This window comes from Vidua chalybeata, chromosome 8, assembly GCF_026979565.1.
Source record: "Vidua chalybeata isolate OUT-0048 chromosome 8, bVidCha1 merged haplotype, whole genome shotgun sequence".
NCBI lineage: Eukaryota > Metazoa > Chordata > Aves > Passeriformes > Viduidae > Vidua > Vidua chalybeata.
This window is the reverse complement of record NC_071537.1, coordinates 30,012,196-30,083,395: the sequence shown is the minus strand read 5'-3', so window position 1 is coordinate 30,083,395 and position 71,200 is coordinate 30,012,196. Positions and strand designations below refer to the sequence as shown.

General features: G+C 42.1%; 2 protein-coding genes and 4 long non-coding RNA genes across 7 annotated transcripts; 4 read left to right on the top strand and 2 right to left on the bottom strand.

Annotated features, from left to right (window-relative positions):
• Positions 1-28,766: 28,766 nt before the first annotated feature.
• LOC128791754 (uncharacterized) lies at positions 28,767-36,229 on the bottom strand. Its single transcript, XR_008432128.1, has 3 exons — positions 36,051-36,229; positions 34,781-34,865; positions 28,767-29,053 (listed from the first exon to the last, which is right to left on the bottom strand). It is a non-coding gene; the product is annotated as an uncharacterized LOC128791754 (long non-coding RNA).
• Positions 36,181-53,253, top strand: LOC128791755 (uncharacterized). The gene is made up of 4 exons (XR_008432130.1): positions 36,181-36,267; positions 44,635-44,826; positions 45,666-45,718; positions 53,162-53,253. It is a non-coding gene; the product is annotated as an uncharacterized LOC128791755 (long non-coding RNA).
• A 3,476-nt stretch (positions 53,254-56,729) lies between these two features.
• On the top strand, positions 56,730-61,042 carry LOC128791756 (uncharacterized). 2 transcript variants are annotated; one of them, XR_008432132.1, is made up of 5 exons: positions 56,730-56,857; positions 57,754-57,808; positions 59,123-59,272; positions 60,014-60,176; positions 60,417-61,042. It is a non-coding gene; the product is annotated as an uncharacterized LOC128791756 (long non-coding RNA). The 2 variants fall into 2 exon arrangements; XR_008432131.1 differs by having other exon boundaries at positions 59,934-60,176.
• Positions 61,043-61,622: 580 nt separating this feature from the next.
• EGR2 (early growth response 2) lies at positions 61,623-64,177 on the top strand. Its single transcript, XM_053949383.1, has 2 exons — positions 61,623-61,965; positions 62,310-64,177. The coding sequence occupies exons 1-2, from the start codon at positions 61,788-61,790 to the stop codon at positions 63,500-63,502; spliced, it is 1,371 nt and encodes a 456-aa protein (XP_053805358.1). The 5' UTR covers positions 61,623-61,787; the 3' UTR covers positions 63,503-64,177.
• A 1,634-nt stretch (positions 64,178-65,811) lies between these two features.
• Positions 65,812-68,936, bottom strand: ADO (2-aminoethanethiol dioxygenase). The gene has a single exon (XM_053949384.1). The coding sequence runs from the start codon at positions 68,912-68,914 to the stop codon at positions 68,174-68,176; it is 741 nt and encodes a 246-aa protein (XP_053805359.1). The 5' UTR covers positions 68,915-68,936; the 3' UTR covers positions 65,812-68,173.
• Positions 68,937-69,011: 75 nt separating this feature from the next.
• LOC128791846 (uncharacterized) lies at positions 69,012-70,499 on the top strand. The gene is made up of 2 exons (XR_008432179.1): positions 69,012-69,080; positions 69,633-70,499. It is a non-coding gene; the product is annotated as an uncharacterized LOC128791846 (long non-coding RNA).
• The last annotated feature ends 701 nt before the right edge of the window (positions 70,500-71,200 follow it).

Genomic DNA, 71,200 nt, shown 5'->3' with positions numbered 1-71,200 from the left:
CATATTTGAAAAATTGTAGTCTGCTTTGGCAAGAAGGAAAGTGAGCAGATCAGAGCCTGTTTCTCATGTCATTGAAGCGTTTGAGGACTTGCCTTCTGCTGAGATGGGAGAGAACTTTCTGCAAAATTAAAAGTGTTTGTTACATCTATCTAAAATGTGTAGCCCTGTTCTTGATGTAAGATTTGCATGACTTCAATCTGCTCTTCTGGCCTAGGGAGGTCTGCCTCTAGCAGTTAGAGGAGTTTTTTTTTCAGGAATGAACTCTGACAGTTCCTTGAGTTTGTTGCTGAATTATGTAAATATTGGTGTGGGACTTGAGGAGAAAGAGCAATGTGAATTTGCCAGTGCTAATGTCCTTGCCCTGTCTTTCTGCAGCTGTCTCTGATATGATGACTGAAGTATTGCAAATACTTTTAGTTACTCCTTAATATTATGGGTGCAAAAAAGGGAGGGGGGATTGTTTGCAGCTGACTGTATCTTGGAAGTTGGGAATTATTTGCTTGTCTTCATGCTTCTGTGTTTTCATATTCATATCCAGTGTCTCTCTGATGGGCTTACGAGAATGATGGGGAAATCTTACACTAAGATTTGGATATTAAGTTGAATTCGGAGTTTGGAATTTCCATTTTTATGGACTTGCACCTTTTCAGCCTAGTATTGGAGAACCTAGTGGTGCTTTAAGCACAGGTTCTCCTCAGCCTTGCAACTAACTGGAAGGAACTGCATGCATCATAGGTCCTTGTGCACAGCATAGATAGGGTTTTAGTTAGGTGCTATAGAGCTTTATTTGTTTATGTGGAAATGAGGGTGCTGCTCTGTGTAAATCAGGGAGACCAAGGTGGTGGAAGGTTTCTTAGCAGAGAATGATTTAGTTGGGATAACTGGTAGATATGAATTCATGCTGCACACTGAGAGCCAGCCATTGAGAAATTTCTCTTCTGTAGAAACACACAGCCACTCAGTAGAGATTCGTTTGTGCAGCACTGAGCTGAGTTACAGTACCTGAGATTTCAAATGACAAAAGAATCTTGCTGTCAGACTCCCTCTGCTGAGCTGCTGATACAAAGGGCTGTGGGAGGCGTGTAGGAACACCAAAGTGTCTCCAATTGTTCTCAGATAGCTCTTCACAGAAAGGTCTTCCCAGAGTTTGCTGCATAGAAAGCACAACCCACACATCATTGTTACTCATTCGTTCAGTTTAAGAGGCTTGTTTTTCACAGATGTGCTCTTCCTGTTTGGCATTTGTAACTGAGGATTGTTGTTAGTTGTAGAAAAGTGTCATCCAACTACAAACTGAGATTTTCAGCTGATTCATGAACACCTTTGTTAACTACAGCATAAAAAGGAATATAGTTGAGTGTGGAATGTAGGTTAAGCTATTTCTACCCCAGTATATTATACTACACAGGGAAGGTGAAAAAGAAATCTTAATTAATAGCTATGCAAACATTCCCTCCCCACCTTATATCAAATCGAATTAGTAAAGCAATTAGAAGATAGAGTTAATTTCTATATGTTAGCCTGTATTATTCATGTGGAGCCTATATATAGAGATGTGTATATATATGGATTTTAAAATAATTAACTAGGATTGCTGTACATGGTAAGTAAACAATCAGTATGTTTGAGTAGAGCTTTCATGTCAGAAAATTGGCCAGACATGCTAAGAAAGGCAGTAAAATTTGGGAAAAGAGGAGAAAATGAATTGTCTCAGAATAATGGGACCACGACCATTTGTATCTGTATAACAGATAATTTGTGGAGCTTGGAAGTTTTCATGTCTACGTTAATACTACAGCCAAACAGGATAATCACAGATAAGTAGCTGTTTATTGTTGTTCCAGAGAATAATGATCAGATGTGTGTTATTTATGCCCAAATTTTCTTCAGTATATACTTATCATCTCATGTCTGGCTTTAGAAAAAATGTCTAGATAAAAAATAGTAAAAATGTCTTTTGAAAGTGATTTTAAAATAGTTCTTCATACCAAAGTGCCACTGTGAAAACACTTCTGAATTGAAAAAGCAGCTTCCGTTTGGCATATGGATTAAATGTGCTCTCTCCTAGTCACATCTGTATCTGGCTGGGTACTCCATCTCTAGGAATTTACACTCTTTGAAAACAGCATTAGGCATGAATCTGGCTGCTTGTCAGAAGGCTATCCTTGCTTAGGCTTCCTTAGATCAGTGGGTTTTTAAAAAGTAAGGATTTTTTTTAATGCTAAGTATTCTCCTAAAAATTGATAAGCATATAGAAAATGTTAACTATTAAAACAAAAAGGATAAATAACAGCATTTGCCAATACATTTGCAGCAGAGTGAGAACCCAACACATACCTCAGTATTCTGAATTATCTAATTGTCTTTTCATTCTTAAGGTTTTGTTTTATAGTTGCAAGATTTTTTTTAAACCTACAAACAAGGATCTAATTTCTGGTACCTGAGCATTGGCAACACATTGGAGAGAAATATCCTAAGGGGATTCATGTTTATTCACTCTGTAAATTACAGCTGTATTTAATATTGAGTGTTCTGGTATTCTTGGAAGTCTTCCTTTTCAGTGAATTTAGGACTAAAACGCCAGCAAATCAGTTTTAGTGGTGTTGATATGATATGTGTTCAGTGGAAAGAATGAGTGGAAGAGGAAGAGACATCTGGATGGTGTTACTTCTGCAAAGAAAATATATACCATCCATCATAAGGCAGAATGAGGCACCAGAGTGACTTTTCTGATGCTATGCAAATTGTGGTTGTCCTCAGCACATTCAATTTCTGTTCTGAGACATGATTTTTAAGATCTCTTCACTACTAGGTCCAGACATTCCACACAAGGTTGCTCTCCTTCCAGATTCTGGAGATGACTTGGCTTGGGCTGAGATTTACAGGGGTGAGTCAGCTGGGGGCTGTAATCTTCCTGGCAGCTGCCCCCAGCTAGTGACCTCCTGTCTGTCCTGGGGAAGAAGGACGCTAGCAATGTGCCTTTCCAGGCAGCCCTCCCATTACCCAAAGTGAGGTATAGTTTTTATGCTTCCTTCCCAAATGCCCACAATGTGTGTCTGGTCTCATACCAGTGTAGTGTAAGGAAATAATCCAGGTGTGCTCTCATGCCTTCAGCCCACAAACAGAATGGCCGTGGGACTCCTCACCCTCAGATCAAAACATGAGAACTCTCTTTACATTAGCTTTTCTCACAACGACTTTGCCAAATGTGCAGAGCAACAGGGAGCCCTGAAGCAGCCTGTCTCCTCATCCCTTTCCAAAGCCACCTCCTTAAAGGATCATCTCATAATGGGGAGTGATTGCCTGTTTGATCTTGGTGAGCCTCAGTTTCACACTAAACCACGCAGATGCCTCAAGGGCCACCACAGAAGCACGGGTGATGAGAGGATATTAGTGTAGTGTGTACCTGCATTCCTGCACAGTATCTGCTGTATAGTTAAACACCTTAAATAACCCTTGGAAATTATTCTGGCTGTATTAAAAAGTGGTAGCTTAGCAACTGTGGGGATTTTTTGGTTTTGGTTTTTTTTTTTTTTTTTTTTTTTCAAACCAAACAGTAAAGGAAGTGAGTTCTAATCCTCTTGAGGGTGCTGTTTATTAAAATTTCCACCATGGAAATTAGACAGTATCTTCCTCTTTCCCAAAACAATTCTGAACTAATTGCAACAGAAACATTTAACTGAGGTGACAGAAATAGATGTTAGAGACAGTAAATAAAGTGGGATTTTTTTTTCCAGAAAACTGGAAAATATGAGGTTTGTTAGTGCATCTGTTAAATAATAGCTTTAGGAGGTTAGATAGAGGATACAGGCTGTTTAAGTGCTCTATATAATGGGTCAAGAACCCATAATGAGAATTAGGGTGCCTTGTAAATGTGTGGCAGTCACAGCACCAAGGTTAAATGGAATTGCCCAATCAGCAAGATGGTAACAGGGAGTTGATGTTCGTAAACCCATTCTGGACTTTGCTTTTCTGTGGTTGGTAAGGGTTTGAACTCCATGGGAAGTGCTCTGCTTGTAGGCCATGTTACTGGAGTAGGGGAACTAGATGAACATGAGTTGACATTTGGGATTTGACCATCTTAGGTGCCCATCTTAGAAAAAAGAAAGTGATACAATTTGTTGTTTTTTGGGTTTTTTTTTCCCCTCCTGATGAGTATGTATGTTCTCTCTTGTTCTTTTTGATATTTAATATCTTAATATAAAGGACCTCTGCACGGTGTAGGCATCTAAGTGTCAGTCCACTGAAGAACTTTATCCTGTCATAGTGTCCTTGACTTCAAAAATGTTTCTGGCTTTGGGGGAAGTACACAAAAACTACTAATAAAGCTGACTCTGTGCTTTACTGTGCTGCACCCTGAGATGTTTCCTTTGCAGACAAATTTGTACCTGGCTATATATCTTGAAATTTGTAACTTACACCTGAATTGATGATATTGAGTTGTTTTCACTATGCGTGCAAGGTATTTAGAAATGTATTCTGTCAATGATTCCTTTCACATTTGCGACATTGAAGTTAATTAGAAGTCCTTGCATGTTTTTTGTATGTTTGAGATTTCACTGATCCTGGAATGGCACAGTTTGGTCAGATGATCACTGTTTTTATATCCTCCTTCTTTTTTATAGTGTTTTATTGGTGTTCTGTGGGGAGAGATAGGATAGAAATGAGCTACAGGCTGTGGAACATGCTTACAGAACTCCATGGCAGCACAGGGAAGTTTGTCTCCACCTGATTTTGGGGGGAGGAGGTGCCACATGGCAGAGCCTTATGGAGAAGAGCCTGTGGAAGCTGACAGACCCCTGAATAGCAGGTGATCACCCCTACAGGTACATGAGGAAAGCTGTTGCTGACATGGCAATGTGTGACAGGTTGCTTAGTGAGACTTCCCATATAGGGAAATATTGTGTCTTGAAGAAGTGTCTAAACCCAGCTTGTTTCTTTGAATAAGCAGTTCAGATTCCCTGCTGGTCTGAGCCCGAGTCTCAGTTGTCACAGTGTTCCCTATTGCAGACATTATCCATTGAAATTCAGATTACTCCCATACTATAATTGTTGCTTCCTCATACTTGTTTTGCACCCATTGGAGAATGCTTTAGGGAAGGAATACCAGAATAAAGAAGGGGGAGAAAGATCAATGCTCAGTGGTCCCTCTTGACCACTTTAATAGAGATAATTGCAATAATCATATCTATAGTAAATATGCTAAAAAGACGTAGTAGGTTAAAATTATAAAATTGCTATAACTATCTGTTGATAGCTGAACTGTGTCCAAATGTATAGTAATAACCTTGTTATTCTGAAAGCTTCTTTTGTACCTAGGGGTGCCCCCTTTCCCTCCACAACATTAACACTGTGCATCCAACGTCAATCCAGACAGGTTTTTGGACAAAAGGTAAAATAAGAGTAGCTGTGGTACAGAAATAGATGTGCAGGTGCACACAGAAATGCAGCTGTAACACAGGACATGGTGGCACACTCAGCTGGGTAACCATTGCTCCCTGAACAGTGGCAGACCCTACCCAGCTCCAGATACTTCCACCTCTGCCAGTCCAAGGCACATAAACTGTGTTTCATTGGGAGGACTTGACAGTCTCTGGGCTGGGAGGTGAGGAAGGGCACCAAAGGGCTCCTGTAGAGTTTCTCCCAGCTCTTGCCAAATTACTGAGTTATGGTGCCACATTTGCATGTGTGTGCCATAAACACATAGGGCATAAAGCATTGAAGACTCTGGCAAAATACCTATGCTGATCTTGCTGTATGTCATGCTCCGAGGCCAAGACCTCACTGGGGGCTCGTGTCTCCAGCTCATCTTCTGAAGGGCTGTAGTTCATAGAGCATAAATATCTGGAGTGTTTCTGCCTTGCAGCTCTGCAGATAGAGCAGGAGACAGTGTGGCAGGATGCTATGGCAGGGTGCAGTATCCAGAGGAACTGTGTGAGGGAATACACTTCCCAGCTCCAGAGGAACAGGACAGTCCCTTTTATTGTGTGACCTGGCAAATGACCCACTGCAGGCCAAAACAGAGAGTCTGCATTTGCTGGTGTTTAAGTGCTTATATAGATACTAATGTTGCTATGAATACTCCAAAATATCATTGAAACTCCTTAGTATTTCAAGCCCATATTGCTTAACTAACCCCTTGCAAACCCATGCCCAGGGAAAAATTATTCTAAATCTCCCATGTCCAAATTCCAGATTTGAGTGGAAAGAATTACAAAATTGCATGCAAATGTTTTGGATTAAAATGGATTTTTACAGTGAAGCCTTACAATTATTATAAAGTAACTATTATAAACTAATACATTATTTTAAACTAGTTTGCAAACGGAAGTAATGCAATGGCTCTTGCTTCAGAATCAGCAAATGAATCATGGTTTCTGAAGGGCTTTGCTGTTAAAGCTCAAGGACCATGTTCCATTTGAATTGGGAAGAAGCTGATATCTGGTACCTTCACTTGAAAAGACAGTCATTGAACCACCCACCACTCAGCAGGACAAGGATGCCTGGCCGTGTATTGCCAAGATGGAAAAAGAGAAATCTCTTCTCTCTCCCTTGGCAGTGGTTTATGGTGCTTACCTGGAACAGGATCTTCCATTTGAACATCTCCATAGCCACACACTAGATGAGAACACAAGATTAAAGCAGAAATCTTGTTCTTCCATCTCAAGAGACAATCTGCCATCTGCCCAGCTTATTTTCATAATACAACCATAAGTGAAATTTTGTAAATGCTTTTCCTTTCAATAATTAAAAGTTTATGTAGGTGAAGGAAGACATTTTTAATAATTTTGCTTTTTAAGGCTGGGAAGGGGAAGAGGGGAATATGCCAGAGACCAAATGGGTGGAATTTTTGTGTGAGTAAAAGAGGCAGGAAGGATTTCATGGCTCAGCTTTATCAATGTTACAAAACATGGGGCAGGTGCTTGTAGTAGATGCAAACAGCATTAACTCAGTAAAGATCAAGTAATTTTTTAAGGGCAAATAGTGTAAATGTGACAGAGAACCACATACTCCTCACAAATGTTTGAACTTCAGAAGTTTCTCTAGTTTGAACTTCAGGAGACTACATTAAACTGTATTACACACAGTTACAGGACAAAGTGAACTTCATTACTGAAGAGTGTCTTGGCTGTCTGTCTCAGTAATGATGTAAGTCAGCCTTGGATTTATCATATAAATACTGCTTAAGAAAACCTCGTGCAATGTAATAAAAATGTTCTATCTAAAACCACACATTGAATTAAAAAAGAAAAGGTTTAGGTCCTTGAAGAGGCTGTGAAGAACAGAAAACTTCAGAAATTCTTGTGTTTAACATTACTTTTTAATATCCTTGCATTAAAAATGAATGATTACTTTTTAATATTACTTGTAGCCAACTATCCCCTACCGTATAGATAAATTTCTTGTATGATTTTATTATATGCTCAATAATAGTACCTATAAGCTCAGATTTCTTTTGAATATAAATGATTGGAAACAATATCTACCCTAAAGCATCTTTAATGTCATTATAGATGGGTAGGAGTAAATTAAGCGGTATTTAGCCACCAAAGTCTTTAATTTCATTGCATTTGAGTAGGAGTTAGACATTATGAGGTCCAATTAAAAAAGTCACTAATGTTTTTACATCTGAGTAGGAGTAAATTAAACAAAATCACTCCTGAGCTGCTAATATCATTTTAATTGAATGTCATTCAGTTTCTAACTGCTGTTACAACATAGTAGATAATGAGTCAAGCTCAACAAATCATCTGAGCTCCAGGTACCATGGCTACTAGGGGTGAGGGCAGAGTTTAGGGATGGAGAGGGAAACTGTTGGAAGTTAGGAAGCTGACAGGAATGATAGCAGGCCTGACATCTCTTGGTTGATGAGACCTATGTTCATCTAAAAATATCACCCTAACAAGAGCTAATCTAGCAAGGCTGCAAGCCAGGTCATTATTTCTGGTGTTCAGACATTCAAAAAAAAAAAAAAAAAAAAAAAAAAAAGGCAAAAAAGACGCATTTATCCAGAAGATGTGATTTACAGAGTGAATGCTAGAGAGGCTAATGCCATTTATTTACATCTCATGAATAATTCATTGTTTGATTTAACATTAGTCTCGATGATGAGACAATGGTGAAACAATACTAGACAATATATAGATTTACACATGCAAAAATAAAAAATCATACCCTATCACAAGCATTATTTTTTGATCTATAACAGATAATACTGCATTTTCCTCACACGTGGAAATCTTTTCACTTCAGTAAATAGCAGGTTTAAGACAAGCTGTGGCACTTCATATAGTGACAGTTAAAGAGAATAGAGTGAAAAATACCCTTTATTGTAACTGAAATTACTATAAAACAGTAGATATTTTGCCCTAAAAGCAGTTCAAGCTGTTACACAATGCTAGGCTTCCATCTGGAAAAACTGCAGGGTTTTCAACTTACTATTAGTTTGTGAGCATCCGATCTGTTCCGATATTGCTCGATGTGTACATGTTTGACTGCTGAGAGCCAATACTCCTTTAAAATGTGCCTGTAAGACCAAGAGACCAGTGTCTTCTGACTGAAGCTCAGTCCTTGTTCCAAACTCAACCTGGGTGTTGGCTTCAGGTATAATCACACTTGTGTATAGTCACACATTTTCCTTTGGCCTATGTGATACATGTGGCTCTGGTCTCTCAGCAGAAAACAGTGAGGTCAAAGGGTGACTATGGTCTATGTGTTTACATATATCTGGTACTACTTCTTGCTCATGTTTAGGAAGTCCCATCAACTATCTCGGCTATGTACTCAAAATCATAGAGGGGGAAGCTTTTAGTTCTGACTGTTTCTTTCATTTGTATGAGAAAACTGGAGGAAGATAGCAGATACCGTAGACTTGCCTTTTCTCTTACCTTTCTGCAAGACTGAGGCCCCTTCAAAAGCTGTGATCTATACACATTGTTCCTCCTCCAAGGGTAGGGAGCAAGGAGAAAGTCAGTGCTGCTGGACAGGGAAAGCAACTGCAGAGCTACAAACTGTCTTTCCTCAGGGCTCTGAGGATACCCTGTTACAGAAGAATAGGTTGCATGTAGCCAAAGCAGCACTCTTTTCCTCAGGGGTTCTCCTGCAGCCCCTGTCTCCAGATAACAGAATGTACCAAGGCAGCACAGAGTTGCCACAGGAGAGAGATCTTGGGCCTTTCCAGGATGGACTTCCCTATATTCTCCATCCTAAAGGTTAGTTACTTAGCCCAGGCACTGCTAGGTAGATCTGAGGTATATTCCAACAATGCCCTTTCTGTCATATATCATTCCCAATTTTTACAGAGAGCAGCATGGGTGTAAGGAGGTAACTGTAGAACTTCAGTGGTAGGATAGGAAAGTTACAATTCCTTCTTGGCTGGAAGGACAGATTTCCCATTGCCAGGGACACTGTCTTCTCAAATATGATGCTTTGACAAAAAAGACAATTGTTGAATTCTGCTTCTTCCTAGGTGTTTCTCATATTTAATTGTGAGATTCTCCATATACTCTCTCAACTACAACGTGCTATGTGTCACTGTGTAGTTCTGCTTTTACTTTTCTTGCAATAAATGGATGTCTGGCAAGACATTCTGGACAACTTGAAGTAATTGAGTGAAATAAAAGAAACTGTCAGTGAATGTAAAGAGGGAGGCAATCCACTAGACTCTGGTGAACTTCTCAAATAAAAGGCTGGAGTTAGCTGTTAGTGTCAGATAGAGAAAGAGGATGGAAGGTAAAATTGTTCATTAGGTAGGTTTTGCTTTTAGAGCTGATTTTCAAATAAGTAAATATGAGCAGAAATTCCTGCTTGGGATTCAAGTCTGGCTGCTTTTTGCATTCACCTTTCGTGATGTGGAACACCAAAGAGCCCCAGTGCTAAATTTTGGTTCAGTATTCCCAGCAGGCAAGAGAGTGAGCTCTGTGAATTAAGACTTAAAGCTTTCATGCAGGGTGTGTGAAGAAAAGTTTGAGATTGAGCGTGGGCTAAACTCTCTGTGTAGATGTATTGTTGCAAACATGCTCTGGGACATACAGAATTATATTGTTACTTGGGGGAACAATGATGAAATGTTTTGACATAGCCTTTTGTCTTTTCTGTGTAGATTACACTGGAACATGTTATAACTTGTTTTGACTAATGTGCTACATAGGTTGGTTGTGTCTTGTGTCTGTGAAATTCCAATGGTAGCACTGCAAAAATAATTACTAACAAAATTCTTACAGCATTTACTTGGGGAACTCCTGAGAAATGTAATGACTTCCGTCATATTAAGATATTTAAATAGGTAGGATTTTAGTTATTGAAAGGCAAGGATATAGACTTTGCTTTGGAATAAATGCTTAATGCCCTGCCTGTGCCTAAGTGGCAATTTGTGAAACATTTTGCATCTGCACATGAAGTAGTTCCACTTGATCTCTGTGTCTGTCAATCACAAAACAACAAAACTTTTTCAAGAGGTCTAAAGGCTACTAATTCTGTATTAAAATATTAGACCTGAATCTTATTTCCTGAAAAAAAAAAATCTCACTGAAGTCTCATATTGTCATTTTTCTCATTCTTCCACTGCACTTTCAGTCTCCCAGAGTCCAAGGGGTTTGTGAATTGCACTTAGAAGCACTGTGGAACTAGGAACTAGGATTCCTGGGTAAGAAACAAAAGTCTGTCACCCACAGAAGTATTGCTGGGCTAGAAGACATCATGGCTAATACTTCTGCTTGCAAAGAAAGCAGTTTGCTTCAGTAAAGAAAGTTGTCACAGTGTAGTAGAAGATAAAGTAATAAATGTTTCCAGGTTTTTTTTCTCCTGACAATCCTGATTTGAGCACTTACTTCCTTGAATTTTGTTGGTCAGGCAAAGTTCCTTAGCTGTTCAAGTCTACTCTCTCTGGTTTAGCAGCCATGTTGGAGGTTTTTATCTTAAGCTTAAAGAGGTTGATCAAAAACATCTTTCTTTTCAAATGGGCCAATTTAAATCAAAATGGATATGTTTTTCAAAATTTTCTAGTTGTAGATGGAGTTAGGCATGTCTAATGTGAATTTAGATTACTAATGAGTCTGCATTTGCCTCACTTTGTTCTTGTAGTCAAGCACTTAGTGTCCTATCTCAGAAATATTTATGTCCTTCATAGCTGAAAAGTCAAGTTTTGCTTGGTGTCTGTTAATTCAGAGCCCAGTTACTCTTTCCCCTACATGTAAGCTATTCCCTACATATCGTGAATACCACTGAAGTCTGTGGGCACAAAATCAGGTAGAAGAGCTCCTGAAAATGCATCTGGTCTCAAATGAGGAACTTTAGTTTTTTTCTGTAACCATAAGTTATGGAATTAGTTTGATGGCAAGAGTTATGTTTACAGTGTCCTTAGTGCTTGCTTTGAAATATGTCAGTAAATATAAAAATTAAACTACTCATTGTATTAATCACAGGTGAATCTAGTTTGACCTTCAGTGCTAGCTGAAGATAGGAATGATGATCTTGAGAGGGCTATTTCTTCACAAAAATCATAGAACTGGTTCTTTATGCCCTCTGCCCAGCCATGGCCTACAGAAAGCTGAAACAATGAGAATCTGGGGGCTCTGTGCTTGAACCACCTCCCCTGTAAACTTAGGTGCTGGAGTTGATAAAGTTGTGCTCTTTGCAGGTTTTGCACGGTTCTGACAGGTGACAAAATCATTGCAGGTTGTGATCCATGTCATCTGCTGCAGGCATTCACTTCATATGTCTTTCAGAGCACTTCTAGTTGGAGCCACGTGAGGCCAGCCTGGGTTTCACCTGGGCTGTCTGGGTATCTGTGTGCTTTTGAAGTATATGGGTTAGAGAGAAACCTGGGCCATTAAAGGGCTCTATATAAAGGACTCAGAGCTGGTCCTTTTAAAGCGAAAGAAGGACTGCTAACCCCCTTCTCCCATGCTTGGGCATGGCAGTGCTGCCTGTGAGCCATTGTCCTAGCTAAGTCTCAAGGAAGAAGAGATGTGACTTTGCCTATTCAAGCAGCTAACAGTTCTAGGTGGGACCTTGTCTTTCTTTAGGGGTACTCGGGAGAGCATGCACACACCACTTACATCCTAGATTTGAGCCCAGACAGGCAAATTCTTTGCATATGCAGCTGGAGAAAGATGCCCTCAGAGTACGATTAATGGCATTTAAGTCAGATGCTTAAAATTAGACAGTCTGTATGCATCCTCTGTCTGTATTTTGTATACTAATCTGAAAACCTGGATGGTAGGAATCTAATGCTTTCTAAGCCTGTGGGCAAGACTGCCTAGATGAACCACGGCATGGATACTTTCACACAAATACTCTGTGTTGTCTTTCATCAGCTCTGCCAGGGAACAACAGGACTGAGACTTGTGAAGTTTGCTGTCCCTGCATCTCTGTCTTTCCCAGGTATGCAGTCATCAGAACTGCTGCCCAAACAGGACTGTTTTGCTTACCTTCTTATAGGATGCAGAAAAGTAAAATTTTGCCTCTAATTAGTTACACAGTGTTTTCCTTAGCAGTTAGGAGTTTTTGATCAGCTTAGAGAGTTTGGTATGACTTAGTGCTGACTTTGGTTTGAGTATCTAATTCTGTATAAAAGGAATAGAAGTGTTTTGTGCTTTTGGTGCATTTTTAAATGTTGCTTCTTTGTACCCCTTAAGATAAAACTGCAAAATGACCTTTTAAACTTGAACAAAGCAGAGTAAGATATGGAGTAGTTAATTCTGAGTAGAAGTTGAACTAAAATTCTTTAATCAAAAAGTCCACAGTGAATCACAGACTTAAATAGAGCTCTTTGGAAAGCAAGTCATGAGCTAGACTTGGAGATTATTTTAATGACTTGCATAGGAAAGTACATACCTATCCTTGTGGTTATTTTCTCTGATAGCATCTCAACTTTCAGGGTCTGTGTACCTGTGTAATAAACATGAATAGATGCTGGCAAAGGGACATCACAGCACAAATACCCTTTTTATGAAGTTTAGATAGACTCATTCTTGTCCAAACCATTAAAAGCTGAGTTCAGGCAGTGAACAACTTAAATATAGCTGTCAGGATGGATTTCAAAATATAGTCTTCCCATGTACAACACACGAGACTTAACTGTTCTGTCATCCAGGTGGAATGTGTCTGTGGTTCCCTGGTAGAAACCAAGTACAATGCATTACTTTTAACATCTTGTTCTGAGTATCCTGGATATGTTTAGAAAATGTCGGTGCCAGCTGGCAGATTGCTGGTGAGGCTGAATACATGAGGCTTCTGCTCTTGCAGTGTCATTGCAGCTCCACAATTCCTTCATCAATATTTCTGATTTCTGTAATTCAAGAGATTTGCTTTGCATGTACCTTCACTTGAGTTTGCCAGGAATGGTTTTCTTTATCACACCTCACCTTTGCTGCAATTTTTTATTGCAGGATTTTAAAAAAATCAGATTAAATCAAATTCATGCAACTAGTTTCTTTTTTTTCCCCTTCACTAATTGCTTTTACGTTAGTCTCACTAATCCATAAGTGCCAGTAGTCTCTGAGATACTGGATCTCATTTAATTTCCAAAGAAGCAGAAGAGAGCTAAAACAAGAAAATGTCACAGCATAAACAGACAACAGAAGGGAAGAAAAAACTAGATAAAACAGTTTCTTATCCTCCTACTTTACATTCATTCACTCAGCCATATCACATGTAGCATCAGAGCATTCTCATCTCTTGAAACTTACTTATCACTCAAGAAGAGTGACAAGTTGATCTTCCTTCATGTACATAATTGTGCAAACGTCACAGAGCCTGAGGAGAGAGGATTTTCATTCTGCCCAGTAACTATTACAGCTTTAAAGGTTAGTAGAGGCAGTCAACATTTTTCCCTAGAAATGAGAGTATAAATCAAAGATGGTTTGTTTGGGTTTTGGTTTTGTTTTTGTTTTAAGGATGATTTTTAGCACAGTATTTGTTAAAAAAAATACGGAATAAAACCCTTGAAATGATGGAAATATTTCTCTGGATTTTTTTTTTAAGTTAAATTTTTAGTCCAAGTGACTTTTCATTTAGGAGTTTAAATTGATTTTTAAAAAATCAAAGTGAAATGTTTAAAAAATCTTGAAGGATTTTGATTGACTTAATCAGTGTTGTATCTGGATCTCCATTTGTGGAAAGTTTTATCTTTTTATTCTGATTCCATTATTTTCTAAAAATAGAAGGCATATTGAAGGAACCTGAGTATTATAATTTGAGCCATTGAGAGGAAGAGTTGATACTCTCACTTGAAATTATATTACCCCATTTACTTGAACAGGTAGCAAAAAAATTTAAAATTTTGCACAAGTTCTATCTAGTTCACAGGTGTACTTGGCTGAAAAAATCTTAGGTTATGTATATAGGGAATTTCACTGAGGAAAGAAGAGATCAAAGAATCAGAAGATAATTTCCTTGTTTAGTCACAAGCCCCTTTCACCCAGTGCTACCTCAAAATTTTTATATTTTTGTGAGGTTCTTCCATTAGCTTCCCAGATTAGCAGATTTAGATTTGCTCTTAAGAAGTGGGATAAATAAGCTTTATTGTTTCCTACTGGCAAAGTTAAACACAAATCTATTTTATCCATCCCAATCATAGTTAGCCTAACCCCAAAGTTATGTGATAGCCTAGGTTAAAACAATGTAGCTAAGGATCACCATTTTGAAGTATCATATTAATTTAACTTTGACAAATGCACTAGAACTTCCGATTTCAATCCTTGCCTTTTATAAATCAATATTAGCAGCAATATTTTTACTGTGCTGTTCAAAATAAAAATATTCCATTCAAAACCAAATGCAAAGTAAAAAATGTAAGATATCTATTTTGGAAATGAAGGATTACAAATTTCGTGATTGAATTTGTTTTCATTCAAAAATATGTCAAGATTTTGGCATTTTGCTTTCATTTGAGACAGAAACTGTTTTAAAATCTTATATTCTCACAAAATGGAGAAAATATTTTATTCTAGGTAGAAATTATAAAGGTGGTGAGGGTAGTTCTGTGATTTATCCTTCCCAGAGGCATTGACTTAGTGGATGAGTCTAAGAGTGAAAACTTAAGAAATATTAGAGACAGCAAACATAAATACAGTTCTTTATCTGGACATTCATCTCTGAATAACTGTGTAGTACAGAAGCTATTTGGCTCGCACCTGCTTGAGTTTTACACTTATCCACTGTTGTTCTTCATGTTTTCTAAGCTATTTTTCCAGATAATGCTTACATAGAAAAATATTCTGTTGCCTGAAATGATGAGAGAAATGGCAAAATCAGCCCCTGCACAAAATTTCTGAAGTGAAACTGAGCACGGTTGCTGATAAAGCCAAAGGTAAATACCAGAGTATGAGAAGTGTAACTCATAGTATAATTTTGAAGGTCGTTGTCTGAGTGGATCTACAGATTGAGGAGTTTTTGCCTGCTGTGGATATACATTCATTGTAGCAGAAAATTATTTTGTAGTCAAACTGTTAACACAATACAAAACTGCTTGAAGAATCATAACTCTGAGGAGAATTGCTAAGCACATACATAAGGGCAGATACTTATGTTCACAAGCCTTTGTTCTCATGGAGAGAAGCCAGGTGTAGTGTAGTGCTAATGATTAGTATGGAATGGCTCACTTTTCTCATATCACTATAAATAATACCCACGAGAAGTACTCTGCCTTTTAATTTCTTTTGATGATTTGCCTACATGGTGGGTAGCAATGCCAACCCTCTTTCCTCCAAGTCCTGAATGGATGGTCCCTACACAGCTCTGTTATATAAGAGTCTGTCATGGACAGGATTAGGCCATCTCAGGAAAGCAGAGACTTTTGTTTATCTTCACCAGCAAGAAGATGCTTAGAAGCCCCTCAGCCCACAGGCTGTCATGCCGACAGTCAACCTCATCCTCATCTTGCTACTCTGACTGGAGGGTTGGGATTGCGGTCATCCTACAGCAGCTGTAAAACAGCTCAACATGGGATGAACAGATGAACATGGGATGGGCATCTTTATTACTAGAGGAAAAAATTCTGCTCCTCCAAAAAGCTGAATATTTACCTTATAACTGGGAGCTATTCGGAGCATTTAGTCCCTGACAGGAACATTGCAAATCCAGCCAGCTAGTTAATACTTTTTGCTAATATTTTTGAGCAGGTCTGCTGAAAATGGTGATTATTTTAACAATAAATGAATAACTGAGAGGCTTGCTGTTTTAAGTTTAGAGCATATTTTACGGTGTAATGGTTTCTGACAAGCTGTGTGAAAAAATGCTAAATTGAAAAAGGCAATAATATATGGAAGCTCACAAATGTGAGTGTCAGTGGCAGCAATTTGTTCTTTCTTGTTTGCTACCCAGCCACCTCTCGTTATGTTATTCCTCATGTCCTAAAGTCGACCAATTCCAGGAACAAATCAATATCAGGGAAATCCTTTTGTCTTCTTCCAAGGCATAACATGTAAAGAAAGCTCAGTCAATATGTCTTTTAATAACATCTAATGGAAATGCCTGGATTTCCCTTCATGTTCTATAATTAATTGAGCTCCTTGCCACCCACAATGTATAGTTGTTCACCTCTATATTCTCTTTTGGCCTAATTGTAATTTGTTTTTCTGTTTGTCTTTAGCTTTTTTTTCTTTCTTTCTTTCTTTTTTTTTTAATGGTGTTGGATGGGCTTTGTGCTTAGTTTTATCTTCCTGTGCTTTTGCTTCTAAATGTCAGCATAATTTTTCTGCCTTATAATATCGGAGAAGTTATAACCATCAATCAGTCCAATAGAAGAGCAGAAAAGATTAGATACCATTTATCTGTATTGGTTGCCCATTGTAATGACCCAGTGGACAACATGAACAGATAATCTGTTGCTTTGATGGAAACTAATTATTCTTAAGAGTGACAGCGTCGAAATAGCTTTTGTGACATTGTTTTTAAAAATGATGACTACCTAGTCATTGCTAGTGTAAGACTGCAATTTCTGTGCTATTTTCCCTATATAAGCAGCAGGAAACTTAGATTTTTTTTTCTTTTTCTTTTTTTTTAAAGGAAAAAACCCTATTTGCAGAGACAAAAATATCTGACATCCCATGTAAAATGCCTATTAAATTTAATACAGAAAACACTGCTCTAGCTGCTGAAAAGTAAAAATGCACTGCCATCTTATTTCTGTTGCATGTAGTTGATCTTGTTGTTCTGTGAATGTGAAGCCTTTTTTATTTTGACAGCTAATGGTTCTGCTAGTGTACTGTGCTGGCATTTCACCTCTTGAAAAGAAAGTTTCCTGAATCTAAAAATATATGTCTAATTGAATGATGGAATTAAAAACAAGTGATACAGTTAAAAATAGCTGTTTCCATCATTTCCAGGCACATGTAAATCACACAACTTTTACTCTGTGTCAGTTAAAGGACTGGGGGGCAAAAAGGCAAAAAAGCAAAAACTTTCAAGAACTTCCTTAAAACTTGCCTGTATGAGGACTTGGTAAATGGCAGGATTCTTCAGTGTGTCCCGAAATTCAGTACATGCAAGCCATTGTTGACTAGGGAAGCATGAGGAAAGAGTGGGGGGAATGGGGTCTCCTCACTCAGAGTCTGTGACCTCAGATCCTTATGCAGTTACAGGGCTGTGTGTGCCACGTAACGGGTAGGCAGTGCTTGCATGGCAGGGGCCACGTGCCTTGGCCAGACAGGAGCTTCTTGAGTCTCCTACAGCTGCTGCTAAGCTTGTGAAGCTGCTGGTCTTTGGGGCAAAATGAGCAGGTGAGGTGCTGTTTGATAGGTTTGCACTTTGGGTGTGAGCTGGGCAGCCACAGGGCTGGTGCTGTGCCCACTCCCAGAGGTGTCTGATGGGAAACTGGAGATGGCAGTGTTTTTATCTCTGCTGTTTGGGAAATTATTGACATGTCTGAGAGGAAGTAGAGCAATATCCCTGTCTTCCTAAAGGAATGGAGAGATATACTAAGTCAAGAAAGTTCAGCTGACTCCCCCTAGGTAGATGAGTGCTCTTTCAGTACCATAATATTATTTCTCTGCTCTGTGGGATGTCTGGACACACTACCTGGCCTGATCAAAATGACACCTTGGCCACTTGGTCAGCTGTGCTGTGACTTAATCTCACTTGGGCTGTTGTAAATCAAGATGTCAGTTCCACTATCCTGCAAACCCATGCAACTGGGATCATGGAGCTTGGACCTCTGCCCAGCACTGAGTGCAGATCACCACCAAAGGTCTGCACTCTTCTGTGGTCGTTGGTAGTCCAACCACAATTTGAAATGGCTGAAGAAATTTGAAGGCTTTGAGGCAATATCAAGCCTTGATTGCTGTACCCTTCTCTGCACTGCTTTCTTGGAGGGATGGGAAAAGGAAGCTCAGAGGTCAGAAGAACTGGCTGATTAATTTGAACAACTAAAACTGATGCATACGGTGAATACTGTAATAGCCAGCACTAGACTAGATTTGTTTTCATGGGCACTAATGAAAATTTCTTACTTATATGGTTGTTTGGAGTTGGGAGCAAGTAGCAAGTATAAAGGTCTAGACTGCTAATGAACTAATAACCTAAAGTAACTTAAGTGCATAAAATATCCCATAGCAGAGCACCTATGAATCCTTCTGAAGCATCTGAGAAGAAAATTGTGATAATATTTCAGGATGCAAAGAGTCAATGGTAAAGAAGATTTCAAGTGGTTCTGCAGTGAACACAGCACATTGAAAATACATATTTTAAGCAGCAAACATAGTTCAGTGTGGCTTCTGCAGACAGTTCTCTGCTACTCAGTCCAGTCCACTTTTTCTTTCACAAGTGTCTCTTCTTCCCTCTGCAAAAGCCACATAAACGTATGGACTGAAGAATTTTGCTTATTGCTAGAAAATGGTTATGCATGAATTTTCAGCAAGGTTTGCTTTAATCCTGTTTATGTATTTTATTAGAAATATACTCAGTAGAGACATTTCTACACATCTCAAGTGTGCTTTTGTGTGTGAGTATGCACTTTTTAAAAATTCTCATCGAAATCCCACCATCTCTTCCTATGCTTTTCTTATTCTTAAGTTGCTCTGGAGGTAGAGCCTGTGTAATCAGCCCTTTTTAAAATACACAAAGCAATCTGTCATCTTCTACATGGCATTTCAGATCTTTGCAAAGTGTCTATCTTAGCATTGCTGAAGGAAAAAAACCCTGATGTTAAGAACTGCAAAGTTAATGGTTAATCAATGGTGTCTGGTCCCCATCCATGGGACATCTTGTAGAACAATCAAGCCTTGCTCTGTCATAGTCCCAAGCAGTGATTTCTTCTGCGTCCTATGAGACATGAGGCACTAGGGATGAAGATGGAATACCTCGGTAGCTAATTAAACAAGGCAACTACAACTAAAGTACATGCCTGAATAAATAGGCTGGAGTACAGAATCTGTCAAGCTGATCTGTCTTTAAGTGCTTTGCACCCTTCACTGTACCTGGTTGAACATTAACATCCCAGATTTGCTGATTTTCACCAGTATCCTGCCACATGCAGAGAACTTGCTGAAAGGAAGCTGGTATTTTTTGTAAAGTAGCTCCTTGAAGCATTATCCGAAAAAAGACATCAATCTTCACTGTTGCAAAGAAAGAGCACAAGATGTTTTAAACATTTTGAAGGCAAAATGCACTGTCTGTACTTTCCTATTTCTTGTCTACTACTTCCTTGCTCACTGGGATGTATGTTTTTATAAGAATTCAGAAAAGGAGGATCATAAAGAAAATGAAGGAACAATGACAAAGCAAGTTCTCTGCTCTTCCCTTCCTGTTCACAGATTTTCTAACCTTGTCTATGGCTGAGCCTTCTAAAATTATCTTATCCTGCATTTCAAGAGTTACCAGGACTTCTTTCCAAAGAGCTGATGAAGAGAGTCATGCAAAACAAAAGCAGGAATAAATACAGGAGGAAAGCTTTTCCTCAAAGCATTTTATCTTCTCCTGTCTGGATCAGAAGAAGCACATATGCAAAATCTAAAGGAAATAAGCAAAATATTTGTTGGAAATATACATTAAAAAAGGATGGGGAGAGTTGATAAACAATACAGATGTAGAAGTAGGAATGTGAGGAAAAACAGCACCAAGAAGCTACTGCTACTGAGGTTGTGAATAACAACCTTCTCTGAGTGAGGACAGCAGAGATCTCAGAGTGGTATTCCAAAAGTCTGTGGAAAAGTCTGTGCTGTAACAGAAAGATGTCAGTGTAGAGAAAAAATATTTAGCAAATTTGGCAATAGATACTGAAATAGAGCTGCAAATGAAATTTTCCTTTCTCTAGAAAAGGTTTGCACCTTTAGAATAAATGATCTCCTTAAATGTATGCATTGACCCTGGACAAGGAACTGTGCTAAGCAATTGGAATATACAATACTGGGGCTCAAGACTCTTAGATGATTTTGATAGGAAGCTCAATTCCTGTTAAGAGTTAGGAGTCCTCAGAGTAACTGGAAATTTTGGAAGGCTTAGGATGAGCACCCAACTGACATGGGCAGACTTTGTTGAGAATTAGTATTGACTGTACCAGTGAAAGTGTCAGAATGGTTTTGAGTGAAAGATTTTGAGCAACTATTGTGAGTGATGTGAATTTTAACAGAATGGTTTAATCCTAACAGATAAAACCAGTTAGGATAAAACTTTTGCAGATTCCTGGGGATAGTGTACAGGTAGCTGTCACAAGAAACTGTTTGATATGGTGGAGGAATGAAACAAATATGGTAGGATAGAAGTATAAGAATTGTAACTGTGCACACTTTTGTACCAGTGTTCCTAGGAAATACCAACAGTCCAGGCAGATAAAAGTTCTGAAAGTTTGTGAGTGAGGCTGGGAACCAAATTCTCACTTCAGAAAGGGTTTAGGCCACAGAAGGATCTGTGTTGTCTGAGCTGAAACCAGGCTGTATATATAGAGTACACAACTAGTCCTTGAACAGGGGCTAGGCTCCAAGCCTTACTCTAAGTGTTGTACCATAGCTCAGATGTGCACTTTTCTCTGGCCCCTTTTGTAAAGCAGCTTAAATAGGAAAGCTGGAAATTGCCTTTACTGATGAGGAGGTGGGCTGATAGAGGCTTCTCAGATGCAGCTGAACACTTTTTAACCATTTGGCAATTGCAATCATGGACGTGCACATTATTACACCAAAATCACCAAATGCACCTCAGGTGCTGAGAAGGACTGTACAGAAGGAGTAGTCTCTACATTGTTTGTTGCTGAAATGCACTGAGCAAGTCATTCTCTGGGCACTTTGACAAGCTCTCAGTTCTATAATGATGGAAGTTCCTGGATGTTTCTTTCCCCAAGAAATTACTTTGGATTTGTTTAAATATCTCAGTTCTCAAATGTCTATTTCTATTTATTTTTTTTCAAAGCAAAGATATTTCTAAAGCTACATTTGAGACCTTTTATGGAAAATGGTAGGAAAATGGAATGTTAAATTTTACTAAACCATGGGCCAAGGAAGTATGCTATAAAATTACTGACATAGGCTGAAGTCTGGAAGTGCAGATGTATCCTTGCAATAACTTTCATCTTAATTGTCTGTTTCTGTTAAATCAGAGAAAAAATGCAAATTGCCATGAAATCAGAGTTAATTTATATTCTGTGTAGCTGAAGTGTTTTATGAATGTTTTCCCCTACAAAAAATGCCTTTTGAGATATAGAAAATATTCACAGCCGTTTTCAGATACATGAAGATATTCCCGCTTTCAGTAGAATAATTCAAAATGGAAAATGTTCTAAATTAATCTGAAGCTAAAATAAAAGCATCTGGGATTTTATTTACCCCAGTAATTCCCCTTCTCCTCTTTTTTCACTAATATGGGGGTGGTGGGAGGGGCAGGGCAGGGAGGAAAATCCCAAAAGCAGAAAACCAAACCATCAAAACATTTTTAAAATTTAGTTTATTTCAAATCTTCTTTTGTACCTGTGCTAGATTCCTACAATTAAAAATATTCACAAAGTAAATGGAAAAGGTTTTACTCCTACTGACATTTGAATTTGCTACTTGTTTCTTCCAAAACAAAAGTGGCAGAAGACTGAACCAGACCATCTCTGTTCAGGAAAAAGCACCTTTCAAATCAGGTGGTGTATCAGCCGTGGTTTCAAAGGCAGTAAGGTGCTTAATACCCCTCTATCTCCTGGCAGGTGTGAAGATTTACCTAATCATTCTGCATTACTGTAAATAACTGCCCAAACCATGATTAATAGATAATTTGTCCCTAAGGCTTTATCTTAAAGCACTTGCAATACAAGTGCTATAAGAAAAAGTGATGTCTCAGTTGTACACTGGAGCTCAGTTTTGGGCTGGATACTGAATGTGCAGAGTTTGGCTAATAGCAGTCAAAGTTTTCTCGTTATGTGGATACTCACTGAAACACCTAAAGTAACCCTGGACTGATAAAATTAGAAGTGGAATCAGCAGAAAGCTGCAAGACAATATTTCATTTCCTGAAAATGTTTTTCCAGCTAATAAACATCTGCCAGAAAGGACTCCGTGGGGGCAAGAGCATCTAAAAATATGGAAAATTTAAAGAAGCATTCTTGCACGTTGCTAATGACTTGGTCAACTGAGAGTGTGAAATACAGCTCATTTTAGTTTGTTGTTAGGCAAAACATGCTTGATTCCTAAGTACAGAAAATATGAGCTTTTGATATCACTAGTTAGTTAATTGACTCATCTGAGTCCTGTTTGAGCCCTATGATTCATCATTTTTCAAATTAGTAGGGACATAGGTAGGATAATATGTGGGTATAATCAGTAAAACATTTACAATGCTTTCCACTGTAATGGATTATCCTGTCATTTACAGTATGTCTTTTTTTCCCGCTATTATCAGGGCTTCATATCCCAATTAAAAGCTTCATTAGTTCATTCTTGAGGAAGCTGCCCCTCTGCATTGCTGCTGACAGCTGAAGGAAGTGTGTCAGCTTGTTGTGCAGAGCATTATTTGCTTGAAGATGGCAGCTCGCTTTAGCACAGACGTTCTCCTGCTACACAGGAGATACTCAAGTGTCAAGCGTTTTCAGGCCATCCATCTTCTTTGGCCATTCCACCCACCCATGCTCGAGCCACGTCCACCGGTGCTGCTGCCCCTCTCTGCTTTCCCTTTGTCATCATGTCATTGTCAGTTGTTCAGTTTATTCAGTGATTAATCATCATTTGGAAGGTTCTGCTGGGAGTAAACAGAAAAGGGGGTATTCCTGCAGGTGGTTTCTCTCTGATTAGTTAAAGCTACAATGGCTGGCTGCTGAGCCTTTGTTTCGGCTTCTTCTGAAGATTGCATGGGGTTTTTCCTTACCAGAATCTAGCTGGTAACTGTGGGCCTGCCTTGGGTGTCCCACTGGTGAATGCTGAGAAGTAGGCCTGTTAGGCTCAGTGGGTTTGTGTCACTCCAACAGAGGAATCAGCTCTTTTGCAGAGCTTGCTAGAGGGTTTTTGCAAGGAGTCCCTTGCTCTATGTCCAGACTAACCCTGTTACAGATTTAAAAGCAGAGCTTTTCACTATTCATTCAGAAACACCTGCCTGGCTGCTTTGTGCATAAAGGATAAAATGTCACCTGGAAGATGAGGGCAATTCAGCTTCTCATGCTTCCTTCCTTTCAACTATTTGATGAAATCAAGTAATAATAATTTTCAATAACCTTTGAGAAGTGAGAATAATAACATTCAAAACTGTGGAAAACAAGGGAGCTCTTTTAAACTTTGCTTATGTCTTCTGCACAATGGCCTAAAGGCAACTCTTTCCCATCTAATGAAGCATGGTTAATTTTGCACCTCTTTGGGTCACAAAAAATCATATAAATTCCATGTATTCTCTCTACTTCTGTATTCCTTGACAATCATAACTTACTGAAACTTATGCTCAGATAGAATGGTTGATGACAGTAACAGCTATGCCATGTTTCCAGATCTGTTAGCTCGCCTGAGTATTGAATTGCTCTTCATATTTCTCTTACAGATTAATATTTCTTTTTATGCTGCAGCAGCTTTTAATGTCATCAAAAGGAGACAAGATGAATAAGATACGTGTGGGAGGATGAAGCAGTGGTCACTCAAAGTATCCTGCTGTTTACTCTGGCTGCAGAGTTTATAGTCCCTCCCACAAGGCAGCTGGCACTGGGCTATGATTTTAGTACTTGCATTATTTGTAATTCACAGCCTCCAGTCATGAAATGACAAACTCTGAGCATTCAGGTAAATGCAGCAGCTGTATTCTGACAAGCAGACTAGTGAATGTCATGGGGTAGCTCTGAGTGACATGGTGAAAGGATTCTGGATTTGCATGTTTACTCTTTGTTTTATTATATGCATAAGAAAGGGTGGATGGGTGGGTAGCTGTGGGTGGAAAAGGCTTGAAGGGCTGTGCAGCTAGACTTACTGAAACCTGAAGAAGATGCAGTTGGTAGCTTAGGTGGTTATATGTTTAACTAAAAGCATTCTCAATTTTTGTGCAAAGAAAAGGCCTTCTTTTGGTGTGTTTGACCAAATCACTATGTGACTCACAAGGGCTCTGCTCCACCCCTTCTCCATATGTAGGAAGTGAGAGGCAAGAAATCCAAGGCAAGCAAATAGCAGTGGTGAATGGGATAGCTTTGCGAAGAGTTTTGTCATGCAGACCTGCTATTCTAGCTCTACTGGGTACGCCATAGTGAGCATTCCTCTGCCTGGGAATGATTCTCCGGGGGTGTTTCAAAGAGTAAAAAAGCAGCCTGCATGCCCTTTATTGTCCCAAGGCCTAAGCTAGGACATTTTGGGGGAGGGAGGAGGGATAAGACGGGCCAGCAGTTGCATGTGTAAGTCTGTTCATGGTCCCGTGTCCACACCAAGTATGTGGGCATGGGTGGTAGGTAATATGCCAACAACTGCTGCTCTAAGCTGCACTAGCAGCTCTTAAAGAGTGAGTCAAATGAAGGGGAGGAAAAAAGAAAAAGCAATCTTAAAAATCATTAAGATTTTGAAAACAAGTTGTTTGAGTGTTTATTTGCTCATACTTCTAAGTGTCTAATATTTCTCACCAAGGCTAAATTTGCTATTTAGCAGAATAAAAAAATGTAAATGGAGTTTTCCAGAACCAATTGCCTCTAACAGCACCTTGTGGTAAAACACCAAAATCCACATGGCTTTTAACATCAATACAAGACCTGATAATACTATTAGCTAGGGCTTTGAGAAGGCTCACTCACCTGGTTGCATAGGCAGAGCCCTCTAAGTGTTTGTGTCTGTGAAGCACTCCCAGGGTACCTCCACAGATGGGAATTGTGCATATGCTAATGGGAACCCTTTGGCTTTTGAAAACCCACATAATTGTTCAGCCCAAAACAGGAGCTTTGGACTAAAAGTCAAGCAGGAGGAAGTCTTGAGAGTCAGGTCTTGACAATCAGTGAGACTTTTCTTGTAGGAGTTGCCTGAGTCACATGCAGAAGGAGCCTTCTTTGGCAGTTCTAGTCTTGGGCCTTCTTTGCATTTTGCATTATCAGAAAAACCTGTCTCTAAAACACTTGTCACTTATAGTATTCATATTTTGCCAGTTAATAATTGACTTGTGCTATACCCCAGCTGTTTTAGAGTCTTTTGCAACCGTTGTTTATTCTAGTACACAAATTAATAAAAATCAGTAAATAGGCCTAGACAGTAACAAAACTTCATAGAGACTTACTCAGAATAAAGTGCTGTAGAAAAGACTTGAATTGCTCTTTTAGAGCACACGTGGGTCCTTCAGCTAAAGTTCACAAAGTTGGCTGCAGTTTGTTTTTCATGAAGCATAAGGAAATGACAAAGATGGTGGCATGGGGCAGCTATTACAGGACCCCTCGCCCTTCTGGTACTTCCCCTCCCTTGTCATCCCAGGGCCAATACGGAGGAGAAGTGGTCAGCAAAAGGCAGGAGCCAGGGACACTGGGGATACAAGGCACCTTTCCTCTTTGGAGCAGCAGGCATCTTCTCTTTCTCTCCAAAGGCAGGAGCCTCCAGGAGGTTTAGCCAAAAGTCATCCTGGCTGTTGGGGTCACCATCAGCCTGCCAGCATGGGGTTCATCCACTTCTACTGCACCCAGTTCTGTGCTTGGTGGGGTAGTGGGGACTCCCCAGGGCCAGGAGTGGTACCTCCACCCCGGGACCAGACAGTCCCTGCAGCCTCAGGAGCTGACACGAAAACAATGGCTGAGTAATGGTTTTGTCTTGGATACTTTATAACATTAACAATTTCCTTTTATGATTATTTTTGTTTACTCAAATTCTATTTAGTGCATCATAAAACAATGTGCATATGCCTTCACCCTATTGTAATGATTATTGTCTTTTAACCAAGCTACACAATCAGGTAGACTTTGTACGCAAGTAGGTTTTAAATTTTAAAGGTAGGTTAATTTTAAAAACATGCCAATTAAGTTGGTGTGTTGTCCATAAAGGGTTTGTCAAGGTTTTATTTGAAAAATGGCATTATGTTTCTGATTTAAGATGATACTGTGGAACTTTTAAAAGGCCTGATTTAAAAGAAAACCACTTAAAAACATAGAAATGAGGTACCAGGGAAAGAGAGATCAACAAAGCAAGCTGACTACAGGCAGCAGATACTAACTTAAAAAATAGAAAATTATTATTAAAATTAAATACACAAAATAAAATATACTCCTGGCTTATGTTGGAGAACCTGTACATACTGATGGATTTCAAAAGTTTCTGGTTTTGTTTTTTATGTTTTTGTTAATTGATTAATGCTGTTAATATGCCTGGTATTGTACAATGAACTCTACCCTGTTGATAATAGCACAGCCCCCTCAATGTAAGAACTATACTAAATTAGCATATGGCTGCAGGTGACATAGTATCCTATTTTTACACAAATCAGATATGCACTCTGATCCATCTATTAGATGCTTTTCCTCAGACCTCCTGACACTGAAGCCATTTTGGGTACGGGGTTTGACGCTGTGATTAATTCTAGTTCAAGCAGCTATTTTTGGTGGTTGGATATTTCCTATAATGCAGAGCCCAAGACTTGACTCAGATGAAATCTGAACTGATCTGGTCACGTGTGATCTGAAGGATGCTGGACTAGTAAAGGAGTGTCATACTTCAAAATGGAAGAAAAGCCATGGATCCTAGTCTCCTCAATTTTTAAACATGATTCAATGAAATTATTTTACACACGCACACATGCATTTCTAATATATATTAGAATATTTTTGTGTTTTTGTCAGTCTGGTGGGTGTTTTTTAGATATTTAGAGCCAAATAGTAGCATCCAAATGATATCCTATCCTTCCTATAGTGATGTGCTTTTTGAAAATAATATCTTTTTGGAAAGAGGGTTTAACTGGTTTTGTCCAGATAGACCTCATGAGTTGACTTTTTGTGGCAGTTGTTCAACAGTGCAGCTACATTATGGAAGAGCCGAGAGTACTTAATCCTCTCATCTTTTACTCTCCACCAAATGATACATTGTAAATGGCACTGAATTTGTCACAAATGGGAACATCTCAATCAATATACTGAGAAAAGAAATAATTTATTAATATTTTACTTCAAGGATAATTTTTCCCCCAGTTATTTTCATTGTTTCTAGCAATATCCTTTATGATCATAAACCCCCAAGAGAGCTCATTAATGTGTATTGTGTGCATCAGTATATAAATAGCTTCTACTGTATGTATAGTCAGAACATTTTTGTGGGTTGGAGCAGGCAAATAATGTTGGTTGTCTTTATTCATTCTTACAATCTCACTGTTCTGAAAGTTTATACTTATGTGTTCTCCCCATTGATGCAATTTTGACTCTGGTGATGATGGCAAGTGCAACTTTTGGTTTCTCAAAATAATGAAGGAAAACAATTGGTTCACTAGGTATTGTTAACTATATGATACTGGAATTTTTAATTGACATTTGAAATAGATAAAAGTACAAGGCTTGTTAACTTGTTACTTTCTGGGAACAAGGGAACAATGCAACATAAATGTATGTACAAAAAATGTGTCCCAGAAAAGATTTGCAAATGTGCTTATTTGTGAAGAAAAGGAAGTGTATTTAGCTGAGCCCATGGAAGACTTTGAACTGCACGAGGACTATTTCTATATAATAAAATACTAGAACATTAACAGAAGTATTTATATTTCTATATTTCTAGTTTATATAGAAATAGTTCTCATGCAATCCAATAAATACTTCTTCCTATAATGATGAAAAGGGAAACACACACAATGACTGGCATCTCCTTTCTGGCCCGGTAAAACTGATTAAAGTTTTTTAGTCAAAACTATATCCAAATGGAAAATAGAATTTAGTTCAAAATTATAATTTCCTTGTGTAAAGGCTGCAAATTTTGGTGGGAAATTTTAATTAAGTGTAAGAATTAAGAATTTCAATGCCTTAGGTTTGTGGTTTTGGTTTTGTTTTTTTTTTTTTTTTTAATCAGAACCCCTAATTACACATCTAAGTCTTAATTTCACTATTTTTTCTCCCTTCCCTCTGTAATGAGATTTCAAGGTACCTGTCTCCTCAGACTTGAGAAAAAAAGACAGAGAAAATGAAATTAGTTCTCTTTCTGCAAATCTTAGAGGTTGATGGCAGTAAAAAAAGTATTTTTGCCTCTTTAGGCTCAATATTCAGCTTCTAGGCAAGATCCCTACCCAAACTGGACTGGCCTGGAATGGTTAAGAATCTAAAATAAATAAGATGTAATAAAATTGAGAGAATTACCCAGTTAACTAAGAATTATTCATATGAATATATATTGCAGCTTGAAATACCGTCCCTCAGCTGATAAAATGTTTTATAGCATTGATCATAAAACCACATGTCATTTCCTTTGTTTATATTCTTTTTGAGCTTTGAGAACACACTCCAGAGATGTTGAATTGTCTCCTGAAATGACAAACCTACACGATTCAAGCGTTGTCATATGATAGGTGTACGAAAGAGCGGAAATCTCCCAGATCCTGCTGGCAGCAGCGATGCCAGTCGCGTTGGCTGGAGGTGTGAATGTTCCTGCTGGAGCCGTTGTGCTGGGAATGTACACCAGATGAACAGCTGCCCTCCTGGCTCTGCAGCACTTTCGGCCTGCTGAAATAGCTGCCACAGAAAGCTCTAAGAGAAAAGAGCACATAAGCACTATTTCAGCTGGAAACAACAGGAAGATGTGTTTCCCATTGTAACTATAAAAGCTATTTGAATATTTATGTAGGATTTATGCTCATCTCTATGAGTGAGGGATTTATATAGATTGTTTACTGTACATAAAGAGGAAAATACCCCAAATATTCCATTATGTTAGTTATTCCTCTACAAGCATCCATTACACAGTTCATTTGCCAATTAATCTTTACTGTCAAACAAATGTTATTCTCCTTCTCCACTCCCAGGAGTAACTGTTTCCATCCTATGAAACAGTTTTGCAATGGGTGAATTAATGAAATTATGTTAGGTGATTTTGTTGCCAATATATATCTTGTATAATGGCTGCTGGGAACCTTGCTATTTAAGAATGACCATTTACAAAAAGACAAAATACAACAGTCTTCAAAAGGATTGCTTTTCTGGCAGATTATAACAGAGATGCATGTCTGAAAGAGGGAAAATGGGAGATAAAGAAATGGAAGTGGTTTGTTATTGCTCTTTTCTTCTCTTCCCCAGTTTTAGACTTTTAGTATGCTTCCTCCCCAAAGCTTCCTAAAGAAGCTGAACTGTGAAAGATGGAAGTACTTCACGTGGATAAAGGAGTTAATTAAAGGTAGAAAACAAGGAGCAAGAATAAATTATTAGGTTGCTCAATGAAGAGACATCACAGGAGAGTCCTTTGGAAATGAGTGCTAGTCCTGGGCTGTTCTACATCTTCATAATCACTTGTAAGGTGAGTGGTGGTGTCGTGAGAGTCTTCACTGATGTGACATTATTAGGGCAGTTAACTAAAGATATTGAAAGAATGAAGGTTTTAAATTATATATAGAACAGTTTCATCCTATAGAATGTCTAGGAAATTAACAAGGTGGATGACATTCAGTACAGATTAAATTAAATCAAGGTACACAGGGAAAACACCTGATGCTGCATGCACAGTAATGGGTTCTGAACTGTTTACTGTCATGATGGCATTATCACAGCTCTTGAAAACATTTAATCAGTGTTCAGTAGCAGGCAAAACCCACACAAAATTAGGAAAAGAGCAGGAAACAAGATAGAAAATTTGATCATTGCAGTTTACCATGAGTTCAGTTGAATGGCTAGCACTTCTCTGCACAGAAGAGAGGGAATTGAGGAAGGGATTATAGAAAGCTGTAAAATCCATGAAAAAAATGAATTGGGAATTACTGTTCCTTGTTTCCTATACAACTCCCAGGAGCCATTTAAGAAACCCCTCAGGCTGTAGACTGAAAACAAGCAAAAGAAGTAACTTCTTCCCACAGTGTGCAGTTAAACTCTGGAAGACACCACTATGGGATGCTGTGGATTGTTACAGGCTTACATGTTCTAAAAACAATTAGAAAAATCAATGGAAGAAAATCCATCTACAAGGGTGCCCTGCCTGGCTTAGAAAGCTGCTATATATACATCTACCCTGTCTTACCTTCTTTCTGAGCCTCTGCTACTGGCTGTGCCAGGGGCACAGGATTGTTAACACCTGACTCAGGGTGGTTGCTGCTGGCAGGTGATGGGTACAGCCAGGAAGGTGAAAGAAGCAGATTGCCTTTCCTCAGAGCTCTGGAGGTCCAATTACAACAGGTAGCAAAAAGCTAAAAGGTAAGACAACTGCTTGATGCACTTGCAGAAATGAAGTGGTGATTCTGGGAGAAGAAGTGGAGTAAGATACAGTGAGAATGGAACTGTGAATGTTGAAAATCATCTGGACTATTGATGTTGGCTTTTGCAAGAAAGTGTGTGGCACTGCATTTTATTTTCACAGAGTTACCTGTTTGAGGCATGTGAAAATTGCTGCTGCAAAGAGCTGAGGTGGGTCATCACCTGCCATGGCGACAATGGCATGCATGGCTTAGAGCCAGGAGTGCTTCACCTCCTATTCTGCACAGACAATCTTCAGCAAGAAGCTGACTTGTCAGGGCTTTTTGCATGGAGATAGGACTGACTTCCATGAGTGGGGTTTGAGTTCACAGTCACATTGCCTATGAAACCTCATGTGAGTGGAGGTTTGCAAGGCTGGATCCACAAAGAGCCTGGTGGACTTTGGTTATATTCTTATCTGTTTAGGTAAGGATTACTTCATTTTAATCAGTTTGTTATTCAAGTTTATATTTGTCTTATGAAGAACAAGAGTTTTGCTTTAGTCTCTGAAGAAGAATGCAAATAGGTGGGGAGTGTGTTTTTTACGTATTGAGTATCTGGTGGCTTAAAGGTTGAGCTCAGTTGCATAACTTGAGGGCTGTATGCCTTGATGTAGGGAACAATTAAAAAGAAGTCATTGTTTCTGGTATTTCCTTTTTTTTTTTTTAAGTAAAATTCAAATTTGAAATATCTTTTGAGCAACACTTTGAAGTACAGTGTAGCTCCCAGAGGTGGGTAATCTTCATGCTAATTTACTATACAACAGTGTGCATTATTAAAGCACATGTGAATGATTCATCCAGTGAATGAAGAAAAATTATTCCAAATTATTATTGATGAGTTAATCAAGATAGCCATGTCAACTTTCTTTTGTCCATTAGTGTGAACAGTATTTCACAATCATCATAATAAGAGCCAAATGTTAATGGCTGAGGTAATCAGACTCTAATGAAGAGCAGTGAAAACTGCTCTCTTTAAATAGTCTACAGTTTTCCTAATCACTGGAGTGGTCAGTTGGTCCCATGATTCTTCATATTTCATAATGTATTTCACTATCAACTTTTTGTTTTCATTTACTTTTTCTTTCTTCAGAAGGTGAGTGAAAAAAAAGAACATTAAACCATGTAATAGCAAAGCAAATAAAACTGTTTTTGTAACATGAATCCTTTCTAAAAGAAAATTATTTTACATCTGGAATTACAGGCAGGTGGGAGCTTCCTTCTACCTTTAATTTTTGTTCTTCATATAATTCTTTTGTTGAAAATAATCACTGTAATTTTTAAGAGCTCAGCACAAGCTTAAACCTCATCCAGGAGACAAAGATCCTTGACCAGTTTTGGGGAAGAATATTTTAGCTGCTATCTGTGTTTCCCAAGTAGTCTGCATGTGATCCACAAATAGGCAGTTCAGGAACTGGTTTGTGGAACTGATCCTGTGAGTAAATTTACTCAAGTCGCTTTTCAGGTTCTGCATCTTTCTCCTTGCTTGTATACTTGTCTTTCTCTCCCTGTAGTATCTGAGACTGTTCTTTGAAAGTATGTCTTCTCCTCGAGTGTAACATTTTAAAAATTATACAGTTGTGTGTCATTTTAGGCCAACAAACTTGCCAAGTGCTTGTAGTTCTGACTGGTCCACAAAATATCCATCTAACTTCCCCTTTATTTTCCAAAGGGATGAAACTTTCTACCACTATCTTATGAAATAGAGATCATTAGTGTAAAAGATCAAAAGCCAATAAACTAGAGCCACAGAAATGTCCTAGGTCACTGCTGTGGTAGTAGATAGCAATAAAAAGGGGAAAAGTAAGCTTGGCCTGGGGGAAAATGCCTTTCTGACTCCAATGTTTCTTTCCAGTTCTCTTCCCTGGACAAAAACCTCACTGTCCATAAGTTTCTGATTTGATGGATTGCTCTGAAGGCTAGAAGGAGTAACTTGAATAGTTCAGTTACAGTTTGTAAGGTGGGACAAACACCATCTTATTTTGCTGTGCCACGTATCTGCAGTAATTCTGGAGACTTTTGGACCAGGACATGGTACCATTGAGTCATTCCTCAGGCTGCCAGGGACCAAGCACCAGCCAGGGAACAACTTTCCACCAGCAGGCCCAAGCACAGCTGTTTGCCAAGAGACATTGACCCTGCACTTGTACAAGGCTGAGGTGTCAGAGCAGAAGGTAGAAACTTTCTGCTTCTACTGTCAGATACATGTCAAACTCATTTGCCCTTGAGGGGGACTATTGGGCAGGAATACAAAATCTCCAAGTGTTTGGAGCCTGCCTGGGCTAACAGGAGGCAACAAACATTTTTCTTTTTATTTAAAATTTTTTATCTGAGACTAAACGTTTCAGGAATGTTCTTGGGAATCTGAGGGAATAGTAGTTTCTGGGGATGCATCAACGTGTCAATAATTACAGGAGCTGTTTGCTGTGGCTCTTACCTACTCCAACAACCTGAGATCATAGAGACAGTGTCAAATGAGAAGTGAGAAAGAAGATCTGACAAGGTGTGAGAAAACCCTATGCAGATAGTAAATATACACTGTATTTAGCACATCTTGCTCTTCCCTCCCCAAAGATCCTCTTGGATTGTTCAAATTACCAGTCCTGTAATGTAGGTCACAAACATGCTAACAAATAAAAAGTAGAGGCAAACATTTCATTTTAAATTGTTCTAAATTATCTTAGATAAATGTCCATGTGTATACACCAGCATGGCATTAAGAAGGCCAGGGGAAGATGGTATTTTTCCTGTTAGGGGCTTACCAGTAATAAGTTTTCATGTTTTGTTAGCTTCTATTGCTAAGCTGAATTCACCATGGTGTGTCTGCATTTAATGTGCTCTCTAGGGGTGGAGGAAAAATGCAAGCAGTTTTTGAAAGTGTGGCCTGTCTAAAGCATAAGGCTACTTGTGACACCAGACAGTGTCACACATACATCAGAAGGCCCAGCTTGTCCTGGCCTGACCTTCAACTTTTGAAGTCAAGCTTGCCTGACAAGCTATAGAATAGAGGTAGTGTTGTAAATTCAGAATTCCTCTTATGCTGGGTACTGCAGGTTTTGGAAAGTGAATTTCATAACTAGTTCTCATTTTATGTCCTGAAATGACATGTTCAAAACATAGGATGTGGCCTTTCCCAGAGTCTGGTGGAAGTGAAAATCACATCTGGAGCCAAAGCCAATGGTTTAACACATCTGTACTGGAAAGGGAATATTACACTTTTATGTTACAATCATCTGGTGTACTTGTATACTGTATGCCCAAGAGTAAACTCTCTTATGGTGTTTTATACAATGGTAAACTTGGGATGAACTGCCTTAATGGGAATTTCCTGAGTTTTAATCTTTATTCTGTCACACTACTTATCCTTTCTCACATACTGCTTTTTTTTTTTTTTTTTTTTTTTTATAAACACCATTAACCATAAGGTATCAGTAGGATACTCAAATTATCACCTGGGTAAGCTTTTGTATCCTTTTTATCTGTTCTTCTTTGCATTATCTGACCTTTAGAAAAATATGATTAAAATACATTTTAAGCTGTTCATAAATGATTTTAAATGAATTGTTTACTAGATACACGACATTTACATGCAGTGTGAGTTACTTATGCATGTGAAAGAAGAGATTAAGAGAGCTGTGAGCTGTTTTTATTAGGCATACAATATCACATTTATGTTGTGTCCACCTGCCATCAGTGGCCTTGTAAGACCTTTGATGTTAGATTTACAGGTTACAATCAAATTTCTTGCCCATTGCTGTGCTGTTGATGATTTTACTTTCATAAACCCTTGTTATCTTGAGATAGCTTTTTGTGAACTTCGTCAGAGATGCACACTGTGATGCTGAATTCTACTGTATCTCTGTGAGCTGGTAATTTCCACCTATTCATGGCCCCATCTGGTTCCTTCAGAGGCTGCTGCCTTGGGTTCAACCAAAGCTTTGCTTTTACACACTACATAGTATAGTTTGTGTAAATGTATATATTGTTCAGCTCTCATGCTCTTAGGAATCAATTACTCAGTAGCAAAGGCATATCTTACCTCAGGAAAGGAGGTGGGGCAGTGATGGTGTTCTGGAAAACAGCAGCCTGATGCTGTATTCCTGCTGGAAGTTCAGCACTCTGAGCTGTAGGAAGAAAAAGCAGGTCTCCAGCTTCTGAGAGAAAGTGCAGCCCAGGAGATAAGGCAAGCCTGCACAGAATATTTCATGCCCATTCTCTGCAACCCCCTTTTGTATCTTCATGCGTGTTCCTTCTCTCTTTGGAACAGTCCTGTTCTATTACATATCTACTCAAACATGGCACATAAGCAGCTGGCTGTAAAGCAGTATGAGACTGAGTGTGTATGTGCGAAAGATAGAGGTAAAATAAGGTAGGTGACAGCCCTCCCCAAGTTTTTTGGACCACTCTAGTGTCTTCCAAAGGCATCAAAATCATGTTTACAGTGACATTGCTTCTTCCTGACTTTGGGGCTTCTATCATCAAGGTGCTTATAAAAAACATACAGAATTCAATCTTGGATTTTTATATTTTTCTGTTATTTCTGTGCTTGGCTTGGCAGATGTTCCTGTGTGCCCATTCAGTCTGCTTCCGTGCATCTTCTGTAGACACTAATGTGCAGCGTATAGTCCTTGTAAGCATGTTGGCTTCCATTTATAGGCTGCTGTCATTTCTTCTGCTCCCCTGCTTCAAATCCCTTCATAAATAGGGGTACAGTGATGCCCAGTATCTCAGAACTCACAGTATGGGAAACTTCATACTTAGACAAGTGTCTTTGCTACAGCCAAATCCTCTGCCAGTTTTATTTGGCTGTGATAACACTAGAGCTTGCTGTATTTGAGAAATATGTTCTGTCAAGTGATTCAGTGGTGTTTTTTCTTTCTCCAAAGGTTCCTCATTTTTTTTTCCAAAACAAGAAGGTAACAGGGAGTACCACTGACCATCAAAGCATTTGTGCTTTGTGGACTTATCTGATGGTTGATGTTCATATGTCTTTGCTGCTTTGATTCAAGCATATACTAGGATTGAATTTGGCTAATTAACATGACAAAGTCAATGTCAAGACCTGTTGCAATGAAGAGAGAGAGAGTGTTCTTATATGCAGGGTAGTTTCTCAACAGTCTGGCTGCAAAGAAACATTTTCCCTCCTTGAATTGTGTAGATCATGTAGTCATGAGGAAAATAGCTCAGTGGTGATTAATTTGTTGATTTTTTACACTGGTTTGTTTTCCAAAGAATTCCTAAGAAGGCAACAGAACTGTAATTTATCCTTTTCCCATCACAGTCTTGTAGCTTAATTTTTCAGAAAGTACCTGGGTAAGGTGTTTTTAATTCCTCAAGTTCTGTTCAATTACTTCAGCTGAGGAAGACTGGCACCTCCTTAAAGCTGCACCTGGTAATGCCAATGTTTTCTTTTTTTTTTTTTTCTTGAGAGTGGGATTACCCTGTCTGGCGGATCTCCCATCTGGCTGTCTGCAGATTTCAGCTGGCTCCAATGGCCATACCCTGCTCCAGCTGCATCTGTGCAAGGTTTGTTACCATAACTTCATTGTGCTCACCTGCATGTCATAGAGATGGGTCTTAAAGGGCCTCATTTAGTCCTGACATTTAGAGGAGTTCTTTTTCCTGACTATGAGGACTGGCATACTGCTGTGGTTTGATACTCGCCAAATGCCAGACACCCATGAAAGTTGTTCACTCACCCTCTCCTGCTACAGTTGGGCAGAGGAGAGGGAAAAAAAATTAACAAAGGGCTCATGAGTTAAGGACTGGGAGAAAAGCATTCTAAAGGCAAAATAGGTTCAAATTTAAAGGTATGAAGTAAATTTATTATTAACAGAGTCAGAAAGAGGATATTGAGAAGTAAAATAAGCCTTTAAAATACCTTTTTTTTTTCCCCAGCCCCTCCCTCCTTCCCATTGACAGCACAGGGAGACAGGGCCTGGGGGTTTTGGTCAGTTTTCACTTGCGATCTTTTTCCGATCGTTCAGGGAGAGGAGTCTTTTTTTCTGCTGTGCCGTGGGCTCTCTCCCATGGGCAAGCAGTCATCCCAAAACTGTTGTGGTGTGGGTTACTTGTCCATGGGGTGTAATCTTTTAAGGATAGGCTGCTCTAGTTTGGAAGCAAGGACCCTCTGTCTCTGGAAGCAGGGGCCCTCTCTCTCCATTCGGGTCCCCCACTAGATCACAGCTTTCTCTGTGATCCACCTGCTCTGGCATGAGCACTTTTCCCAAGGGCTGAGAGTGGATCTCTGCATCCCTGTGGACTTCATGCATCACAGGGGGTCAGTTTGTTTCACCACAGTCCCCACCACGGCTTGCAGAGGAATCTTGGCTCCAATGCTTGGAGCACCTCCTCCCTTTCTTTCTTTTCCATTGACCTTGGTGCCTCCACGTTTTCTCTCTTGTGTCCTCACTTCCTCCTCTTCTCTGACTAGAAGAAAAACTGCTGCTTGTGGGTACCATTGCCAAGTTCCCCTAATTCAAAGGTTACTGCAGGACCCCGCAGCACTGAGAAGTTGATCTCGTCCAGGCTCCGTGCCGGGGAATTGCTCGCTGTGTTTCCGCTGTCAGGCGGGGCTGGGAAGGAGAAGCTGCTGCCATCCCTGTCCTTCTGCCCGCGGCGTGGCTGGCATGGGGTGGCCAGGCAGGCAAGGCTCACTGAGATGGCAGCTGCCATGGCGGCGTATTGCCATGGGCCACGCGGGCATGGTGGTGGCCGCGGTGGTGGCCACAGCACCTCCCCACCCCAGCGTGCTCTGTTTTGATTTTCTTCTTAAATATGTCATCACAGGGCCATTACCAACCTCTCTAATTGGGCCAGCAGTGTATCTATCTTCAGAGCCATCAAGGATTTGCTCTGTCGGATATGGTGGGACCTTCTAGCAGCTTCTTACGGAAGCTACCTCTGCGGGCCCCCACTACCAAAAACCAGGCAGTGCCAAATCAACATGCACGTCTGTTGACTCCTGCAGGTTTTTATCTGGTAAATATCCTTGTATAATCAAAGGAGCAGTGCCTGTGCTTAAACTAAGTGACCAAAGCAGGGCCCTTAGCATCTGTACAGCTGACTTAGCAGGACCACTAACTGATGTCAGTATTCTTCATACTGTTACTGCCACATTTTGTGCTAATTTTGTATCACTAAAGAGGTTTCTGGATGTAACTGTTGTTGGAGTAACATGCAGAAGAAGTGAATATAGGCAAAAGTTCCTAATCTGTGTCCCTGAGTCCACCCTGCTAGCATCTTGAGTTTATGGCAAGTGTGTGTTATAGGACTGGACTAATTGCTGGTATTACTGTAAAGCTGTTGGCCTCCCTTTGCCTGGCTGAAGGATATTTTCCATTTTTTTCAAGGTAAATGCAGGTGGTTGGCCTTGCTGCGATTGCTGCATGGGGACATCAGTAGCAAAGTTTGTCAGTGAATCCTGAGGCTGAGGATGAGTGGTGTTGGTAAACTTGAGCCATCAGCTGTCTCTTCATTTAAGAAAATTGTTCCAAGTTTGTTGTAGTTCCCTGCTGCAGAGAATTAATTAGTTATGAAATTAAATGCTTAAAAGGATTATTTTGGAGCTTATAAAATCTGTATAAAACCAAATAGAAACGATTCAATAGTTCATATAAAGATCTTCTTCCATGAATATTTGATCTCTTTACTACAGTCCTCACTACTTCCTACATCTCTGCTTAGGGAAAATAGAGTCCTAAAATAATAGTTTTAAATCTTTAATTTCTTTTTACTACGTGATTGTGTAGTTCTAAGAATACAGCATGTTAACAACATGACACTGTCTTCCAAATACAGCTTTGCTGAGGGATGTCTTTTTCTGACAGTTGATATTTGGGTTTGTTGCTCCTTTGGCCCCTCCCTTTGGATCTGTGGGTCTTTTCTGCCAGCTTTGGATAAAAGGAGTGTGTGTTTGTATGTGTGCAAGAGTGTGCATGCAGGAAAGAGGGTTGTCCTTTTTGGTACTGCTGTGTCAGTATAATAGGGGTTTTGTTATGGGTTTAATTGATAAAATAAATGTCTCCTCTTTGATAACAAATACTGCAGTGTTTTTTAAACGTTAGCTTGCAAGTTAAGACACTATGTTTCATTAATAAAAAAAAAATATATTTCTAGTGATAGCATTTTAATTCACTTCTAAGTGCTGTGGATTCCAATTCTATAGAGTTAGGTTTTAATAAGATGATACAGCTTTTCTCTTCAATGACAACTACTCTATTTTATTGTTCAGTACTGATCTACATTTTAAAACAAACTGAATACAAAGGTTTTGAACAAGAAAGAAATACCAAAATACCTTTTATGACTACTCTTCTTAAGCAGGTAACTTTTTGAAAGGCTATATTCTTGAGTCTCCAAAATATTTAAGTTGCTGTCATGTGAACTCCTGTGAGAGAAGGAAGACAGAGAACTCAAGTGCCTCATTCTTATAGTGTAAAATGAAGTTTGTGGGTGGACTTTTCACAGAGCTGCATTATGCTTTGTCTCCATGTGACATGCTGGTTAAATGGACAGGACAAGCCTTTGTAGTTTTGCAATGTCCCAGTGTTCTTTAGCACATAAGAAGAGCGCAGTATTGGTGCAGCTGTTCATAAACTGGTCATTGAAAACCTTGTTCAGGGCAAGACAGAAAATGCTACATCATAATTCTGAATCTGAGTTTTGAAGATGCTTCTGGCAATGTGAAACACTCCCTTTCCTTAAAAACATGATTACCTCTAATCCTTGTTGTGTGATACTGCAGATGGAGACAGTACTAAGCATCTATTAGCAATTCAGATACACAGGGCTGAGGTTGAAGTTTTGATCTTTTATGTTCTCCGAGGATCTCTGAAGAGTATTTTTGGCCTGGGGGTTTTACACAGCCCTATTTTGTGAGAAGTGCTGAGCTCCCATTTCTTTTCTTTCTGCTTTGCTGAGGGTGGAGTTCTGAAAGCCACTGCTGAAAACTTCAGTTGTAGTTTGTCTTTTTGAAGTAGTTGCATTTTAAGTACTTAGTGGGCTTAAAGTATTCTAATTTCTCTGGTAATAGTAAGTGCCTTCCTTGAACGGTAGAAAGGAGACTCACTGACAACACTTTCCACACTCACTCCCCAATTCATGTAAAATCTCATACCTCAGGGTACCAGAGCTGTTCTTCAGTGCTGACCTGGACACTAACCTCTTACTTTAGGAAGGAAGGGTTTGGCCTGAACTGATAACTGGAGATGCTTGCTAGAAGGCTGGAGTGTATAAACCAATAACAAGATGCCATCTGTTGCAGCTGCCACCTTGCACCAGGTGCTCCTGTGAGTTTTTGCTGTTTGTAGAGGCCCAAAGAGCTGGTGCCATGCAGGGAGAGCAAACTGAAGGGCCAAGAGGATGTCAAAACATGTGCTCACCTGAGGGGTTTCATATGTCCTGAAAAACCCATATAAAAATGCTAGGTTTCATCTGATACCATCTCACATTCCTTACCCAGGTTGTGGGGTGGGAGAACACCACTTTGTGGCATTTTAACCCTCATCTAGTGAAGTCTAGATGTTTGTCTGGTAGTTCTGTGTATATTTTCAGTATACAGAAAATTTTGAAATTTTCTGTATACTGAGAGATTTGTTTTCTGTGTTGTTGTGGGTTTTATCATGATCATTGAAATTCAATATAAGAGGACAAATCTGTCCTTGCTATTATTTTTTTTACTCATGGCTGGTTGGTTAAGGAAGCAGCTATCCTGGAACAGGGTGAAAATATCAATTGGCATGTAGATCACATTCACACATGTATTTTGTCTGCTGGATGTGTACAAATATGTGACTCATGAGATAGTTTCTGTTGCACTGGCTGCTGTATAAAAGATTTAAGCTTGGAGCAGTTTGTTTAATTAATTCCACTGTAGCAGAGCCTGCTGCTAGTATGTGACCAGAGGCACAGAGACAAAGAAGGGTCTTCAGAACGTGTTAACTGCGGAGCTGCGGGGGCGGCTTCACAAAGGTCACAGCAAAGAGCCCATCCCAGCTCGGGGTAAGTGATCTCCCTGCAAGAGAGAGTAAATGCTGCTTTCACATACGTGAGGCTCTTATTTGCTCACCACATGACAGTACAAAAGAGAGTCAAAATTAGTTCATATATTCATTCTTTTAGTTTTTCTTTTTTCTTGATGACTCCCTGTCATTACTGAAAACTAATGTGTTTTCCAACATTAAAATATTGGATGGGCTATCAATATTCTAGTGTACTCTTTCATGTTCAGAATGTGGAAGGGGGTTGCTAGAAGATAACTTCCTGTATTTAATTAAGTAGCTTATATATACGTGGTAGTTTTCAGAAAAATGAACTGAATAATCTCAGGATATTTCGGGGTGCATAGTATATTGAACCATCCTACAATATCAATACTTGTTATTAAAGGAAATATTTAAAAACAGTAACAACCCCCCCCCCCAGTCATATGATTATTCAGTAATTTCACCAGTTAATTTTCTCACATCTGTCTATTTAGGGTTTTTTTCTTACAATCAGAAAATAGTGCATATAAAAACTCCGTTGGTCCTTTTATCTTTGCACAGGGTCACCTGGAATGATCTCAGCATTGCCATACAAGCAGCAAAGAGCTGCTCATTTTAGTGTCAAACTTGCTTTCTGGCCCAACAGGTACTGGATTACATGCTGAGGTTCCATTACTGTCAATTGTATATTTATAATCTTTAAAGCACCTCTTTTCAGAAGCAAATTAAACTCCTTGGACAGGATTTGTAAAGTTATTATGGTTCCTGAAACACAGATAATCTCCAGCTGGGACTTTTAAAATATTAATTGGGACTTCCATATATTTCTGAGAACTGAGAATAGTACATTGCATCTGGAGGCCAAATGAGGCCTCACTTCTTGAGGATAGCATTTAGGAAATGCTGTCTTTTGGAGATGTGTCCAAAAGCATGTAAATATTTTGCTGAGTAAGACCAGACTTTAAAACGTGTGTTTTAGTGTTTTGTGTCATTTGGCTGACAGACCATGCTTTCAGTTCTGGGGAATGTGTGTGCCTGGCTGAATTTCAGTTCCATGTTTCCTGAATACGCAGGCTCTGAGCAGAAAATGGTGAACCTTACTGCTAGCAACAATGTATGAAAGGAAGGCTTTATTACAAGCTGCCTGATGTGTTACCCAAAGTCCCTTAAAGTAACCACTCTGCTGGTGAGCCTGGGCTTGCCTGAACTTCATAAGCAAGCAGCTTTAGACTCTGTGTTTTTCATGTCCTAAACAGTCTGAGGTGATCTCTCAGACTCACACGTAAAGACCTATATAAACGCTACATATTCCCAAAAGTCTATCTTTGTGGGCATCCTTGCTTCTTGCTGAAAAAATAAAATAATGCCATTAACATATTTTACAGAAAAGTTAGCCCATCTTTGTTTTTTTCCCCATCTATTTCCTTCTTACCCATGAGAAGAAAATCAACCTTTTGATGACCAAGGTATGTTTACCTGTGATACATGTTATGGTTTTGGAGTTCTTGGCACTGCCAGTACAAGAGGTTTAGGATTATGAACAGCTTTAAGGTTCGTCTATTTAGCAGAAAAATTCTCTGCAAAGCTGCTGTTGCAGTATCTTTAAAGAAACTGAACTATTCTAGCCTCATGTTGGGATTAGGATTAAGGATTAAATTTCTCTAACTTTGTCACATTTTGATATAATTTAGGATTGAATATACTGCCATTGGAACTTTGCAGGCAGTGTTTCATCACAAAGGTATTCACTGTTAGAAGACAACTTAGATCTCATTCAGAAGCACATTGCATCCACAAAAATTACAATGTATTTGTTAAAATTAATTTTAATGGAAAATCCTCAATACAAGAAGATGAGCAGCTTGGTGGCTGAGACCTGTTTAGGGCCACAATGCACATGCAGGCAGCACCCACTGTTCAGCATGTGCCACATCCAGGGGGTCAGCCTGGAGCTGCTCTGACTCAGGTGAGAATGCAATGTGGCAGAGCATCCTTGCTGCCAGGCAGCAGCATCCAGCATATGGCAGGTCCACCTTCTCCCTTGACTGGAGTCTGGCCTGAGAGCACATGCATTGGCAGTACAAAGTTTATATAATACACAAAGAACATTAATTCAATTATGACAACTGATTGAGTGGAGATTCAACTATTGAAACACTGAACTGGGAATTCTGACTTACTTGCGTGAAGATAATTTGTACATCAATCCAGCACAACCCTTGGATGGTTATTTATCTGTAAGCTTGGGAGCATCCCTGAGGAAGTATCAAATGGGACATTTGCAGAACCATTTATAAAATCTTGATAGTCCTGGTGAGAGATGAGGAAGCATCCTTGTTGTTGGAGACACATGATTCAGTGCCTGATTTTTGTGTTTTTCGAAAAGAAACAAGCAAACAAAATGTGTAGGGTAGAATAAAAATCATAGTGGTAGAAAGATTCAGCAGAAAACCTGACATTCTTCTGGTGTTCCACAGAACTCGTAACAATAAATGTTGTTCTACTGCAGTGTGCCAGCCATGTAGGGTATTCAGATCAGCAGTGGTAAGATTCATGGTCCTGCAAGAAAATTTATAATCATGACAAAAATTGAACTAAATCCAATTCCCCCCCCTTTTTACGTATTTTATCTTGAATTGTATCTTATGTGACAGGACTGCAATTAATATCTCTTGAAAAACAGAAGGCTCGTTAAATTGGCCTTGTTATGGTTGCTGAGGTGCCATGCTGCTGCTGAAAGGGATTCCCCCATTATCTGTGTTTGACACATACTCCTAATCAACCAGGCCAATTCTGCTTTATCAAAGGTCTGTCACACGAGGGGAGATAATATTTATTCTTGTACTAGCGTAAAAAATGCAGGTTGCACTGGCAGATACACAACCCTCTATCAGAATCGGTCATGCAGAGAAGTTATTGAGGTGTTCCCCTTCTGCAGAGGCAATTCCAAATACAGCCCACTTCACCTTTCACCACTGGGGATCCAGGTCATTCCGGTTTTTAAAACCTCTTCTTTCAAGGAATATTTATGAAATGAAATCTCACAGCAAGAAGTGCCAAAGGGCAAGATTAATATCGATTCTGCAATTTCCTCCGCAATTTATTGATGAAAAAAAATCCGTTGGCCCTACATATCCAGTTTGCTTTGGAAGCTTGTTACCAATATATATACTCTCCTTTCTGAGAGTCATAATATGTGTCACAATATTACCTCATTTGCTGAAAATTTTCTGAACACTTGGTTTTGCTTCATATTGATACTCAGTTTATCAGGGACAATAATTTTCTCTGTTTACAAACTGCTCATAGAAAATGCATTAGGTTTAACTGTTTCAGTCCATTTGGTTTAGCAACACTAATAAACTAACTCAAGGCTTAAGAACATCACCTGTAAAAGGCTTGCCCAGATAGTTTAATACTATTACAGTGTTAAGCGCTCAAAAGAAACATTTGTAGCTCTAATGCAGCCTCATATGTTTGCATGAGAAGATACCTACCCCAAGCCACAATCTAAATGCTCTCTTATTTACATGTAAGAAATTTTGGGTAAGAAGCTAGATCCATAAAATTACATATATATGTGTGTGTGTATATGTATGTATGTATGACCTATACAAATGCTAGACATATTTTTATTCTTCATTCTTTTCCTTGTATACTTAGAGCATCTCTAACCAGAGGAGGATGCTTCCTTGTCTCCAGTAACACAAAGCATTTTCTGATTTGAGGGAAAAGATAGGAACTGGGAGGAAGGGCAATTGTCAGTGCTCACGCCAAAAGTTGGAATGATGCTGCAACACCCTGCCCAGGGATTGATTGCTAAAAGAATGTCAGACAATTGAGGCAGAAGGGTGTTGTTTTCTATGCAAGTCATTATTTGGTTGTTTAAACTTTTTCTTTTCGGCAGTACAATTTCTGAGATTATCAGAAAATTGAGAGAACACCGACCTGCATTTTGCCACAGCAGCACTGCCAACATCCACCAATATTGGCAGATACTTCAGACAATGAAGCCAGGAGAAGACAAGTATCCTTCCTCCTCAGGAAGAGATGTGGGGATGTGTTTACTGCAGAAGTTGCCCTCACATCAAGGAGGAAGGTGAGGAGTTATAAGGGTGCTGAGCCCAAATGAAAGCAAATACTGTCTTACAAGTGCCTGGAAAAGCTTTTGCAGCAGAGTCCTTATGAGCACTGCTTTGTGCCAGAGCCCTTGACCTCCCTCTTCCTTTTGTTTTGGGGCTGATGACTGAAATGCTAGATATCCAGGAATCAGATGATTTCCCAGTCACTATTCTGTTCCTGGAAAACCTGCTTCTGCTAATGAGGGCCTTATGTTTCTGATTTGCTTCACTATACATGTAAAGTATATTTGCTTCACTATATATATAAAGTTTCTCCTGGGACTGTAATTCAGAGGACAGCATTTGTCTCCTTCTCCAAGAGATGATTTGAGTCCGTGAACTGATGCCAAGAGATTGGGTCCTTTATTTGCTGTTGCAAAGAAAACTTCCCTGTTTTCTTTCTTTCTTTGTCTTCTAAGGCAAAAAGCTCTTTAGTATTTCTCTTGTCCCACACAGAATGATGAGAGAATGGTTGTATTTTGCAAATGAACAGAGACACAACACTGCACTAGAAAGACTTCAGTCTGATTGTTCTTAGGTACAGTGTGCAGAATGTTGAAATATCATATGGAGGCATCTTATTTTAAATTAGTTAGTCACAGCTTGGAAATTATTAATACAATTTTCAGTCAAAACATCCAAAACAGATGAAGCTAAAACAAATTGAGGTTTCTGATCATGAAGATAATAATCTTTCCTTTTTTGCATGCTCATCTTCAATGAGCTCCAGTACTGGGTGTACTTCTAACATCATGTATCTTGATGCAAATTAACAAGCTATTATAATGCCATGTTTGTTTATTCATGTCTTCTTCAGACTTATTAGATGAAATATCCTGAAAGTCAGTGTTGGAAAGAGAAAGCATGGAGGTAAGTTTTTGATTAATAATTGGTTGTAAAGTTGATGCTTTTGCAGACGTAGATCATCAGTTAAATAACCATGATTACAGACAACAAAGAGGTCCTGGTGGGGCAGTCTGTGCCCCCTGAAACATAACCAGTCCCATTTGCACAAAGTTCTTGCAGGCTTGTAGAGCTGCTGCCTTGTACTTGCAATGATTTGCTGCACCATGGTAGTCCGGGGCAGCAGAAACTCCCCAGGCATTGCTGTGCTGGGAGCAGTCAACACCTGCACCTTACTTTGAGGGGAGGAGCAGCTCCTGCCTTCAGTAGGGCTTGGAGCCAGACAGACCTCTTAGTTATTTACAGGACTCAGAGCTGACACCTACATGAACTGGAGTTTGCATGGATTATCAGAGCACAGCTCTGCTTGTGCTTTCAAATTTTCATTCATTTTTCTTGCACAATGTCTTAAGTGTTTTACAAGATGTGGCAGGAAGGATGCAGAAACATATGGCCATGTTTCCTGCAGTAAGTCTATCTTTCCCACTGTAGTGGACTGAGGTCTCAAAGGGAAAGTCCAAGAATTGATAATGGCTGGGAATAATTCAGTTACTCAAAACTGAGTGAGCAAATGCTGAGAAAGTTGTAATTCCAAGCATGGTCTGATGCAAGAGGTTGATGTACTGTAGGCACTTCTTCATAATTAGCAAACAGTGGCCAATTTCTTTCCTCTGAGTCTTCCTAATCTGAAGGAAAGAATGGATAGAAGAATCTTGCATCTGCAAAGCTCAGAGCTGTGCATTATTCCAAAACAGTGAGGCTAAAAATACAACTTTAAGTGTTTAGAGAAAGATAACCCTTTAAAGAGCCTTTCATTTAGAGATCTGACAAATGAGAGAAACGGAAGTTAAGATCTCTGCTTGCACTGAGAGCTGATTTCTTGAGGTCAGTGACATTGGGGGCAGTTTTAGCTGATCGTGAAGAACTTATGTTTTTTTTAAATAATTGCACAGAGGCATCTCAATATTTTGTTAAAATAATTTAGTGGAACCAAATTAAGTGGTTTATCGGAAAACACTGAGGCAAAGTATTTGTGTTTTGAATGTTAGACTGTAGGAGTAAGGTTGGTATTTTGCCAGAAAATGTGATTTTGGGGAATTCTGTGGAAATTTCAAGAGATTATAAACAGAAGCTGACTAGCAAAAGGCACGAAATCCAATGTTTTTGTCAACTGAAATATACTTACTTGAGGAATACTACAGACATCAACAATTGAACAGTGCAGGGAGTGGAAGAGTAACTCCTGTTTATCCTTTAATCCCCCTTAATTTCCTTCTGATCAATCTAAGTATCAAGATGACTGATTTCTAACTGCACCCAGCAAAAAAGAGATTTGTTTCTTTTTCCTCTTTAAATTTTAAGCCTGATGTGGATTTTTGGAAAGGAATGTCTCTATGGAAATTGGCTATGCTATGCCAATGGATGTAGAATTTTCGAAGGATGGAATTCAAAGAAGTTAGACTTCAATGCAGCACCTTATCTAAATATTCCCCACAGGTAGCTACATATTCAGCTGAATGCTGCTAAATTAATGGCTCTCCTGGAAACACTGTCCTTACACTTCAGAATATCAGAAACGTTTTCTGGTTTAATTCCTTATACATAAGGAAGAGCAGAATGTGTTCCAATAGGAATAGGACAAGAAAATGGAATGCACATGTGTGAGAAGTTTAACATATGTTTAAGTGCTCAAAGTACTGCAACCTGTACTAGTAAAAATTACGGAATTAAAAATTTGCAATTGCTTTTTCAGTCTGAATGGTTGTTGAATGGCTTTCTAGTCTTGTTTGGAAATACATTTTCTTTTAGAGTTTATACAGTATTTCAGACTGCACAAAATATATAGTTCTTAGTTGTAGAGCAGAGAACAAATTATTATGCTGGAAAACTACTCTGTCTGCCTGAGTTTTCTCCTAGTTTCTCCTAGCTATTACAGACAGCTTGAAATACCTTCCTTTTTTGCACTTATGCCTATTTTGTATCTGTATTTTCTATCCTATAGATCATAATATATTAAAACAGTATGGCAGTTAAAAGTTATTGTGGCAATGTATCAAAGTTATTTCAGGAGTAACCTGGTTTTAAATTTTCTATTAATAGACAATATTTTTATAATAAGTTTTTTTGGTTTTTTTTTTCCGGCAGTCATTGCTCATCAAAAATTGTGATGAATTGTGAAAGATTTTTGTGTATCTCCAGAAGGGTAGCTCAGTGCATTTTTATTGGCTCTAGGCCTAAATTTCAGCAAGTGTGTGATCAAGTATACCGGAAAAATCCTTTGTCCATTGCTAAACCTTATGAAATTATAGATCAAAAGAGTTTTCCTATCTTACACGGACTGTGGTACCATTCATGGGCTGAAAATGACTGTCAAAGTAATAAAACAACTACTGTTAGGGAAAGATTAAAAGCAGCAGCTGGATTGTACACATTCAACTTGAAAATCTTTCTCTGGGAAGGTGGGTGCTTTAGAAAATGATCTGGTTTTTCAGTTGATATACCATGATTGGCAGCCCTATAAAATGGCTACTGACACAGGAACTTACAAAAGAAAGAAGCCTTTTTTTTCCCCCTATAAAGAGCATATTCTGCTTCTTGCCTTCTCCCAGATTGGACTCTGCATTTGGAAGTGAGATGTAATGCATCATGGTGATGATGGCTGCCAGCCTTTCCTCTGTTTTATCCAATTTACCTATACTAGGTTTTTTTTTCCTGAAATCTTTCCTGCTGTCAGTTTTCTGCAGCTTGTGTTTTAACCTATGCTCATTTTACTGTTTTAGTTTTGTTCCCTGCATTCATCTGTACATTTTGCAATTCTCTCTAAATTCAGTATATTGTCACATCTGTTTTCATGTTAATTTTCCAAGATCATAATCCACTGGAACAATACCAAATACTTTTAATCTCATTCAGATTCTACCATTATCCCTGGTATAGAGGAGTGAATATTTTTAATTGTCTCCATACTTCTAGCCGTCCTGCTCCTCAAATTAGCATGTGTGCAATCTTTGAAACTTTATTTATGCAAGGTCAGCATTAATGATTTCTTTAATTAGTTCCTTTCTCTCCATTTAATTATCTCTCTTCTTTCTAACCATCCTGACTGACTTTCTTGTTCTTTTAAATCAAGTAGATTATCTTTATATCTGTATCACAAGATTTGGCCATCTGCCTTCCACTTGGTGATTTTTCCCAGATTGTAGTTGTCTTTGGGGTTTTCTTTCGTGGCATCTTTTTGATGTATATCTATTTCTTAATGTCTTCCCTCAGATATTTCTCACTACATAACATTAACTTGGAGAGTAGTTTATCTTTCTTGCATCCTGACAACACCATTGAAAACGAGCTCAGTGGTTTGCCAACCTTTTTCTCCCTGCTTTCTGATTCCAGCACTCCTCATATTGTAATTTTGGGTTCCACATTCTCCTGTAAGCATTGCTGGACCTCTCCTCACCTCTGCTTGGCCAGATTTCCAAATATAAGATGTATTTATGTTGTTTTCCTTAGGATTATGTGCAATGGAGAAAGGAAATGGACAGCTTTGTTTCACTAGATCCCATTTTCCATGCACTGGTCTTAAAACCATTTGTGTGTTTGGCTTTTGTGGGTCTAAGAATGGGTGTGCATTGCATAATTGTTCACATCAAAGCCACTGGTGGTGACCATGCCAGGCCTGCAGCGTGCCCGGTTTGTGAGCAAGTACAAGTTCCTCTTGCTCATTCACACACTGGGCTCGGCACACTCTGCCCCAGTTTCACCTAAGGTCAGCAGTCTTCTTCCTATCTGTGATGAAGATGGAAAACTTCAGCTGAGAGCCAAAAACTACTGTCCCTTCTGATCCTTTTTCAGTGCCCTGCCAGAGAAAAACAAGCTCCTACAATAGGTGACAGTTTCAGAAGGAATGGTGTTCAGGAGAGCTGCTGAGCAGGAGAGGTGCTGGATGCAGCCTCTGGTGCAACGGCAGGCACTGATCCAGCCCCTCGGCAGTTCCCCTGCTTAAAACTCTACCCAAATCCACAAACACACTCTCTGAGTGCTTTTAGCTTCTTTTGTGGCTCAAGCTCTAACAGCAGCACCAAGCCTCACCCTTGCTGACCGTGGACCTTGAAGAAGAAAAGAACAATATCTGAAGTTCTTTTGAGATCTTTCTGAAGGGGAAATACAGATAAAAGCAAAGCTCTTTGTGACTGGTTTTTTTTTGGTTTTTTTTTTTTTTTTTTTTTTTTTTTTTTTTTTTGTTTTGTTTTGTTTTTTTTCGCTATCTACTTGAAAGGCAGTGGGTCACAATTAAGGCATTTTTGCTGCGGAGGAAACGTGTGGGATGTTGGCTGCAAGCCAGTAGCCACTAACATCCCTGCTGCACCAGGAATACTTGAATGAAGTGGGCGTCAACCTCGGGAGAGCAGGCATTTGGTAACAGACTACCTACATCAGAGGAAAACCTCTTCATTGAGATTCAAGGAGTAAAAATATTGAGCGAAGATAAACAGGTTTGGCAGATTCATCTGAGGGACAGTGGAAATGGAAGAATTATCATCCAGTCTGGAAGATCATCCTCTAAGCTCCTGTGTTTGTCAGGTCCCATTCATCCCGCAGAGAAGAGATCCATACAGTTGCTGACTTTTCTGACAGTATTAAAGTTTTATCTTCCAGTTCTGTTTCCTCAACACAAAGAATGATGAAATAACATCCAGAGCTTTCAGACAGTAGTCCATGCTATCGTCAGTCTTCTATGGTTTTTTTCCAAAACCAGAATAAAAATCTGAAGTGTGTCAAATGCCTCTATAAAATATAATTTATTCAGGCACTAATTTTTCTTGTGTCCAGCTGGATATCCACTGGAAAAATAAAAGTAATTTCTAGAGTTTCTTTGTATCACTAAATTATGATTCTGAAAGATCAAATAGAATACTCCCAATGTTACCATTGTTATCTGTCCTAGTTAAGCTATCTTGTTGAGTCAGTCACCAGTACTATCCAGTCAAAATATGAGCGCATTTCCCTTGAATCAAGTCCATCATCACGACATGACATCTATGAAACAGTTTCTCTTTCCACCTCCAGTAAGCCACAGATTTTTTTGGTCTGAAACTGTGAATCCTGTTTCCAGTGTGTGTAATTGAAAGAAGATTTCTATCTTCTTCCGTCACTGAATTATTAGAAAGTAATATATTCATTTTTTCAAACACAGAAATGACACGGATGGAAAAAAGGAAGTGTTTTGGGTAAGTGTTGGCAATGGACAAAAGTGGCCATAAAAAGATTGAATGGCTAGACTAGAATATCCCAAATATTTTAAAAAGCTCTTCTCCTTGTAGAGAAAATAAAGAGATCCTGGATCAGTGACAAAACTACTTCCGTGTAAATCTAAATGCTTATGTGGTAATAACAATTTAGATTTTGGATGCAGTTGTGCATGTTGAGTCTGGTCTAATAACACTGAGGTTGCAGAAAGCTAAGGGATCTACAACAGCTAGGTGACATGGATGAAAAACAAGTGAATTTGAGCAGGATTTGGGAAAACTAGACCCATGAACTGGAACAGGTCTATCAAAGTAAGGTAATTATTGGTTTTAGTTTTACTACGGGTAATAGCTTTGTTTTGACAATCTGCCTTTCAAATTCTGGTTTTGGAAATGACCTGCACAAGGTATTTGTGGGCAGTTGATTTGCAATGTCCTACCCCCTGGGCAGAAAACCTGGGGCAGGGGAAAACAACTTTAATGCCTCAGGGCTGCATAGTTCCTGTGGCTGGCAAACTGGAAATCACCAACTGACCAACCCAGAGCAGGTCTGGGTGGGTTGATAGCTAATGTCTGATAGGAATCAAGCCTGAAAGATTAGGGAGAGAAATATACTTGCTAGAGTAAAGCTAATTGTTGGACTTATAATGAGTTGGAAAAGTGAATTATGGTTGCAGCTTGAAAAAAATTGTGAGGCTGACAGGCTGCAGCCAGGAGAGCCCATGGACTGACAGATACCCTGGAAGTAGCATTTGCCAGCATAAATGTGGACATCTGTGAGAAGACACAGAACAGAGCTGGGAGTCAAAGTCTGAGATGAGGAGAAGAACCTGGAAGAAAGCTGAAAAGGCAGCAAAACAGGAAAGAGGGAAGGAATGATGGAGAAGGCTTGGATGCAATATTGGAAGATACTTACACATTTCAGCAAGAAAAATGGTCTGAGGGGTAACATGCTCAGGAAAATGGAAGAAGAAAATGTAACTGTAATGACTTTCTCAGTAAAGTATGCTTATTTTTCTGAGATCCTGGGGTGGCAAGCAGCAAATTAGCAAATCCTCAAAATTAATTTGGAAAGCAACCACACTATCTGCTCTGAGAGAAAAGTTTAAACTGTCTAACAGAGTTTTTGTAAGGAAAAGGAAAATGTGCCGGAGGGTTCAGTGTTCTTAAGAGCAAGTGATGAACCTTTGAAAATAGGATTTTATAATGGAAATGCAGAGATCATTAACTATTGTAAGCACCTCTGACACCTCTATAGTAAATTACATTCAAATTAATATAAAACTGTAAAGATTCTCTGACAGCTTTGATTATGTAAGTTGATTTTAGTAGTTAAATGTTGACTTTGTATAATGCATTCTCCAAATATTATACTGAATGCTGCATCATATATAACAATTACCATGTCACAGTGCTATTTTGTGTAAATTAAATTATTGACAGCAATATAATTTTGTATTCACTTTATTATTTTGATCCATTTTTCTGTCAAAATATACAATGAGTCTTCACTAGATTTAGAAACCAGAAAAACTCTTTAGATGGTGAAGTATTATTCTCCATACATTATTTTTCCTTAGCCTGTAATGAGATTGGGGAAGGAGGGCAAAGCAACATTTCATTCCTCCTCTGACATTGTGTGTGTTTTTAGACACGTTGTCAACTTTAAATTGTGTTTCAATAATTGTGCTTATCAAAAAGTCTGCAAAGTCCATGGCAGGCCTGGCCAGGCTGTCCAGGCAAGTGGCAGAGATGTTGTTTTTAGTGTTCTCCAGCACAAGTGCTGTCCTCAATCACAGCATGGAATATGGTGTGGTTTTGAGCGTAGATTATTATAGGTTGGACTTGATCATCTCCAAGGTCTTTTCCAACCTAGTTGATTCTGTGATTCTATGATTATTCAGCCTAGCTTTAAGGAGATTCTATTGTACATCCCAGGGTGAATACTTCCTGTTCCTTGATATCTCTTATGAGTTAAGGTGAAAAACAGCATCTGTGTGGAGCAGCTCTTTCTTCACACCTTCTTTTCCCATGTCCTTTTGGAGGCTGTGGGGTAGGTATGGCAACAGTGATTGTCCATCCTTGGATGCCTGGAGAGTGCTTGCAGGTTGTGGTTTTAACTACTTGTAATGCAGCACTTAGGGTTTTCTCATTCACCTTTCTACAGATGCACAGCCTGTTGGCTCCTCACGACCTGCACGGCATTGGAGTGCAGAAACTGGACCACAAGCTCTGTCTTCCTGCTGGATCTCAGCTCTTCTCCAGGCAAGTACCCTGACTCCCAATATGAAGGCAATGCAGCTGTCTCACTTCACATAAAGCCCAAAGCCTTAATCATAAAGACATGGGGAGGCACTGAGAGTGACTCTGAAACATGGTTTTGGGTGCTATCCTGTAAGACTAAAGAAATGGGCTGAGGTGCTTTTAAGCAGAAAAGAGGATTGAATCCAGCACATCACATACCATGGGCAAGAACTCTAACTCTGGGTACAAAAATTCCCTCCATTCTGAGTGGTGCTAGGAAGACTCAGAAAATGGTCATTTTCTCAGCTTGTCCAGACCAGGGAGGCTGGGGTGCACATGTGTCAGTGGGGTTTAGTTATGGCTTAGGTATAACCAAGCCACAGTCACATCTATATCTGCTCAATAATAAAAATCAAAGACACACTGGCACTCCTGAGAGACTGGGAAGCAGTTTCTGGTCCTGGGCCAGTGAATGCAGACTTGTTTGTACCTGTACAGCTGTGGGCTAACTACCTCTACCCAGCTCTGTGCCCTTAATGCCCTGTGAGCCTTAAACTAAAGATTATTTTTCAGATGCTCTTTGCAGTTTTTATACAGCTGCATGGAGCATGTGGAAGCAAGGGGACTGAGAGGAAAGCTGCAAGTTGCCAGCATAGCAGGGATGGGACAGGGGATGAGAGGTAATGGGGAGAGTATTCTGAGTTCACCATTTTTAGCAGTGCTCTCTAAATATGCCAAAGCTCATTTGTCTGTTGTCCTCGGGTTGGGAATACATAAATAAAATATATGTCCTTTCTGTGGCAGCACAAAATTACAAAAACTCATCTGATACCAATCAAATGCACTTAACCATTGCACATGCACTTAATTCAGTATGAAATATTATTACACTCTTAAGTCTGCATGCACCAAATTCCCTTGTGCTCCATTTTAAGGGACAGAAGCCTGGAGACACTTGGCAGTCTCTCTTGGGAATTGCTGCTAATGCTGAGAGTAGATGTTGCATCTTAGCCTGGGTCATTCATTTTGCCCTTTGCTTAGGCTGTTTGTTGTTGATCTACACTGCACATTCAAGATCTGCAGTGTGGTGGCAGTAGTAGTAGCATAAGCATGGAAAAGAATCGGTTTGCTTGAAGACTGATCTGTTTTTATATTATTCTGATAGAAAAGCCTTAGAGTTCTGTCAGCCTTGCCCTCCTAAGATACTGCTATTGGCTTATATTCTGAAGGCAAATTGAGCTTATTAACAATTATTGCAGACACAACTGTTGAAGTACCATGTCAGAATGACCATTTCAGTTAGCTGGAACATTTATAAAATGCCAGGAAATCATCAATGGGTAGAAGAATTGTTTTTTTCTTGTCTAACATTAATAGCCATCTCCTCTGAATGCTTAACTTGTAAGGAAAGATCTTGTCTTTGCACTTTTCTGCATGTATTTTCATATATCTTCCCCAGTATGAAGCTGTTTGACACACTAACACATTACAGGAGTAGAGCTCTAATAGAACCAGCTTCACTTGGGACTAGACAAATAGACTTGGGTCTTCCTATGGCACAAGCTAAGCCATGATGCTGATTTTCTTATTTGGCCTAATTTCTTGTTTGATCTGCCAGTGTGGGAGTTAATTGTATAAACACAGAAATATGGGAGACTGGGAGAAATACATTCTGTGCTGTCCTGTTAGGGTAGCTCTGTTTCTTGCTGGCTTTGTTAATGTGTTGCTTACAGCAGTTTAAATGGCAGGGGAGATGAGGAACAGTTGGTGATGAGAAGGAGTTAATGTGAGAAGACATGAAGAAATCATATTGCACGATAGGAAATTGTTCTTCCCAGCATATTTCTGTGCTAGCCCATATAAGTGGGACTCTATAACAGTACCCTGTGACTACATCAGGAGGTACAATGGCATTGAGTTCAGGTGTTAAACAAATATATAACCAGGTTCATCTAATTTTAGCATCTGAGATTTTAGATGGTGGCAGTCATTCCTCTTGATGTCTGAGAGCCAGACATTGTGGTGATGAGCTGGATCTCTGTTAGCACCTCAGGTTACTAACCTGGAGAGAGGAACTATGCACAAAAGGAGGATTTAAAGCTACAACAGAGCAAACAAGAACTAACACCTGATTAAGTTATCCTGAGAGTTGGGAAAAATGAACCTGCTGGGCAGGTATTCCCTAATGATACTGTTTTGATTTTACTAGCCTGTCTTCTCCATGTATCTTCTATTTATTCAAAGAAAATCATCTGCTCCTCTCAGTTATTTCAAAGTAAAGTCACAAGAATAGCTTGTTCCCACTCTATTCCAAATATAGATGTTGGCAGCAATTGCTTAGATAAGGGGGAAGGAAAGGAACTACCAAGGAAGAGGAAAGACAGGAGGAGGAAGAGGGGAAAAGAGAGCTGAAAAGGTTGGACAAGGGAGTAGAGAGAGAGACATGAATGAGAAGGGAGGTGAAAAAACAAGGACAGTACATCACAGCAGAGAAAACAAATCAAAGATAGCAACAAACTCCTGTGAAACAGGTGGAAGCAGCCCAAAAATAGGATGAAAAGGACCATGCCTGCCCTCAGGAGAACCTGGAGTTTTAGCCTTGAAAAGTAACCAAACTGTAAATAAAATCATGTCCAATTTTTTTGTTCACTCAGATTGCAAGGGTTACATGATCAGAAAATTCAAGCTAACTTATGCCGTTTAAAAATCTGGCCCTAGAAATTTTAAACCAAAACATGTTGCTTGTTTGAATCTCGGGGGGGGGGGGGGGGGGGGGGGCGAGTGTTTGTTTATTTAATTCTCTGCTGCAATACAATTTGCTGTCTGTTCTGACAAAAAGCTATCCATTGGGTAACTTTGCTGAAAATTAATCTGAATCCCCTTGTCCTAAAGAATTCAGAGTCAGGATGGTCTTCTGGTGAAACTGGAGCATGTAGACATACCCTCAGGAGCAGAAAATAAATGCTGATAAAAACTAAGGAAAGCCATAACCACATACAAATTTACTTACCCAGAGCAAAGAGCTGAGCATTTTCAAGGCTGAAGGCAGACTTCTTTAAAAGCAAAACACAGAGAAATGAGAGATAAATGGAAACGGGTTCTGAGAAGTGGCACACAGAGCAAATGCAAACAAGTGCTTGGAAATTTAGAAGTCCTGTAAGTGGCCCTCCAGCTTCCTTGGAGAGATGGAAAGTTTCTGGGAAACATCCCACAGAACTCTTCTCCATTTCTTCCCAAGAGAAGACTGCTTGGAAAATAGTGTTAGAAGTTTGCTTTCCCTCCTGGTTTGCTGGAGAGAGATGTTATATCTGACTTTACTTGTCACTTGAGGATAAAAAGCTATGCCCAATTCTGAAGACACTATTTCCTATAAACTGAATATGTCCAGAAACCCTTCTGACAGGCTTTCTAAGCACTCAAACACTAGGTAATGGGACCAAGAGAACTGAAAATGTGACTCTTGCTACACTTCTTTTATTTCAGTCCTTCAAGGAAGAAGGCCACTTGCATCATCAAGGCATGTGCTTGATTAGTGTCTCTCTGGACTGAAGGCCCAGCCATGGGACAAGGCAGTATTTACACAAAACACAGGAGGCATGTTAGAGCAGGAAATACAAGGGTAAGTGAAACTAGTTTCAGAAGAAAGGACTGGAAAGTAAAGCTTTGCAGGCAGACTATCACTATTTAGAAGCAAAGTTGTCATTATTTTGAGTCTTGTCTCATGAATGGCATGTGTATCCCAGTAATTTTCACAGTTGAGAAGCAACTTTTTTTTTTCTTTTTTTTTTTCTTTTTTTTTTTCTTATTTTCTTTGTCCCCCCAGCAAGCAGCAAGTTGGCTTGCTCTCAACACTTCACTGCAGTACGTGATCCCCCATCAACACTGCTGGGGTTGAGGAGGTCACAGGCTGTGGCCGGGATCTCTGACTCAACAGGGCTAGTAGAGTCTCTCTATTGATAGCATGAATGCGATGAAAACCTTTAGGGGTGCTGTTATACGGTGAACACTAGCAGAACTCAGCCCAACGCATCGCTCTTTGCTCAGCTGCTTTGTCCTCGCTGGCTCCCGGGAGCGCCTTTCCCCAGGAGAGGGCAGTGGAGCCCGCACACGCTCCCCGCTCCCCTCCCGACAGCGGCGGGAGCATCCGTTCCCTCGGGTGTTCCGTGGGAAACTCATGGGGTGAGTGGAAGTAGGAGTACGGATTTTATATATATGCTAGAAACCGTGTACAGGACCATCCAGGAAATGTTCTGTGTGTTTAATAACGAGAATAAGTTTTGAGCAAACAAGTTTGTTGTCGCTTTTATTTGACTGGAAGTTTTCTCTGTCACACATACTTGTTCACAGCCACACAAACTTAAACTAGTAGTTTATTGATTCCACATGGGTTTATTTAATTCCTATAGCTCGAATTAGAAAAAGTTATTGACATTTAAATAGCCCTTCAGGATGCTGCTACTGCTATCCTAAGCCAAGGTCTCACAATAAAGTTATTTACTTATTTCAAATTTACAGGCACTCATCCTAAGACAACAAGCAGCTTGGCTGAAAACCACAGAGTGTTTTCAAGGTACTGTAATTAAGGGCAGACTGGGATGCGTTCTCTGCTCCTTAACCATCCCCTTCCCCTGGCATGCCAGCAGTCAGCCAGATGTTTTCTGTAAGTTCATGTTTACAGCAGATTTCCCTGGCTGGATTCCAGGTTTTGGGGACTTGCCAGTGCAGACTAAGAGCCTATATCAGGCCTTTGAGGGACAGGCAGGGCAGACTAAAGGGAAGTGGCTTTTGCCAGCAGCCTGGGAAATCCAGCAAACGTCCCTGGCCAAAACAGAAGGTGAAGTAGTAAACAAGCATTTCTTCCTGTAAGGACATGACAAGTCTTTCTAACCCCAGTGAAAAGGAGCAAATTTAGGAAACTCTGAACTTCAGCTTTGGAGAGAAGATTTTCTCTTTTACATGAAACATTAAAAACCCACCAACCCCAACATGAATCTAGCCCAGACTTAGGACAAACATTCTTTGCTGTTGTCAGGGTCATTCATCTCCAATCTGTAAACAACTCCCTGCTCCCAAATGAGTTCCTACTCCCTAGGGCACCTGCTGAGCTGGGGCCACCTTAACCCTCCTGAAAGCAGCAGGATGCAGAGAGGAAGCTGCAGGGTGTGTTTCCCATGCAGGCCTGCTAGCACAGGAGGTCGGGTGAGTTTTGCTGCAAAAGCATAGTAACCCCCTGGAGAGATGACTCAAATGTGTGATGCTAAGCTGGTTAAATGTGTTGCCAGCTCTACAGATGATAAGCTGCCTTTTCTTCCTTAGCCACTCTCAACTCAGGTGTGGAGGCAAAGATGATTTTATTTCTACAACTCCTGTCTCAGGTATTGGTGGTAGAGAATGAATGGAGGAAAATATACCCCCAGTTCAATCTCAGCTAGCAGCTTGTTAAAAGAGCAAATACAGTAAATCCAAAGCTGCCCCATTTCAAAGAAGTTAGGAATAGGAGAGAAGCTCTGCCTTTCAGCTCTGAACCATCCTCAATCACTGCTATATCCACTAAGAGGTCATGCATATTTGAGGCTCTTGGTGTGATTGGGGATTTTGCAATTTGCACCAACAAGCTGTCTGTCATATGAAGCCACATGGCTTATAGGAACCAGACAAATCAGTAGGATATTTCTGCATGTAAGGGCCACTGACATCAGTGGGAGCTGGACAGTCCAACCTTCAGAGTCTGCTGTAATCAGCCAAACAGGGATCAAAGGTACAAAGCACATTCAAAGCAATACAGCAAAGATATCTGAAAAGGACCCAGAAACATTTGAGTTTAATCTGTCAACAACTTCCTGAAACTGAACATTAAGTATGCTTCCATCTTGCCCCATGCCAGATCCTGCTGCCATTGAGACAAAGCCCCCATTGAAAGATGTCGAGTGATTTGATTGTCTCTGGAAAAGCTGGAAATCAGACAAAATTTATTCCATTCTTAAGAAGCCTTTTAAAATTAACCAGCCAAGTTAACTACAATAGTATTCCACAGGTGAAGTTAAATTTATTTGTGTCAGTTTTTCATTGAATCCTTTTCCATAGTGGAAGAACATTAAATTAGCCAAGTTAGTTGAAAGCTAGAGTTGATTATTGGGGGGATTATGGTGGGGTGTGAAACCTTGGTTCTCCTTTCTTCTGTGTGCATTATGATTTAATGTCTTCAGTGGGCATATGGTATTTTGAATTAATACAAGATGATGTAGAATATCCATAAGCCCTAAATCTGAGATATCTGCAATGTTTTGCAGTAAGGAGGATACCGCACTAGAGTTACTGTTTCTCAAATTCATGTAAAGTAACTCACCCCACTGCACAACAGATTCCAATATTTTGTTCTTTCATAGTAGCGATTAGACCAATTATAGCTCAGCTGTAACGGAAAGGTACAACACAATTGCTCCTACTTCTCAGTCAAATTTCCCAGAACCTGTCTCTCTGTCACACTTTTAAATTTTACTTTTAAATTGAGCTGGTTTTTTAAATGAAAATATCTAGAATCCCACTGAAAACTTGCTTTCAACTAAATCTCATATGTCAAACTGTATTGGCTGTACATTAAGTGCTAGAGAGGACTGGTAACAAAAATCTATGTTAAAAACCACTGTTACATATTTACTAATTGCTGTGCATACTTTCCCTGATCTCTCATAAAGGCAAACATCTAGCTTTATGTCTACAATTCTGTAGTAAATGCTCCTAAACCCTTTACTTTTCCGGGGATGCTGCTGTCTAGTCTGGACTCTGTGGTGCCTGGACAAGTAATGAACCTGGAGCATCACCATAGGCCATGACCTGGAGGAACTGAAAGAGCCTTTCTCAGCTGGGGTGTGAGGTGTGGCATGGATAAAGAGGGTCCTGAGAGACACTGTGACAGTGCTTGGGAGCCAAGGCAGAAGGTAAGTCCATACACCACAGGGATGCCTGAGCACACCCTTCTTCTATGGCGCAGGCTGTAATGTATTAGACCTGTAAATATGGGTATCTGCAGTTAAAAATGAAAGTGAAGAGTTTTTAGCCTTCCTATGTATTCTCTGTCTTGTTGCTTTGGAACAGGAATGCACTGTCATAATATCTCTCATATGTTGCCATGTCTTGCTGCTGCTTGGGTTGTCAATGGGTTGTTTTTTTCACTGCAGACTATTGAAAAGGGGCCTCGCACGCTACAGACCATATGTGAGAATTGCTTTCCTGAACGCAGTAATAAACAGCCACGAGATGAAATATCCCAAGTAATGAGATTAGTGACACGGGATACAGCTTTCAGAAATAATTACATCTGACACCCTCATCAGCAAGAAGATGTAGGGGCTGCAAGCTCTAAGCTTGGGAACAGCATATGAAAGATTGGCTTCTCCTGGGAAGGGAGGCACAAGGGAGGTTATTTTTAGTACTTTGGAGAAAAAAAAAAAAAAAAAAGAGCCAGAATTTAAGCACTCTTTGGTTTGATACTCTCGTTATAGAGGAGATCATGGAGAAATAAAGCAAAAGCGGCAGTGGAAATGTTACTGAGGATGGAAACTGTGGGAGCAAGAGGTTGAACTGAACAAAGCGGGAGCGGTAGGGTCAGAACGGAACGGGGTGGGGCGGCGGGGGGGGGCACTCCTGTCCCCCCGCCACTCCTCCCCGTCCCGTCCTCGCTTGTGCCCGTCGATACAATAACAACCCAGCGACGGCGGAGCAGGCGGTTCCGTTTTCGCGACGGTATATATAGATCAGACACTTTCCAAAACAAGCAGCGCCGCCGAGTCGTTCTGTTCGGCGGCTCTTTCCACCCGTAATTAAAAAAAAAAAAAATATTATTCAAAATTACTTTTTCTTTGACAAAGGAGAAGCTCTATTCCGTGAATGCGGCTGTTTCCTGACCCGCCGCCGGTTTGCGGTTACAGGCTGCTGAGAAAGTGAGCGGGGTCTGGCGGGGCGGCCCCGGGACCTCCTCTGCTTTTCCGAACCTTTTAAAATTTTTCCGGAACAAGCCCTAAAAGGGCAGGCGGGGCGGGGCCGGATCCTCGCCTTTTTAGGACAAGGGCCCCGCCACCGGAATACCCCCCTGGGCGGCGCGGCGGGCGGTGGCGGGGGCCGAGCGGGGCCGGGGCGGGTCGGGGGCGCCCCCGCGGGGCGCGGAGGGTGCGCAGGGAGGGGGGGTCGGGGCGGGCGCGGGCCGGCGGGTCCCGCACGCGGGCGCCCACGTGACCGCCGGGCCCCGTTCCTCAGTCCTTATATGGGCAGTGACGTCCCGGGCATTCAGGGGGCCCCCATAAATAGTTACAGCCAGACTTGTCCTCCAGCGCGAGCTGCGGCGGGAGCGCGGCGCTCCCGGGGCACCGCGGGCACCGCACCGCCGCGACGGGGCGGCCGCCCGCCCGCACATGCTGCGCCGGCTCCCCGCAGTCCCCCCGCGCTGGTAGTGGGAGGCAGGGGGAAGCGCCCCCTCCTCTCCCTCCCCTCCCCGCCCCGAGTGCCCACCGCCGGCCGGGAGCGCCGCTCCCCCGGGCCGCCCCGCTGCCCCCATGATGACCGCCAAGGCGGTAGACAAGATCCCGGTGACCCTCGGTGGGTTCGTGCACCAGCTCCCCGAGGGCATTTACCCCGCGGATGACATCTCCGCCGCGCTGCCAACTTCGGTCGCGATCTTCCCCAATGCCGACCTGGCAGGGCCGTTCGACCAGATGAGCGGTGTGGCAGGAGGTAAGCGGAGCCCTCGCAGGTGTGGGCCAGGCCGCCCGCGGAGAGCGGCGGGGCGGCGGAGACTCGAGGCGGCGGGCGGGGGTCGGACTGAGACGGGGCGCCGGGACCCTCTTCAGGGCTCTCCCGCCGCCCGGCCGGGTCCCCGCCGCCCCTTCGCGGCAGCCCTACCTCCGCACCCAGCTCGGGGGGGAAAGTTGCAGTCGGCGCGGAGCCCCCCTGCATCCGGAGCGCAACATGTGCGCGCCGCAGCCCCGCGCTGGGCCGGGGCGGGCGGTGGCTGGGACCGGTGCCGGTCGTCCGGCGGGTGGCGGCGCGGAGGGCTGACCTGCTCCTTGTCCCCCCAGACGGCATGATCAACGTGGACATGGGCGACAAGCGGGCCCTGGACCTGCCCTACGGTGGCGGCTTCGCGCCCAATGCCCCGGCTTCTCGCAATCAGACCTTCACCTACATGGGCAAATTCTCCATCGACCCGCAGTACCCTGGCGCCGGTTGCTACCCCGAGGGCATCATCAACATCGTGAGCGCGGGGATCCTGCAGGGGGTCAGCACGCCCTCCTCCGCCGCCTCCTCCGCCTCCTCCGCCGCCTCCTCGGCCACTGCCGCCTCCGCCACCTCCCCCAACCCGCTGGCCGGGGCCCTCGGCTGCACCATGGCACAGGGCCAGCCGGCCGACCTGGAGCATCTCTACTCGCCTCCGCCGCCGCCCTACTCGGGCTGCGGTGACCTGTACCCGCAAGACCCCTCCTCGGCTTTCCTGCCCGCCGCCGGCGGCGGGGCACTGCCTTTTCCCCCGCCGCCCTCCTACCCCTCACCGAAGGCGGCGGCGGCCGACGGCGGGCTCTTCACCATGATCCCCGAGTACGGCGGCTTCTTCCCGCCGCCTCAGTGCCAGCGGGAGCTCCACGCCGGCCCCGACCGCAAGCCCTTCCCCTGCCCCCTCGACTCGCTCCGCGTCCCGCCGCCCCTCACGCCGCTTTCCACCATCCGCAACTTCACGATGGGGGCGCCCCCGGCGGGCGCCGCCCCCGGCGGCGCTCCCGGCAGCGGCGGGGGCGAGGGTGCGGGCGCCCGGCTGCCCGCCGGCGCCTACAGCCCGCACCACCTGCCGCTGCGGCCCATTCTGCGGCCCCGCAAGTACCCCAACCGGCCCAGCAAGACGCCGGTCCATGAGCGGCCCTACCCGTGCCCCGCCGAGGGCTGCGACCGCCGCTTCTCCCGCTCCGACGAGCTCACCCGGCACATCCGCATCCACACGGGCCACAAGCCCTTCCAGTGCCGTATCTGCATGCGGAACTTCAGCCGCAGCGACCACCTCACCACCCACATTCGCACGCACACCGGCGAGAAACCCTTCGCCTGCGATTTCTGCGGCAGGAAGTTCGCCCGCTCCGACGAAAGGAAGCGGCACACCAAGATTCACCTGCGCCAGAAGGAACGAAAAGGAGCCGCCGCCGCCGGCGGGTGCCCGCAACCCGGCGGCGGGAGCGGCACCGCCGCCCTGGCCCCCTGCGCGGCGCGGACGCGGACGCCCTGACGGCGCAGGACGCGCAGGACCCAGCGCGGAGCCGTCGCCGAGCGCGGCGGGCGCGGAGCGGAGCGGGGCCCGGCGGGGCGCGACGAGCACCTGGCGGCGCCGCGGGGCTCCCCCGGGCCGGGGCGGGCCGGAGCGGGCCGGAGCGGCGGGTGTACATAGGGGCTGCGGCGAGAGGATGGATGCATGCAGTGCCGTCGTGGTGAGGTGTCCTTGGTGCCTTGTGTGGTGTAGAGCCCGGTCCCCTGTCTGCATGTGGGGGGTGCCTTACCGATCCGCTCCGACGACAGCGGCGACACCGAGACCGGAAAGTTTTTCCCTCCCTGGTTTTAGTATGGCTGTACATTTCTGCCTATTAATATTGGGATTTTTTTTTTTTTTTAGAGACTATATTTTTGTACGCACTGGCTTGGGGTTTTGTTTTTGTTTTTCTTTTTGGTGACTTAAAAGTGTTCCGTTTGTAGTAGGACTTGGGACAGGATGTAAATACTCGGTCTGGGACCGGCGCCCGTGGTCGGCCGGGACCCAGTGCGCCGCAGGTAACACGAATAATGCACAACCACTAACGGGGGCTGGAAGGAGAGGGGGGGTATCTTTCTGGCCACTCTGTAAATAAACTTTTCGACAATAGGGTAGGTGCTTACAAAGTTTATAAAAGACGACAAATAAATCTCTTAATTATGCTAAATTGACATCTTTATTTCCGTAGGTTCCCTGGCCTGACCCAGGGAGGGGTTGTCCCCCACTCGTCCCCGACCCGCGCCGGGTCCCGGCGGCAGAGGGCTGCGGGGCAGCCCGGCCAGGGTCCGATAGGCGCACCGCACTGCCCCGCAAAGCCTCGGCATGGAAAACCTGCGGCCTCGGCCCCAGCGTACAAACACTCGCTTTTGGGCACGGGAATTTCCCTCGGAGACTAGAGACGGGATAATATTAACCAGGGAGCGGGGTGGGTTTTTTTTGACTCATTCTGTTTTGTTCCGCGGTTACAATTCGCCCCAGGCAACCTCCGCGAGTGGGCTCCGGAACAGTGAGTACCGCCGCCCCGACGGCCGCCGCTCGGGGGAAGCGGCTCCTGGCGGCGCGGAGCTGCGCGGGCGGCGCCGCGCCCGCGCTCGGGGGCTCCGTAGCGGCCCGGGGCGGCGGCGCTCACTCCCGCGGCACAGCCGGACTGTTTTTGCTGAATCCACATGGCCGCGATATCGTGCTTTTTTTTTTTTTTTTTTTTTTGTAAGCTTATTTTGGTTAATGTTTTTTTAAATAAATGCTATCCCGGCCTCGGCCCACCCTCGGATCCTGCCATCGGTGCAGGGCCATAAGCGCCCCGCGGGCTTGCCCCTCTGTGCGGCCCGCACTGCAAAAGTGAGCTGTGCAGGATGGACACCACTAACACCACAGCCCAGCACAGCGGGGCGAAGGGGTTAAGCCCTTTCTCGGTGGTTCCCAGCCTCTGCTTGCCCAGGTGTTAGGTCCCATAGTGCAAAGCTCCAGCAGCACCTGCCTTTTCTGTCTGATAGAAATCCCTGCTCCCCATCTTCTGGAACTCATGCCGGCTTTTGGGGCAGCTGCTGTTCAGTGGGAGCTGAAATGACATGTCTGGTTCTGAATCAAGACAGCTTCTAAAGTTGGGCATGGACCAGCCTGTGCAGGAGAAGCCATGCTCACTGCCCCACCATCCACCTTAGCAGCACAAGTAAACCCTGACACCCTGGTTTGCAGTTTGGCCACCTGATCCCACGTGGTCCTGGCTTCCAAGAGACCACAGCCTGCAGCTGGAGGGATGTCATACAGAAGCTGCAGCCTCCTCGACTGCTGGGCTTCTGCAGGTACTGCCACAGCTTTGGATAACCAGAACTCGATCATAGCCAGAGCATCTTGAACGAAATTGGTATCTCAGCTACCCAGACACACAATCCAAGGCTCCCCCTGCACTCTCCAAACTACTGTCTCCAGCCATGCTACAAAATTAAAATCCAAATCAAAAGCAAAAATGATCTAAACAACACCAAAATTGTAGAAGAGGTGAACTAAGGGAACTCCTGGTGACTAGTGTACAGCTACAAGAGCACCTCACATGGCACAGGATCAATGGTCCTACACTCCTATCTGTGCCTACATTGAAAGCCAGCTTCAAAAGCAGCAATAGTGTATGTGCCTGGATTTGCCTGCAGGATCAGGGCTAAGAATCCAGTTCTAAGCATTGCCTCCCAAGGAAAAGCTGGTCACACTGTTCAGATTGACAGGCAAAAGAAACTAGAGCTCTGTACCGTACTTGGCTTAAGGCTGTCATACTTGTGAAGGAAAGTAATGACTGGTCACTGGTGAGATATCCTGTATTTATTCTACATTTCAGCAATAACAGTTATTTTGCTGTTGTGAAAACACAATAACCAAACTGCAGAGAGAAGGAATGACATTACAATTTAAACCTTCCGCTTACAGATATCCAGAACATGGGAAGTAAGTTTTAATTAGTGAGTAAGCAAGAAGTTACACAAAGAGACTTTAAAAAAAATGCTAATCTCAGGTTTTCTTTGCTATTTTCCAGCTTTAAATACTTTGATACTAACACCTTAAGTAAAAAAAAAAGAAAAGAAAAAAAAAAAGAAAAAAAAAGATTTTGCCATGGTTAACAGCACTCCGCAGTGTGACCATGCTGTCCTTTTCAGAAAGATGCATTAAATACTGTCCCACAAAACATCTTGACTAGGTTTTACACATGAAGGAAAAAAATTAAAAACTCAGCAGAAAGACCTAAGGGGAGGACAGAGCAGATAGCATAAAAAACGGTCACTGTCGCAGTTTGTTTTTCCAGTACAGCTGTTTGCACGCACTGTGCTGTCTTCTTTGTGGACTTCTGAAAAAGGCTAACTGTCTTCATTAGGCTTGGAGAGAGGTAGAAACAGGCTGTAACACAGGGAGGCATTGCCTTATAATTAATGACTACATTCGATCAAGAATTGTTAAACATTAACTAATGCTAAGCTGCAGGGGAATTCCAAGAAAAACAGGTAAGCCAGCTGCAGAAATATCAGACACCTTTAAGTGCTCAAAGAATAAATGGAAATCACCTGAAATAATTTCTACCAATTTTTCCTTGCAAAAGAATTAATCCATGCATGCATAATACTGACTGTATATTACATTCATTCTTCTGCAGGCCAGGCAAAAAAAAAAAAAAAAAAAAGCAGCAATGCCATATCAGAATCATTTAAAAATTCACACATACAAGCCACTGTACAGGAAAAACAAGTCTGCTTTTATAAATACACAGAAAAGTAAAGCCAGTTGTGAAATGATTTCTGGAGCAGGCTGGTACATCACTTAGGAGGTTGCTAAGTTGTGTTTTCCTACTCAAATTCTCACATCATGACTAAGATGGCCAAGGCTGCCCTGGCCTGGGTTTGTGGTACGAAGTGTGCGTTAGGATGCACAGGCACAAGACCAGTCCCTGCAGCACAGATGGGGCACTTCTCCTGTAGAAAAACTTTCTGCCATGTTAGAAAGATTGCATCCCCTGCTGTGGACAAACTGCATCTCCAGATGCTTCCATCATAGCAAGGCGGAATTCATGGTGTCTCTTCTACTCTACGTTTATTTAAAAGCCTTATGAAAAAGTAGTCTTTATAAATAGTATAAAGAGGGAAACTGCAAGGCTTCAAAAGCCCAAAGCGTTCACATATAAAAACACAGACCACGCTTTAAAGAGAAGACATCAGGTCAAATCTTATCAGTACCTAGGGTATGCGCTGCTGTATACTGAGGGTTTGCAAATACGCCGTGTTTCTAGAATAGCTTCCACAACAGTGGATAGTTGTTTTTTCTCCTATGATGCCCAGTTTCTGCCACCTTCTGCTACTGCTGTGTTAGAGGTTCCAAGCGAGGTTAATCAGCAGCTGTCTCCCTCTTGCTGAAGGAAGTATGCATAGATGCACTCATTAATTCTCAGTTGCAATAGTGGGATCTTGTATATGACACTTTAAAGAACTGTTGAAAAGTAACTCTGAACCTGGCAGTGTCCATTTGGAGCAGTAATTTCCTTAACTCCAGCCCTGGGGATTGATCACTGGCATTTACTGGAGAAGCATGTCCTGGCTCAGGAGTTGTTCTGTATTTGTTTTTTACTAGCAGGGTACAACTCTTCTTGAGAATCACTCTGGAGACAGTCCCCAAAGGCTGTAGCCAGACCAACCCCCCTTCCCAAACTCAGTGGGTACAGTCCCCTGGTCCAGTGGTGCCAGCTGGCTCTGGCAGTGGGAGCCCCACTAGGAAAAGCCAGGGTGCCTGTGACAATTCTTATTGCATTTACTCTCCCTTTGGAGCCTGAACCCCCCTCCCTGATGCGTGGCCCTAACTGTTTACACAGGATGCTGGAATACTTCCCCGACCCTTCAGCTGAGCAGCTTAATCATGCTGTTCCCGCACATCGGCCCCAAGGGCATAAACACGATCTGGCGCTTTATTTCCCCGACTCACGAAGCCCGCGATCAGAGGATGGCTCTGACCCACGGCGCTCCCGCGAAGCTCCAGCCAGCACGGGACACCGCGTCCCCGCGGTGCTGCTGTCCGGCGGGCTCGGGGGGCCGGCCGGGCGGGGGGCGGCGGGCTCCCCTCTCGGCGGGGCGAGCGCACATCGTCCCTAGCGGCCGCCGCCCGGCACGGGCCGCCGGCGGCGACTCAGAGGCAGACGCGAGGCCCAGGGTAGGGCTCGCCCCCGCACCAGAAGTCGGCGGCCTGAGGGGTCTCCACCAGCCACACCTCCCGCGGCAGCGCAGGCGGCTCCGCGCCCGCCGGCGGCCCCTCCAGCAGCCGGTAGTAGTGGCAGTCCCGGCCGTGCTGGGGGTCGTAGGGCGGCGCCAGGATGTCGAGAAACGCGGCAGGCCCGTCCACGGCGTCGATTTGGTGGAGGTTGTCGGTGTGCGGCGAGAGCAGGCAGGGCGGCGAGGCGGGCGTGTAGTGCTGGCGGGAGCGGAAAAGGGCGCGCAGGCACGGCCCGCCGCCAGCAGCGGGGGGCGGCGGGGCGGCGGCCGCCCCGGAGGACAGCGTGTCCATGCAGGCGATGCGCAGCGTGCCGTACAGCACCTTCAGCATGCCGTTCATGCCCGGGTGGTCGTGCAGCGGGATGCAGGCGCCGCTCCGCAGCAGAAACACGCCCATGCTGAAGCTCTCCGTCTCGCAGATGTGCATGTAGCTTACGGGAGGCACCACGCCGGCCCACGGCGGACCGCCGCCCGCCACCGCCGCCGCGGCCGACGGCCCCCGCGGCACCAAGTGCAAGTCCTCGGCGCGCACCTCGTCCAGCAGCTGTTGCAGGCGGTGCAGGTTCTCCCCGAAGGCTGGGCCCGCCGGGCTGCGGAAGGTGATGCGCGCCTGCCGCGCCACCCGCTGGATCAGGGAGGCCATGTTGTCCCGGGGCATGGCGGCAACGGCCCGGCCGGGCCGCGGCGGGCGGGGCCTGGCGCCGCTTCCGCCACCGCCCCCCGGCCCGCCGCGCAGCCGCGCCGCCGCCGGGCACCACGGGGCTCGTAGTCCGGGCTGCGGCCCCGCCGGGGAGCGCGGAGGAAGGCGAAGGAGGGCAGCAGAGGTGAGGGGGTGCGAGGGGCCGCGGGGCCGGCCTGCTCCCAGAGCTTGTGGCGGCTGCCACTGAGCGCTGAGGGGAGACGGGCGTGAGGGGAGACGGGCCGGCGGGAGCGGCCGCTGCCCCGGGGGCTGCGGGGTCCCGCTCCCCGAGGCTCCGGCGCGGCTGTCCGAGGGGCTGCGCCGGGGCCGGGGAAGCCTTGGCAGTAAATTGCCCATGGCTCGTGTTTCCTCCCCACCACTGTCGGGGGCTGAGGAAGCCCAGGAACAACTTGTTACTTGGCTTGTAGTTAAGCCATGTGAAACTGAGCGACGTAGTGCAAGTGCGGTGTCATGGGCGTATACCAACTGCCCATAGACAATTCACTTTTTATCACTAACTGCTTGACCCTTACCACGGCATTTGGGCAAACTTATCAGATTTGAGTTTTGTGGCACTGCCTCTCTCATTTCAGTATTGGGTCGAGGTCGTGCTGTACAGCATGTACTGTCCTTCATGCATCTCCTTATGGTCACTTTTGAGTGTGCTTGTGTCTGAATTCGTTATCTTTAACCACAGGTGAACACCGACGAGCACACAGAGTTCCAGATGCCGATCCTCAGAGAATCCATGTGTAACAGAAAGGATGGATAATCTTTTGGCTCAGCTCCAACCTGGTGGAGCCTGCATGTGGTTGTTTCAGGCTAATGTACAAAAAGGGTCCTGCATTTATTCTGACATTTTATTTAATATATGTATTTGTGGCAATGATCCTATTACCTTCTTTCTAATTGGTGTGGCTGTATGTAGCAGATCATGCCTAAAAATCCTTTCTTTTGAAGTCAGACGTTAACCTGTTAGTGCTGGGATTTTTTTAAACAAGGTTAAGCTCTGGTCACAGAAACATACAGACTCATTCCATTTTGAGTTCAATTACTTGCATGGGTGTGCAGCATTTAAGTACCATGGTAGGTCTAGGTTCTGAGAAACAGCTGAATGATATTACATAATCAAATACGATTCCAGGGGCTGCAGCCTGCCAGGTTAAAAATTGCATTTTAAAACCAGGTAAACCAATGTATTTTCTTGATTAAAGGCAAACTCTAGTTGTAAGATATGCATTAAGCTTAAGTAAGATACACATGGCTTTACAGTATTCTTACACCTTATCATAGAATGGTTTGTGTTGGAAGGGACCTTAAAGATCATCTGATTCTTGGAACATAGCACCATGGGCAGGGATGCCACCTGCTAGATCAGGTTGCTCAGGACCCCATTAAACCTAGCTTTAAACACTGCCAGGGATGGGGCATCCACAGGATCTCTGGGCAACCTGTTGAAGTGTCTCACCACCCTCACGTGAATGATAAATACATCAATCAGAAGTACAAGTGTTGTGATATGTTATGGCCCAGTAGAGGATGAAATACTGATGCTGTAGACAAAGATGTGTCTTGGATCTTTTTTTCCAAAACTATTTCCTGCCCTCTATAAATAAATTTGGTGCACAGAATGCAAATTCAGGTCCATAGTTGCAATTTCTCTCCACAGAGAAGGATGTTCATTTGACTTGCTGCTTTCAAGTTCCGTCTGAAGCTACAAAGCACTGCGATCTTCAGCTGTTTGTTAAGTGCTAAGTGATTTGTTAAGTCTGCTTGTGCCAGTTCCGTACCTGGCAGGAACGGGTCTGTGTGGCAGGATGCTTAGGATGAGGAGGCATTATCCCAAGTGGAGAGGGAGAGTCTAAAGGTCTGTGAGCCTTCCTGCATGGGAATGAACTGCTGAGGACGCTGTCATCGCTGTTGCATTGGGTGGCAGCTGGCATTTTGTCAGAAGCAGAGGGATTGGAAGGTTCCATGTCCAGTGTGCTCTTCTGTTCAGCCCCCTTCATAGGGGCAGTCAATTTAATTGTGAAGATGTGCACTGGAATTTTTGGCAGTACCGTTATCATTGGTAACGATAAATTCTTTATTGGCCACCTATTTGTGTCCTGCCCCAACGATTGCACTTTGCTTGCAAGTGAGTGCTAGAATACTCACTTCTGGACACACTGGTTCTTTTTCTATGCAGCACAAAAATCAGATCTTTTGTGGAAACAAATGCTTGCTATTTGCTGTACACTGTGTGCTTGGAGTAACTTGCAGTTG

Coding starts and splice junctions, on each gene's coding strand:
- EGR2 (XM_053949383.1), top strand. CDS start 61,788: ATGATGACCGCCAAGGCGGTAGACAAGATCCCGGTGACCCTCGGTGGG. Junction 61,966..62,309: donor GATGAGCGGTGTGGCAGGAG/GTAAGCGGAGCC, acceptor TTGTCCCCCCAG/ACGGCATGATCAACGTGGAC.
- ADO (XM_053949384.1), bottom strand. CDS start 68,914: ATGCCCCGGGACAACATGGCCTCCCTGATCCAGCGGGTGGCGCGGCAG.